The 60,948-nt window shown below is 46.1% G+C and overlaps 2 protein-coding genes and 1 non-coding gene across 5 annotated transcripts; 2 read left to right on the forward strand and 1 right to left on the reverse strand.

Annotated features, from left to right (window-relative positions):
- Positions 1 to 16,752: 16,752 nt before the first annotated feature.
- LOC137537353 (U1 spliceosomal RNA) lies at positions 16,753 to 16,913 on the forward strand. The gene has a single exon (XR_011024608.1). It is a non-coding gene; the product is annotated as a U1 spliceosomal RNA (small nuclear RNA).
- Positions 16,914 to 26,540: 9,627 nt separating this feature from the next.
- Positions 26,541 to 37,264, forward strand: LOC137534730 (zinc finger protein OZF-like). 3 transcript variants are annotated; one of them, XM_068256353.1, is made up of 3 exons: positions 26,541 to 26,901; positions 29,521 to 30,058; positions 35,731 to 37,264. In XM_068256353.1, exons 2-3 carry the CDS (start codon positions 29,608 to 29,610, stop codon positions 36,774 to 36,776), a joined length of 1,497 nt encoding a protein of 498 aa, XP_068112454.1. In that variant the 5' UTR covers positions 26,541 to 26,901; positions 29,521 to 29,607; the 3' UTR covers positions 36,777 to 37,264. The 3 variants fall into 3 exon arrangements, with proteins under 3 accessions (XP_068112454.1, XP_068112453.1, XP_068112455.1); XM_068256352.1 differs by having other exon boundaries at positions 26,541 to 26,897; XM_068256354.1 differs by having other exon boundaries at positions 26,541 to 26,571.
- A 10,282-nt stretch (positions 37,265 to 47,546) lies between these two features.
- Positions 47,547 to 59,068, reverse strand: LOC137534721 (zinc finger protein 271-like). Its single transcript, XM_068256339.1, has 3 exons — positions 58,986 to 59,068; positions 56,277 to 56,964; positions 47,547 to 52,755 (listed from the first exon to the last, which is right to left on the reverse strand). The coding sequence occupies exons 2-3, from the start codon at positions 56,851 to 56,853 to the stop codon at positions 50,813 to 50,815; spliced, it is 2,520 nt and encodes an 839-aa protein (XP_068112440.1). The 5' UTR covers positions 56,854 to 56,964; positions 58,986 to 59,068; the 3' UTR covers positions 47,547 to 50,812.
- Positions 59,069 to 60,948: the final 1,880 nt, after the last annotated feature.

Below are 60,948 nucleotides of genomic sequence, written 5' to 3' on the forward strand. Positions count from 1 at the left end.
GCAACAGATCAGTATCTGCAAAAGATCAGCTCCTGCAAAAGATCCATTCCTGCAAAATGCATTCATAGTCTATGACATCTGCAGTGCAGATCCTATACACACCTTGTTTAATGGACATTCATCTGCAGATCAGACAATTATCTGCCGATCTGAAGATCCAACCTGGTGGATCTGATCTACAGATAATTGTCCGTTAAACAAGGTGTGTATGAGATCTGCAGATATCATAGACTATGAATGCGTTTTGCAGGAATGGATCTTTTTCAGGAACAGATCTTTTGCAGATACTGATCTGTTGCATGTGTACAGCATCTTTGTGTGCAGCATCTTGCAAAGATTTTTATCTGATGGGGAGTTCAGCTCCATAGAATAGACTGTGTAGAGTATGGCTCTCATACTACATGAAAGGGGGTAATATTGGTCTGTGATCTTTCATTTTCGAAAGACTTTTATCTGACGTGTGTACCCACCTTTAGGAAGGGACAAATTTTAAAGAGAACCTGTAACAAAAAAAAAGTTCCCCAGGAGGCACTCACTTTGCGAGGGGACAGCCTCAGGGTTCCAATGATGCTTCCTCTCCCCTGTAGCTGCAGGCAGTCTAGCTCTGGCTCCCCCGAAGTGTCCCGGAATCCTCCCTCCACAAGGCTGACAAGCACTGATTTATTTGCCTTTCCTGGCTCCAGCAGGGGCGCTGCTGCGGTTCTCCGCATGGAGATAGGGGAAAATAGCCATTCTCCGTTGGGTCCGCTCTACTGCGCAGGCGCTAGGAGACTTGCGCCTGCACAGAAGTGCGGCCCGACAGCGATCGGCTATTTCCGTCTATCCCTGAGGCGGAGAGCCGATACTGCGCCTGCGATGGAGCCGGGAAGGTAAATATTTACTGTCACAAGAGCCCTCAGTGGCTGACCGCACTTAGCCTTCTAAACGGTGCCAGCGCACAGATCGTGCAAACTCTGGTCGCAGTCAATGCGCAGGAACCGTTAAGAATTAGCCGCAGACAACTCAGAAGGGAGCCTGTGAGACACGGGTAATTACAACGTCACCTACTGGTTCAGAGTAAACTGCCACCACCGCGGTTACTATGGGACCGTAGGGCCCACTAACTGACTGACTAATCCTGCGAATAGAACGGTTAAACACACGATATTCTGTCTAGCCAACAACAAACAAACAGTAGCGTATCTTCAGAGACCCGGGATCATTTCTGTGTGTGCTGATAAGCAGGGTAGCGAAACAGTGAATGACTTGGGGAAAGTCGTTTATTCACGCAATATAAATAATTAATATATACAGACAATTATGAAAAATCAACAATTATTAAAACAGTAATAGCCAGTATGAAAAATAAAAGAAGGGAGAAAAATACTTAGTTCCTGGAAAGATGTCCTTATTGTGGGAAGAATCATAAAGTCCTTGGTTTCAAAGTCCAGAGTTCAGACCAGGTGGATACCAGCATATCCTCAAGCTGGCATCTGATGAGTGCAAGATGGTTCAGTGTGGAGGACCCTGAGTTTGGGTCCTCTGCCATTCTTATGCCCCTGAGTCAGTAGGAGGGAGTGAGGGCGGGGAGCCACACACCCCCTTGGAGGATGAGATGAGCCCTCCCCTTATCCTGAGGACCAGAAATCATATCTACCCATATATGGGCTCCATCTCACAGAACCGTACAGGTCAGGGCAGATTTATTAACATTTTCAGGTCTGTCTCGATTTACCCAGCGCCCTGATACCAGACATGAGGGGTGGGACCCCTGTGGTATCATCAGGGCACTTGAAACTGCCTAGCTGGCAGTCCTTACCTCCGAAGGTTCTGAAACTTCCTCAGAACCAGCACCGGGGCTCATGCTACACTTCCCCCACGTTTGATGAAGCTGCCATCTCAGGAACCCCAGAAATATTACAGATCTGGGAAGTTATGGATTATGCCATGAGCCTCAGGTTAATTCAGGAGGTGTTTTAGCTGCTAACAGCTGACTTTCCTTTGATCTTTAGCAGAGAACAGAGTGTCAAGACCTCCCGTGGATTCGTAGCCTGCTTGGCTGGACCTAGGCCTCCTTTGGTTAATTAACTACTTCCCGACCGCCGTATAGACAAATGGCGGCCGGGAAGCTGACGCCGCAAGGACCGCCGTATAGACAAAATGCGGCGGTCCTTGTATGGGCGTGGGCGGAGCGATCGCGTCATCCGTGACGCGATCCTCCGCCGGGAGTCGGAAGCCTGGCATTTTGCCTCTGCTCGCCGGCCACTTAGCAGAGCCGGCGAGCGGAGGAATCCGTAACAATGGCCAATCAGAATGTATAAGGCACTTTGTTAAGTAAACAAAGTGCCTTATACGTGCTTCCTCCTCGCCTCGTGGTCTCATTGTTGCAGAGACCACTAGCGAGGAGGAAGCACTTTGTGAGTATACAGCACACACGTTTTTTTTTGCCTACAGCCCCCCTGATCTCCCACCCCAGGCCTCATACCCCCCCTGATCACCCCAGCAGACCCCTGCCAGCACCCTTGCACCCCTTTAAAAACCCCAACCCCCCCACCTATCACTAACTTTAAACGCTATCCCCTGCGTTAGGTCCCTAACTGCCTCCTAGTCACCCCTGATCCCCCCCCCCTACCTTTAGATCACCCCCAGACTCCATCCCAGACTACCCCCCTGTATACTGTATACATCTGTATACAGCTACCTTACCCTCTGATCCCCCTCTGATCCCCCTCTGATCACCTGTCTATCACCTGTCCATCACCCCTTGGCACCCCCACCCATCAGAGCAGACCCTAACTGCCCCGCGGGGGTAACCGATCACCTGCCCAGGCCCTCGATTGCCCTCATACCCCCCTTCTGATTACATCCCCTGCTCTTTGTTTACATCTGTCCTCCCCAGCAATCACTAACTGATCTGCGATCAGTAACCCCCTGTGTCTGCCTCTCATCAGATCAGGACTCAGTTTGCCCCGTGCAGGCTCCTGATCAACCCCCCACTCCCTCAAATCGCCCTCAGACCCCCCCCTAATCACCGTCCAAGTGCATTGTTTTTGACTGTGCTGCGCTTGTATTCGATTGTGCTGCGCTTGTATTTGATTGGGCTGCGATTGTATTTGATTGTCCCGTGATCTGCTTCGATTGTCCCGTGATTGTTTGATTGCCTGAGACCCCACTTCCCACCACACCCAACCCCACCCTCCCCCCCCCCCCACCACACCCAACCCCACCCTCCCCCCACCACCTCCAACCACCACCTTCCGAGTGCATCAGATTTGCTTGTGCTGTGATTGGAGTCGATTGTGCTGTAATTGTATTTGATTGTCCCGTGATCGGCTTCGATTGCCCCGTGATTGTTTGATTGCCTGAGACCCCACTTCCCGCCACACCCAATCCCACCCTCCCCCCATCACCTTCCGAGTGCATCAGATTTGATTGGGCTGTGATTGGAGTCGATTGTGCTGTAATTGTATTTGATTGTCCCGTGATCGGCTTCGATTGCCCCGTGATTGTTTGATTGCCTGAGACCCCACTTCCCGCCACACCCAATCCCACCCTCCCCCCATCACCTTCCGAGTGCATCAGATCTGCTTGTGCTGTGATTGGAGTCGATTGTGCTGTAATTGGATTTGATTGTCCCGTGATTGTTTGATTGCCTCTGAGACCCCACTTCCCACCAACCCCAATACCTCTCAAATACTCCCTTTTTGCTAGGTAGGTGCTCTTTTTTTCTGGGTAGTCTCGGAGGAAAACCCCATAAATTTAGCAATCCAAAATGGCAAGAAGGGGGCTTTCCGATGACGAGGTATACAGGTATATGGACCAGTCGGATGAGTTCTTTTGGGAAGAATCATCCGTCGAATCTTCCGGGTCCAATTTTGAACCTGTAGAAAGCAGTGGTTCCCTGACCGATACTGATGACGAGGCTATGGTCCCGGCTACAGCCAGGCGTACCAGACCCCAAGTCGTTAGACCGCAGGTGGCGCAGGATCCGCCTCAAGGGCAGCAGGGTGGTGCTAGCGCTGTTGATAGTTTTCTTGGTGAGGCAGGCACCAGCAGCGCAGCATCTCCTGGACTTAGTGCCAGTGCTTCCGTAGACCCTGACGAAGTGGTGAGCGTCAGCATGGAAGTGGAAACTGGTACGGTGGCAAGTGCAGTAGTACCCCCGTCGCAGCCACCAAGAAGAAGACGGGCCCGTAGTACCCATAGACTCCCAGAGGTGCTGGCACAACCAGATTGGCAATCCCCTGATTCCGCCGCACCCGTAGTGCCCCCTTTCACCGCCCAGTCTGGAGTCCAGGTGGCGACAGCTCATCTAGGAACGGCCCTAGACTTTTTGCAGCTGTTCATCACCCAGGTTCTCCTGGACTTAATTGTGGTTGAGACCAATCGTAAAGCCACACAATTCATCACCGAGCACCCGGAGAGCATGTATGCCCAGCCTTTCGGGTGGAAACCAGTCCAAGTTTCCGACATTAAAATCTTTTTGGCCCTTATCCTTCACTTGGGACTAATGAAACAAAATGTATTGCGGTCGTATTGGTCTACGAACCCAGTACATCATGTTCCCTTGTACCCTGCTGCCATGTCCAGGACACGATTTGAGTCCATCCTGCGCTTCCTGCACTTCAACGACGACGAAACCTGTCTTATGACCGGCTCCACAAAATTCGGCCCCTCATAGACCACCTGTCCTCAACATTTGCAGATGCTTATATCCCTGAACAGAACATCTGCGTAGACGAGTCCCTCTTACGCTTTACCGGGCGCCTTGGCATCAAACAGTACATCCCAAGCAAGCGCGCCCGGTATGGGGTGAAACTGTATAAGCTCTGTGAAAGGGCCACAGGCTATACATGTCGTTTTAGGGTCTATGAGGGAAAAGACTCAAAATTGGAGCCGGTCGGATGCCCTGACTACCTGGGGAGCAGTGGAAAGGTTGTGTGGGACTTGGTGTCACCCTTGTTCCGGAAGGGGTACCATCTTTTTGTGGACAATTATTACACAAGTGTGGCCCTCTTTCAGCACTTAAAGTTAGAAGGAATCCGATGCTGTGGCACTGCGCGGCCTAGTCGCCAGGGCTTCCCCCAACGGCTCGTTACCACCAGACTTCAACGGGGGCAGAGGGCCGCCTTGCGTACTGAAGACCTGCTCGCGGTGAAATGGAAGGACAAGAGGGACGTTTACTTTCTGTCCACCATTCACACAGACACGACTGTCCAAATTCAACGGGCAACTAAGGTCATTGAAAAGCCCCTTGTCGTCCACGAATATAATGTCAACATGGGAGGGGTGGACTTCAATGACCAGAGGTTAGCGCCCTATTTAGTTACCCGGAAAACAAGACGCTGGTATAAGAAAGTGTCTTTTTATCTGATTCAATTGGCAGTTTACAACAGCTTTGTTCTCTACAGTAAGGCTGGGAGAACTGGATCTTTCCTCCAATTTCAGGAACAGATCATTCTGGACATCCTGTATCCAGGAGGTGCCAGGCCCCCCCCCCCCAGATGCAACTAGCCGACTGCATGGTAGGCATTACGCCTATCAGATTCCGTGTGCCCCAGGTCAACGCATCCGAAGAAAACGTTGTCGTGTCTGCAGCAGGACTGGAAGAAGGAATGACACCAGTTTTTATTGTCCCCGCTGTCCTGACCAGCCTGGCCTATGCGTAGGGCCGTGTTTTGAGAGGTACCACGAGCAGGTACACTATTAGAACCTAGGGAACTCCAGACACAGGAGTAGGCACACACTCAGTGGTCTTTTGCACATTGTCGCAGGGAGAGGAGAGGTAAGCTTGAAGACCAAACGGGTAAGCATAAAAGTGGGAAGAAGGATCGGTTTCCATGCTTGATATTGCTGATCTGTCCTGGATTGGCGATATAAGACGGCATGTTTGAATTTCCCTTGAGTGTGGACACCCCCGGTTTATATGTGATTTGGGCCGATGATGATGCTTTAATGCCACACAGAGTCATCTCTATTGGCAGGCATATTGCTGTATCCTACAGGCATAATGCTGTATACTAAAGTTCTGAGGCCCAGTCACATAAGTTGGTGGCTCACCCTGAGTGCAGGGTGGCACGGGGTGTCTCTCTCCTGAGGTTATCACTGCCATTGATGTGGAGGAAGATCTGCCATTGATGGGGAGCAAGGTATGTTTGCCGTTCATTTTTCCTTTCAGCCCAGAGTGCATTACTTGTATACCCAATATAAGGAGTATAGCAGAAACTCCTAATACTGGCCATACATGTAATGATTGCAGAGACCCTAAAATGCCAGGACAGACTCCACAAATGACCCCATTTTGGAAAGAGGACACCCTAAAGTATTATGTGAGGTGCACAGTGAGTTCATAAAAGATTTTAATTTTTGTCACAAGTTAGCAGAATTTTTTTTTTTATTTTTTTTTAACAAAGTGTCATTTTCCGTTAACTTGTGACAAAAAATAAAATTTTCAATGACCTCACCATTACCCTCATGGAATACCTTGTTGTGTATTCTTTCCAAAATGGGGTCATTTGTGGGGTTTGTTAACTGTCCTGGCAAGTGGGCGGGGTGCTAAATTGTGAGCACCCCTGTAAAGCCTAAAGGTACTCATTGGACTCTGGGCCCCTTAGAGCAGTTAGGGTGCAAAAAAGTGCCACACGTGGTATTGCCGTACTCGGGAGAAGTAGTACAATGTGTTTTGGGGTGTATTTTTACACATACCCATGCTGGGTGGGAGAAATACCTCTGTAAATGACAATCTTTTGATTTTTTTACGCACAATTGTCCATTTACAGAGTTATTTCTCCCACCCAGCATGGGTATGTGTAAAAATACACCCCAAAACACATTGTACTACTTCTCCCGAGTACGGCGATACCACATGTGTGGCACTTTTTTGCACCCTAACTGCGCTAAAGGGCCCAAAGTCCAATGAGCACCTTTAGGATTTCACAGGTCATTTTGCGGAATTTGATTTCCAGACTCCTCCTCACGGCTTAGGGCCCCTAAAATGCCAGGGCAGTATAGGAACCCCACAAATGACCCCATTTTAGAAAGAAGACACCCCAAGGTATTCCGTTAGGAGTATGGTGAGTTCATAGAAGATTTTATTTTTTGTCGAAAGTTAGCGGAAAATAGATTTTTAATGTTTTTTTCACAAAGTGTCATTTTCCACTAACTTGTGACAAAAAATAAAATCTTCTATGAACTCACCATACTCCTAACGGAATACCTTGGGGTGTCTTCTTTCTAAAATGGGGTCATTTGTGGGGTTCCTATACTGCCCTGGCATTTTAGGGGCCCTAAACCGTGAGGAGTAGTCTGGAAATCAAATTCCGCAAAATGACCTGTGAAAGCCTAAAGGTGCTCATTGGACTTTGGGCCCTTTAGCGCAGTTAGGGTGCAAAAAAGTGCCACACATGTGGTATCGCCGTACTCGGGAGAAGTAGTACAATGTGTTTTGGGGTGAATTTTTACACATACCCATGCTGGGTGGGAGAAATATCTCTGTAAATGGACAATTGTGTGTAAAAAAATCAAAAGATTGTCATTTACAGAGGTATTTCTCCCACCCAGCATGGGTATGTGTAAAAATACACCCCAAAACACATTGTACTACTTCTCCCGAGTACGGCGATACCACATGTGTGGCACTTTTTTGCACCCTAACTGCGCTAAAGGGCCCAAAGTCCAATGAGCACCTTTAGGATTTCACAGGTCATTTTGCGGAATTTGATTTCCAGACTCCTCCTCACTGCTTAGGGCCCCTAAAATGCCAGGGCAGTATAGGAACCCCACAAATGACCCCATTTTAGAAAGAAGACACCCCAAGGTATTCCGTTAGGAGTATGGTGAGTTCATAGAAGATTTTATTTTTTGTCGAAAGTTAGCGGAAAATAGATTTTTAATGTTTTTTTCACAAAGTGTCATTTTCCACTAACTTGTGACAAAAAATAAAATCTTCTATGAACTCACCATACTCCTAACGGAATACCTTGGGGTGTCTTCTTTCTAAAATGGGGTCATTTGTGGGGTTCCTATACTGCCCTGGCATTTTAGGGGCCCTAAACCGTGAGGAGTAGTCTGGAAATCAAATTCCGCAAAATGACCTGTGAAAGCCTAAAGGTGCTCATTGGACTTTGGGCCCTTTAGCGCAGTTAGGGTGCAAAAAAGTGCCACACATGTGGTATCGCCGTACTCGGGAGAAGTAGTACAATGTGTTTTGGGGTGAATTTTTACACATACCCATGCTGGGTGGGAGAAATATCTCTGTAAATGGACAATTGTGTGTAAAAAAATCAAAAGATTGTCATTTACAGAGGTATTTCTCCCACCCAGCATGGGTATGTGTAAAAATACACCCCAAAACACATTGTACTACTTCTCCCGAGTACGGCGATACCACATGTGTGGCACTTTTTTGCACCCTAACTGCGCTAAAGGGCCCAAAGTCCAATGAGCACCTTTAGGATTTCACAGGTCATTTTGCGGAATTTGATTTCCAGACTCCTCCTCACGGCTTAGGGCCCCTAAAATGCCAGGGCAGTATAGGAACCCCACAAATGACCCCATTTTAGAAAGAAGACACCCCAAGGTATTCCGTTAGGAGTATGGTGAGTTCATAGAAGATTTTATTTTTTGTCGAAAGTTAGCGGAAAATAGATTTTTAATGTTTTTTTCACAAAGTGTCATTTTCCACTAACTTGTGACAAAAAATAAAATCTTCTATGAACTCACCATACTCCTAACGGAATACCTTGGGGTGTCTTCTTTCTAAAATGGGGTCATTTGTGGGGTTCCTATACTGCCCTGGCATTTTAGGGGCCCTAAACCGTGAGGAGTAGTCTGGAAATCAAATTCCGCAAAATGACCTGTGAAATCCTAAAGGTACTCATTGGACTTTGGGCCCTTTAGCGCAGTTAGGGTGCAAAAAAGTGCCACACATGTGGTATCGCCGTACTCGGGAGAAGTAGTACAATGTGTTTTGGGGTGTATTTTTACACATACCCATGCTGGGTGGGAGAAATAACTCTGTAAATGGACAATTGTGTGTAAAAAAAATCAAAACATTGTCATTTACAGAGATATTTCTCCCACCCAGCATGGGTATGTGTAAAAATACACCCCAAAACACATTATACTACTTCTCCTGAGTACGGCAATACCACATGTGTGGCACTTTTTTGCAGCCTAACTGCGCTAAGGGGCCCAAAGTCCAATGAGCACCTTTAGGCTTTACAGGGGTGCTTACAATTTAGCACCCCCCAAAATGTCAGGACAGTAAACACACCCCACAAATGACCCCATTTTGGAAAGTAGACCCTTCAAGGTATTCAGAGAGGGGCATGGTGAGTCCGTGGCAGATTTCATTTTTTTTTGTCGCAAGTTAGAAGAAATGGAAACTTTTTTTTTTTTTTTTTTTTTGTCACAAAGTGTCATTTTCCGCTTACTTGTGACAAAAAATAATATCTTCTATGAACTCACTATGCCTCTCAGTGAATACTTTGGGATGTCTTCTTTCCAAAATGGGGTCATTTGGGGGGTATTTATACTATCCTGGAATTCTAGCCCCTCATGAAACATGACAGGGGGTCAGAAAAGTCATAGATGCTTGAAAATGGGAAAATTCACTTTTGGCACCATAGTTTGTAAACGCTATAACTTTTACCCAAACCAATAAATATACGCTGAATGGGTTTTTTTTTATCAAAAACATGTTTGTCCACATTTTTCGCGCTGCATGTATACAGAAATTTTACTTTATTTGAAAACTGTCAGCACAGAAAGTTAAAAAAATCATTTTTTTGCCAAAATTCATGTCTTTTTTGCTGAATATAATAAAAAGTAAAAATCGCAGGAGCAATCAAATCGCACCAAAAGAAAGCTTTATTAGTGACAAGAAAAGGAGCCAAAATTCATTTAGGTGGTAGGTTGTATGAGCGAGCAATAAACCGTGAAAGCTGCAGTGGTCTGAATGGAAAAAAAGTGGCCGGTCCTTAAGGGGTAGAAAGCCCTAGGTCCTCAAGTGGTTAACATCTCCATGAGATCAGCTAAGTGTCACCTGGTTCGCAGAACCAAAAGGGAAATTGTGCCTTCCACAGGGAATATGTCCAAGCTAATTAACACCTTCCCCCCAGGCTGTCATTTCAGCTAAGACAGATTTCCCAGCTGTTCCTAAGCAGAGGGATACTGCACATCAGATCTTGGTTTTATTGATCTGAGGCGCAATCGAGTGCGATCGTTCTTTTCTTCACGGGCGGTTCCAGGACGCGCCTGCGTCCCCGCAATCGTCCGTGACAGCCCTCCCCCTTGTCCGTGGCTTAGCCATTCATCCGCAAGATGTGTGGCGGCGCCGCTAACCTGGCTGACGGGCCTCGAGTTGCCGGTACGGCGGGAAAACCTATTGGAGCCTGTGGCTCGGTTCCCCTGGACCGGTCGCGGTCTGCTACCCGCAGGGTTGACCCAACATGGACCGTTCTGGACAGGGCGTTTGCGCCACTGCAGTCGGACGTGGTGTCTGCCGAGACTGCTGACAACGGGTAGTGGGTTGGTTAGGTCAACAGCCAGCCCACGCAGGGTTCCCCTGCTGAGTGGCTGTGGACCTAAGGGAACCCCGCGGGAATCCCTGGACCTTCCCAGCTCCTGACAGACGGCACATGCCCTGCAGTAGTTGGCTACATCCCTGTTCATCCGGGGCCAATAAAACTGTTTCCGAATACCGGCGAGTGTCTTGCGGACACCCGAGTGCCCTGTCAGAGGATTACCATGTGCGGATTTCAGCACATGTCCCCTGAACGCACTCGGGACCACAAGCCACTTGGTATCCGCGTGGGATCTACCTGTAGGGGGCTGTACAGACTCACTGTACAGTCTCCCACCTTCCCAGTACACCTTGAAAGCGGCCCCGTCTGCGAGGGGCTCAGCGGCTTGCTGCCTGAGCACCTCCAGGCTTGGGTCACTTTGTAGTGCGGCTGAGAATATGGCGCTGTCAGTTTCAGCCAACTGGCTCATGTTACACGAGGCCAGCGGCTGAAAGGTCTCATCCCTGCGGTCAGAGGAGGGGGAGGAGGCCGGAACCCCCTCCACCTGTTCTGAGCTCGGGTTCTGAGCAGTGCAGCTGCGCGGTACTGCTAGCACAGGTACACTGTCAGAATGGCACAGACGGGCATTACTCAAATCATCATTGCATGCAGTAATGACATTGACAGGTATAGACATTTTTTCATTACAGACAGGTTGTACAAGAAACTCAGGTACAGTTACAGCATCATCACAACAGACAGCCTGTACATCAAACTCAGGTGCCTTTGAAGCAGGCACTATTGAACCTGGTACCCTTGAACTGGGCACATTCAACCCACCTCCCCCTGGTGCTCCCCCAAGGGTATAAAGTACCTGGTGGTGGGTGGAGAGTCCATCTCCTTCCGTGAGCGACAAGGCGGTCGTGGCAGGTTCATAGTAGGACACAAGCTTGCCCAAATCAGTCCCCAGCAACACAGGGACTGGGAGATCCTTCATAACCCCAACAACCCTTTCGTGGACCCCTCCCACTCCCCAATCCAGCTTCACTCTTGCGTGGGCTATGTGGAAAAGGGTGCCCTCTACTCCAGTAAGGGCAAGGGATCGGCTGGAGCTGATGCTCTCCTTTGGCACAAGATGTGAGTGAACTAACGTGATGTCAGCTCCGGTGTCTCGAAATCCGGTGACAACTTTGCCGTTCACGCTAACAAGTTGCTGCTGGTCGGTTCGGTCGCGGATTTCCTGTCCGCGTGCAAACAGGACAAAATCTGATGATCCAGGCTGTGGTTCGCTGGCGGGTTGCCTCTGCTGTGGGTGAGGTGCAGGTGATGCAGATGATCCAGGTGCTGGTGGTGTCTGTCTCCGCTCCGGACAGTCGAATTTCATGTGTCCGGGCTGGCGGCAATAGTGACAGGTGACCTCTCCAGGCGCTGCAGGCCTGGGTGCAGCAGCTGCGCTGGGTGGCCTCTGTGGCGGACGGCTCACAGGGGCAGGAGGGTCTGCCGAGGTATTGGGCTGACCTCCTCTCCAGCTGGATGGGACAGTTCTGCGGGTATCAGCCACCCGGGTAGTTGCAAAAGTCTCAGCAAGGTCTGCAGCGACAGTGGCTGAAGCCGGCCTGCGTTCTAACACAAACTGTCGTACATCAGCAGGGCAAATGTTCAGAAATTGTTCGAGGACTATCAAGTCCTCCAGGACGCCATAAGACCCTTTGGTGAGGCCTAGCGTCCACTGGCGGAGTGTGGTGAGCAAGCTGCTGGCCACATCTCGGTACGAATCAGAAGACCTTTTCTGCCAGGCCCTAAACTTTTTCCGATAGGCTTCTGGCGTCAGCTGGTACTTAGTAATGATAGCGTCTTTTATAGCAGCATAATCATTATCCTTCTCCGCAGGCAATTCTGCGAAGGCATCAAGCGCTTTGTAGCGCAGCAAAGGTGTCAGATGTCTGGCCCACTGGTCTTGGGACAGACGATACTGACGGCATGCTTTTTCAAAAGACCGCAAAAACAAGTCAATGTCTGTGTCTTTTTCAATATTAGCAAACTTAAATTTTGCACTTACGGGTGCTGCAGCTCCTTCGGCAGGGAGGCTGGGCGGTGAACTCCGGCTGGCCTGTTGAACCTTTGCCATGTTGAGCTCATGCTGTCGTCTCTCCCGCGCCTCTGCGGCATCCCTCTCCGCGTGGCGTTCAGCAGCAGCAGCAGCAGCAGCTTGCCGCTCCCGTTCCTCCCGCATTTGGCGCTCTGTCCGCGCTTCTGCAGATTGGCGCTCCTCACGCATGTACTGCAGGTACTTGTCCAGGTCAGTGTCCATCAGCTTTTGTAATGCCTGCTGCATTAGCGGATCAGTACAAACGGACAGTCCAGTACTGGCCGGTTCCAGGCGAGTACTTTCAGAAACTCTGGGATTGGGGTCCATACTGACAGTCTCTGGCGTAACTGTTGCAACAGGGCCCGCAGGATGCTCAACCTCTGTACGCCTAGAATCTTCAGCCTCTGGTTCCCCTTGCCTTGAGTCAGATGGGGCAGCGTCTACCTCAGCAGACACATCCAGCTCCCGCGGTTGCTGGGTATCCCATTGAAACAAGTCATTTACCATGTCCTGTTTGTTCCTGCGGAGGGTGTCAATGCCCCGCAGCTGACAAAGATTTTCCAGGTCGGATACGGCCATGAGCTTGTAGTTCCCGGACATTTCCATGCCAAATAAAATAAAACTTTTGGGGAGGGGTACTGGCTACACAGTCTCTCTGTATATATAAAAAATATATTGCCTTCCAGCTACACCAACGAATTAGTTCGTTTCTCGATAGCGCTAGCGCTATCGCAGATACTTTCAGCACAACACAGGTCCCAACCGCTGCCTACCACTGTCACCACTGTCACAAGGAGCCCTCAGTGGCTGACCGCACTTAGCCTTCTAAACGGTGCCAGCGCACAGATCGTGCAAACTCTGGTCGCAGTCAATGCGCAGGAACCGTTAAGAATTAGCCGCAGACAACTCAGAAGGGAGCCTGTGAGACACGGGTAATTACAACGTCACCTACTGGTTCAGAGTAAACTGCCACCACCGCGGTTACTATGGGACCGTAGGGCCCACTAACTGACTGACTAATCCTGCGAATAGAACGGTTAAACACACGATATTCTGTCTAGCCAACAACAAACAAACAGTAGCGTATCTTCAGAGACCCGGGATCATTTCTGTGTGTGCTGATAAGCAGGGTAGCGAAACAGTGAATGACTTGGGGAAAGTCGTTTATTCACGCAATATAAATAATTAATATATACAGACAATTATGAAAAATCAACAATTATTAAAACAGTAATAGCCAGTATGAAAAATAAAAGAAGGGAGAAAAATACTTAGTTCCTGGAAAGATGTCCTTATTGTGGGAAGAATCATAAAGTCCTTGGTTTCAAAGTCCAGAGTTCAGACCAGGTGGATACCAGCATATCCTCAAGCTGGCATCTGATGAGTGCAAGATGGTTCAGTGTGGAGGACCCTGAGTTTGGGTCCTCTGCCATTCTTATGCCCCTGAGTCAGTAGGAGGGAGTGAGGGCGGGGAGCCACACACCCCCTTGGAGGATGAGATGAGCCCTCCCCTTATCCTGAGGACCAGAAATCATATCTACCCATATATGGGCTCCATCTCACAGAACCGTACAGGTCAGGGCAGATTTATTAACATTTTCAGGTCTGTCTCGATTTACCCAGCGCCCTGATACCAGACATGAGGGGTGGGACCCCTGTGGTATCATCAGGGCACTTGAAACTGCCTAGCTGGCAGTCCTTACCTCCGAAGGTTCTGAAACTTCCTCAGAACCAGCACCGGGGCTCATGCTACACTTCCCCCACGTTTGATGAAGCTGCCATCTCAGGAACCCCAGAAATATTACAGATCTGGGAAGTTATGGATTATGCCATGAGCCTCAGGTTAATTCAGGAGGTGTTTTAGCTGCTAACAGCTGACTTTCCTTTGATCTTTAGCAGAGAACAGAGTGTCAAGACCTCCCGTGGATTCGTAGCCTGCTTGGCTGGACCTAGGCCTCCTTTGGTTAATTAACATCTCCATGAGATCAGCTAAGTGTCACCTGGTTCGCAGAACCAAAAGGGAAATTGTGCCTTCCACAGGGAATATGTCCAAGCTAATTAACACCTTCCCCCCAGGCTGTCATTTCAGCTAAGACAGATTTCCCAGCTGTTCCTAAGCAGAGGGATACTGCACATCAGATCTTGGTTTTATTGATCTGAGGCGCAATCGAGTGCGATCGTTCTTTTCTTCACGGGCGGTTCCAGGACGCGCCTGCGTCCCCGCAATCGTCCGTGACATTTACATATAATCTGATTTGTTTAATGAATAATCTCATTATTCCAGTATATTAGTTGTGGACTTGCCGATGCCCAATGGGCACTAATTTGCTAGTAAATACAAATTAATACAGTAGGACATTAAGCTAGGACTACGGTTGGGAATACATTGTGAGCTCCTCTGAGGACAGTCAGTGACATGACTATGTACTCTGTAAAGTGCTGCAGAAGATGTCAGTGCTATATAAATACATCATAATAATATGGTAGGACATTAGGCTATGACTATGGTAGGATTAGATTTTGAGCGCCTCTGAGGACAGTCAGTGACATGACTATGTACTCTGTAAAGTGCTACAGAAGAGGTCAGTGCTATATAAATACATAATAATAATATGGTAGCACATTAGGCTGCGACTATGGTAGGATTAGACTGTGAGCTCCTCTGAGGAGAAAATAAGTTACAGTAGAGACATAAACGTAAACAGTGCTGTAACTTATTGTTTGAGCACTGTTTACGTTTATGTCTCTGCTGTAATTTATTTTTGTGAGCTGCCCTGTGATGCTAAAACCAATTCCGGGCATGACCCAGTCATGCTTGGCGAAATAAATGATTCTGATTCTGACAGTCGGTGACATGACTATGTACTCTGTAAAGTGCTTCAGAAGATGTCAGTGCTATATAAATACATAATAATAATATGGTAGGACATTAGGCTATGACTATGGTAGGATTAGATTGTGAGCGCCTCTGAGGGACAGTCACTGACATGACTATGTACTTTATAAATTGTTGCATAAGTTGTTGGAGCTATCTAAATACATAATAATACTGATAACAACAATAATAACAATAACAATATGGCAGAGCTATATAAATACATTTAGTAATAATAATAATAATATGAAAGGATGTTAGTCTATGATTTTTTTGTATTTTTTTTTAGAGATATTACATTATGAGCTCCTCTGAGGGACCTGACCATACACTATAAAACATGCTGCAGAAGATGTCAGCACTATATAAACCCATAATAATAAGAAACTGGTTTAGGGCCCTTTTCCACCTGCAGTCGCTAGCGTTCACGCTGAACGCTAGCGATTGCTGAATCGCAAAACCGGCGATTCCCCTACGTTTTGCGGCCGCGATTTTGCTATGCTATGCACTGCATAGCAAAATCGCGGCAAATATCGCTCCGCCGCGCGTTCGCGTAAAAAACGAATCGCGGTAGTGGAAATGACCTACCGCGATTCCTATGTTAAAAAGCAAACCGTAGCGATTGTAAAATCGCTAGCGGTTTGCGACTTTGCGATTGTGGAAAAGGGCCCTAAAGGCCATTTTTTTAAAATATTTTTCACCTTCTGTTAGTGCATCTAGATATCGTTCCCCTTTTTTTTTCCAAAATGTATTCAAATTGCAATTCACTTTTTAAAAAGTAACATGTTTATGTGTTATTATTTAGAGTAACACACACCATTGGTGGAAGGCAGACATGTCACTGCATTATTGAGGGCTCGCTCTCTTGCTAATGTAATGTTATCCTGCGTGAGTGATCACACTTGAGCGATGTGATTTTGTATCCCCCATAGCATTGTATTAGTTAACCAGCCCTGAGAGTGACAATGAAGTGTCAAACCCTATTGTTTGCCGTGAATACTAGCGTGTAGTCGTTTCTTTGTGGAAGGAACGGAAGCCAGGTTGAGGGCGGTTGCGGTGATGTCACTTTATGCAAATATGTTCATTGCTGCAGTGCACCCTGGGAGCATTCTTGTTTGTGCAGATTTGATGTTTGAGACTATTTTTTTATTTTTAACAGAGAAGCAAAGCCCTCCAATGTATGGAGGTTTAGACTGTGAGGAAATACAGGCATGATGAAATTGATTTGTTTCAGGTATTACAATTGCCCAATGCTGTGTAGGGAGTGCTCGAGGTAGCAATTTCATAGTGACGTATTGAAACTCATATTTACCCGGCAGGGGAGACTCCATGATCAAGAAGGTGGACCTCCCAGGGTGCAGCTGATCCAATGCCTTCGGGCGGATAGACCCCTGCGATATTCTCAAATGGGAAACTCGACTGCCTAATTTATGGTAGTGGGGGAATGCATTGATGCAATCCCCTGAAATGATTAGTTAAAGCAGAATGATTGTTATGTAGTAGAGATGGGAAGTTCGGATCTATTCAATGATCTGGATGATTCGAATCGGATCATTGAAGAGATCCGGATCTTTGATTCGAATCTCGGATCATTTTACTACCGGAAGCATTCAGGGTGAAATGAACAGCAGGACAGGTCTGTGGACAGGAGAAGGGGAGGGAGTGGACACACAGAGAAGGGGAGAAGATGGACAGAGGGCAGGGAGTGGACAGAGGAGGGACGAGCAGAGAGCAGAAATGTTTGCACGTAATACCCTCATGCTGCAATCATATGCTTTACATGTATTTCACCTATATGTTCATCTGTACACTTTGAAAGAAAAGGTCGCACAGTGAAAGAAACCATTCCCAGAAGATAAGTGCAGCTGTTTAGTGCCGAGTGCAGGAGGATTATATTGCCTTGCTTTCAATCACACTGTCTGCAAAGTTACTGAGCTATGCTGAGCCAAAAGCTTCCAATGTGATCACTGTGCAGCACTACGGAACAGCCAGCCTATAATGAGCAGCACATTATAGCCAGTATGTGTGCTCTACACATATCTGGCAGTGGCACCCATGTCCCCTCTCTCTCATCTACCTGTCCCTGCAAGGCTGCCTCCATCCAACAGAGCGATCCATCTCTGCTCTGCTTCCAGGACCCTGCAGCCCGCTGAGAGGGGGCGTGTCGCTCCTGGCCCCGCCCCTTTTGCGATCCGAATCACTCATTTTGATGATTCGGATGATCGACTCATAAAATAGATTCGGATCAAAGATCCGAATCGTTCATGATCCGGACAACACTATTATGTAGTGAAGTAGAGTCGCCAAGTGCCCAGAATCCCCTCAGTTGGGCAGATTTAAAACAAGTGTCTCAGGAGCTGCACAAGTGCGCACAGTACTTGTCCTCACTCGAGTGTGTCAGCAGATCAGCTCCCTGCTTGATCTCAATGAGCAGCTTCTTGTGTGCAGGCTGCTCCGCCCCTCAGCTGCTCCACCCCCTTCCCCAGTGCTCGGCTTACTTGTAGTGGATGCAGCAGGATGTGCTCCTGTATGTACCACATAAAGGAGGACGCACACACCGAAAATGCAGCAGGCTGGTGATTGCAATTACAAAAAAAAATCAAATTGCACTACTGTGGAAACAGCACCACGCGATACATGTTAATCGATGTGCTGTAGTGATCTGCAAGTGACCGATTTACAGCTCGAAGCGCATCTAAGGGAAAAGCAGGGATGCTCATCTGGATTCCGGATATCCGGGTAACCCGGATATCCGATCTTTGTTCAGCTATCCGACCCCTATCCGGATTCCGGATACCTGAGCAAATCTGGATAGCTATCTGCGGATAGTTGGCTGGGCTATGCGGATATCCGTCTATTGGAATACTGTAAGAGGTCCAGGACGCCCGGGGCGCTGTTGGGAGGGAGGCGCTGTAATGGAGGGGGGAGCCGGAGCCGCGGAGAGGGCAGCCCGACCTCTCCCGGGCCGCCCTCCATGCTCCCCCCTCAGATGCATAGTGAGCAGGCAGGAAGCGCTGTTTACAACTCACCTCCCTGGCTCCAAGCGCCGCTCTCTCGCCGCCGGTCTCCTCTCTGTATACAAGCTCATACCTACGCTGCTTCCTGTTCAGCCGGAAGCAGCATGTGTATCAGTGTGTAGGCAGATAGGAGAAGACCGGCGGCGAGAGAGCAGCGCTTGGAGCCAGGGAGGTATGTTGTATACAGCGCTTCCTGCCTGCTCACTATGCATCTGAGGGGGGAGCACGGAGGGCGATCGGGAGAGGAGAGGAAGGGAGGGAGAGGTCGGGCTGCCCTCCCCGTGGCTCCGGCTCCCCCCTCCATTATAGGGGACAGCTACCTATCTAACCTATACTGGGGGGCAGCTACCTAATCTAACCTATACTGGGGGGCACCTACCTAATCTAACCTACACTGGGGGGCAGCTACCTAATCTAACCTACACTGGGGGGCAGCTACCTATCTAACCTATACTGGGGGGCACCTACCTAATCTAACATACACTGGGGGGCAGCTACCTATCTAACCTACACTGGGGGGCAGCTACCTATCTAACCTACACTGGGGTCAGCTACCTATCTAACCTATACTGGGGGGCAGCTACCTAATCTAACCTACGCTGGGGGGCAGCTACCTATCTAACCTACACTGGGGGGCAGCTACCTAATCTAACCTACGCTGGGGGGCAGCTACCTATCTAACCTATACTGGGGGGCACCTACCTAAACTAACCTACACTGGGGGGCAGCTACCTATCTAACCTATACTGGGGGGCAGCTACCTAATCTAACCTACACTGGGGGGCAGCTACCTATCTAGCCTATACTGGGGGCACCTACCTAATCTAACCTACACTGGGGGGGCAGCTACCTATCTAACCTACACTGGGGGGCAGCTACCTAATCTAACCTACGCTGGGGGGCAGCTACCTATCTAACCTATACTGGGGGCACTTATCTAACCTGTATTGGGGGCACCTACCTACCTAGCTAGCTTATACAGGTGGCAACTATACGGGCTACCTATATTGCAGGCACCTACCTAAATAACCTATACTGGGGGCACCTACCTATCTAACCTATGCTGGGGGCAACTATTCTAGCTACCTATATTAGAGGCACCCACCTAGCTAACCTGTACTGGGGCACCGCACCTACCTATCTAACCTATACTGAGGGCAACTATACTGGCTACCTATACTGGAGGCACCTACCTGGCTAACCTATAGCGGGGGCAACTATACTGGCTCACCTATGCCTGGCTACCTATACTGGGGTACCTATTCTTGGCTACCTATACTGGGGGGACCTATACTAAGTGCAACTAGACCTGGCTAACCTATACTGCGGGCACCCATACCTTGCTCGGGGGGGGGGGGGGGGACACACAATTTTTACACCCTCGTCCTGGGTGCATTTTAGCCTAGAAACTGCACTGGCCATAGCAACCAATCACAGAGGGGAACCCTGGCCAGCCCCACCTGAGCTCATTGAGCCAATCAGATGCCTCCCAGCCTAAGCCCTGGCACCCAATCACAGAAAGAAACACTGGCTAGCCCCCCTGTATAATAAGGAGGACTGCCATGATGAGACAGATTGTCCTAGCTTGCTGAATGCTCACTGAGAGACATGTTCCAGTGCTGCTGGCCTACAAAGGGCTGTACACAGTGATAAACCTAAGCTGTTCAGTGATTAACCCCTTCACTGCTATCACTACAGTATTGTTAAATCGTTAATTAGCATGATTTCATTGTGTGCTAGTCAGTCAGAGTGTGAGCTGCAGCTGCAGGGCTGCTGACTAACAGTGATAAAGCTGTTCAGTGATTAACCCCTTCACTATCACTACAGTATTGTTAAATCGTTAATTAGCTTGATTTCATTATGTGACAGACAGTCAGAGTGTGTGCTCAGGGCTGCAGCTGCTATGTGTCTGTTTGTGTTCTGTGCACAGACCAGGCCAGCTGCTGCCTGCTGGCCAGCTATTAGCCAAAGCTAGCTACAGTTTAGGTTAGGTTAGGGATTAGGGAATAGGAACACGTGCAAAGTGCCACGTGCCAAGTGCTAAGTGCCACATGCAAAGTGCCACGTGCAAACACGTGCAAAGTACAAAGTGCCACGTGCAAAGTGCCATTTGCAAACACGTGCAAAGTGCCACGTGCAAATACGTGCAAAGTGCAAAGTGACACATGCAAAGTGCCAAGTGCAAAGTGCCACGTGCAAAGTGTCACGTGCAAACAAGTGCAAAGTGCCACGTGCAAAGTGCGAAGTGACACGTGCAAAGTGACACGTGCAATGTGTGAAGTGCTACGTGCAAACACATGCACATGCAAAGTGCCACGTGCAAAGTGTGAAGTGTCACATGCAAATACGTGTGAAGTGCAAAGTGGCTGTTTGCACGTGGCACTTTGCACGTGTTTGCACATGGCACTTTGCATGTGCCACTTGGCACTTTGCACTTGGCACTTTGCACGTGTTTGCATGTGGCACTTCACACTTTGCACTTGGCATTTTGCACGTGGCACTATGCACTTTGCACGTGTTTGCACGTGGCACTTGACACTTTGCACTTTGCACGTGTTTGCACGTGGCACTTTGCACGTGGCACTTTGCACTTTGGTTGCACGACCGCTGTCTGGAATCTAGGCCTGATGTTAATTGAAGGCCATTTTTTTTGGGGGGGGGGGGGCGATTTTAAGTCCCTCACATCATCAATTATTGTTTCCCTTTAAAAAATAATGACGCTACATGCCTCATTTACCCTCAAAAAACGTTTTTAAAGCAATTTAAAGGGCCACTTCCGGGTTTTCTACCCGGATATCCGAATTTGCCTGGATACCCCAGATAGTAGCAGGGTCGGATATCCGATTCTATTTGGATACCCAACAGTTTGGATCCAGATATCCGGTCTGGACCCGGATATCTGGGTATCCGGATCCGGGAAAACCCGGATTTTGAAAAGGGGTATCTGAGCACCCGTGGGGAAAAGGGCCCAGGGCCCGTTTCCATTACAGCAGTGCAGGAGCCGTGTGTCAGCATTGCACGTGACCCCTCCGGAGGCAGGATCACAGGCACAATTGCCCCAAAATGCAGGCAACCATGCACTGCAACCATTCTATGCACTCTCTGGTGTCCTTGCAATCGCATTTCCATATGCGTGGCTGAAAGTGGCATATGGAAACGAGCCCTGACTCACTGAGCAGAGTCACGGTGTGTTTCTGTCTGCATACTTTAGTGACTCACTAAGCATTGAGTGTATATCAGTAGTTCTGCATTTTACTGTAGACTCGCTCACTAGTAGAGGTCATATTCTATAGATTATCTAGTTGTGTATACTTGTATACACCGGAAACTACACCCCAGAAGGACTAAGGTATCCTTTAAAAGGAAACAAATATGGCAGCCTCCATAGCCCTCTTGCTACAGTTGTGCTTTAAAGATCCGGGGACCGGGGTGCCAGTTCCTTAAAAAACCTAGGGGTGTAAACACTAGATTTTCAGCAGACAGCCCCAAACAGCCATTTTAGCGGAATTTAATTTAGTATATGTATGAAGCTTTATTTTGTGTAATAGTTTTGACGGACTGTCCTACTCAGTCAACTCCTTCAACCATTTATAATAGGCACATTTCTTCCTGGTGCCAAAGGTAAGAGGGATATGGACGCTGACATATTTATATTCTTTTAAATAATGCCTACCCCACATCTACCACACTCTAACTCTCTGTCAATCACCCTTTCCACAGTCCTACCTTACAGAGCCGGGACAAGGTCCTCCAGCACCCAAGGCTGAGACACCAAAGTGCGCCCCTCCATCCCTCCACCCCAGCCATCACACACTGATTGCTCTTAGACTAAGAGGGCCACAGGGCCCCCAACACCTTAATCTCTAGTTATCTGGCTTGTAGTCATTTCCATGTATCACCTTTTCTGATTTCTTTCTGCTTCAAACACAATTAGGAATGACAGCTGAATGAAGTGTGTGCCCCCTCCTACACTGCGCCCTGAGGCTGGAGCCTCTCCAGCCTATGCCTCGGCCCGGCCCTGCTACCTTATGTGTCCCCCCACCCTTTAGATTGTAAGCCTTGGCAGGGCCTCCCCTGACCCCCCCCCCCCCCCCCCTTAGTGTGTCCTTCTTAATTTTACTACCCCAGCAATTACAGCCTTCTCATGGACTAACTCGTACTTGTTTTGCCGGGTCTCTGTAAACAGCATTTTATACCCTGATTGTATGTATAACCTTGTGCTATGTTGTATAACCGTTTGCTACCTCTCTGTCTGTCACCCCTTGTTGCAATGTATGTATCCCTATTTATTGTCCAGCGCTGCGTAATATGTTGGCGCTTTATAAATACAATAAATAATAATAATAATAATAATAATAATGCTCATTTCCTGGCTGTCCTGCTGATCCTCTGCCTCTGATACCTAACCAATAGACCCTGAACAAGCATGCGGGTCCGATGTCTATGATAAACCTGACAAGATTTGCTGCATGCTTGTTTCAGGTGTGATTCAGACACTACTGACCAGAAAGATCAGCAGGACTGCCAGGAAACTGGTATTGTTTAAACAGAAATAAATGTTGCAGCTTCCATAGGTCTCACACCTCAGATTCCTTTTAACCATAACCACCCTTCCTAGCAGGGCCAGCGCTTCCACAGAGGTAAAGGGGCATCTGCTCCAAGGCACTAGAGCCCTTGGAGACTGTAGGGGTCGTTGCTGGGGGGGGAGGGGGGATTACTTTTTCCCAGGGGCCCCATTGTAGCTAAAACTGGCCCTGCTTCCTAGTGCCTAACTTCAACCCCTCCCTTCCTAGTGCTTAACCATAACTCAAACCTGGACTGAAAATGTACTTTAAAAATTACTAATGGTGCTCCCCCCAGTTTTCATAAGCACTTTCCGCTTTCTGCATCCTGTATCACTCCTGTTTCCAGGTTCCACCTTTTATAAATGCCCTACACTAGAAGACCTGCAGCCATAAACAATCCGCTTTTCAATGCACATACATGAGTTCACAAACCACACGTGCCCAGTAAATGGACTTCCTCACACCTTGCACACCTGCTTTCCTTTGGTACAAGCAATTCCTTGTACTGGGCATGTGCAGTTTGTGAAGTTGCAAATGTGCAGTGGGAATACACCACCCCACCTCTCATCTATACTTCTATGGGCCAGTGCACACCAAAAACTGCTAGCGGATCCGCAAACGCTGGCGGTTTTTTAATCGGTTTTCCTGATTCTAGGCATGTGCAGAGCGATTTTCTAAACATGCCTAGCATTTTTTGGGTGCGTTTTTGTGTAGCAGATTTTATATTTTGTTACAGTAAAGCTGTAACTGAACAGCTTCTGTAACAAAAACGCTTGGAAAATCGCTCTGATCTAGCGTTTTTGCGTAGCAGATTTTATATTTTGTTACAGTAAAGCTGTAACTGAACAGCTTCTGTAACAAAAACGCTTGGAAAATCGCTCTGATCTAGCGTTTTTCAGAGTGGTTTTCCACTTTCCTATGCTTAACATTGAGGCAGAAACTCCTCAGAAATTGCAAAAATGCTGCCGGACCTGAGTTTGCGTGTTGGGATTAAATGAACTGTTCTGGTGTGCACCAGCCCATTGAAATACATTAGCCAAGCATTTTTCTACTCCCAAGCGTTTTAAAAAACGCTCAGAACCATTCTTGGTGTGCACCAGCCTTTAGTCTATGCCTCACTCCAAGCTCCCACCAACCCACTGCAGTGCATACATATCGTTTTACCTCTCTTGAACATACCTTTACCATATTATAAATATTATTATTCGTTTATATAACATGTTGTTCCGTAGGGTTTTAGAGTACAGAGTCCTGTCACTGATTGTCCTTAGAGGAGTTCACAATCTAATCCTACTAAAGTCCTAGACTAACAGTCCTACCATATTATTATTATTATGTATTGATATAGCACTGACATATTCTGCAGCACTTTACAGAGTACATAGCCATGTCACTGACTGTCCTCACAGGACCTCAGTCTAATCCTTATCATAGTCATAGTTTAATGTCCTGCAATATTATTATTATGTATTGATATAGCACTGACATCTTCTGCAGCACTTTACATAGTACATTAGTCATATCACTAACTGTCCTCACAGGACCTCACAGTCTAATCCTTATCATAGTCATAGTTTCATGTCCTGCCATATTATTATTATTATGTATTTATATAGCACTGACATCTTTTGCTGCAGTTTACAGAGCACATAGTCATGTCACTGACTGTCCTCAGAGGACCTCAAAGTCTAATCCTCCAATCCCTGCTAATCACTTAGTTTAATATCTATAGACATTTTTGGGTGGGAAACCAGTTAATTTATTGCCAAGTTTTTGAGATGGGGAGGAAACCAGCTTGCTTGGATGAAACCCACACACACATATAGAGAACATACTGTATATCTGTCCTATTAACCATGTTTCCTGACCCTCATCTAACCTTCCACACTACATGCTACCTCTCCTCTCCTACTCTGCCTCACTTACTCATCCAAAACACTGTGCTTCTAATGTTACACTTTAATATTGTAGGAGGTAGCATGGGTGTAAGTAGGTTGTATGTAGGCGGGGGAGGAGCACATGGTTTCTTGCCAATGCATTGGAACTTCTTGTCATGCTTGGCCGAGAGAGACCTTTTAGGAAGGGCTGAGGAGGGGGTGCAAGAAGCCCCAGGTAAGTTAAACTGTTTTTTTTTTTTACTTTAGGAATAGTAATAATAGTAATAGTAGTAATAATAATATTATACTATAATATTATATTATTATAATATTACACCGGGCAGCATGGTGGTGTAGTGGTTAGCTCTCTCGCCTTGCAGTGCTGGGTCCCTGGTTCGAATCCCAGCCAGGGCACTATCTGCAAAGAGTTTGTATGTTCTCTCCGTGTCTGCGTGGGTTTCCTCCGGGCACTCCTGTTTCCTCCCACATTCCAAAAACATACGGATAAGTTAATTGGCTCCCCCTAAAAATTGTCCCTAGTACAGTACTTACACTACATAATATAGACATATGGCAATGGTAGGGATTAGATTGTGAGCTCCTTTGAGGGACAGTTAGTGACAAGATATATATATACATTGCACAGTGCTGCATAATATGTCGGCGCTATATAAATACTAAATAATAATAATAATAATAATATTAATAATAATGTGTTGCTGGGTTTGAAGAAAAATGTGTACTGACAGGTGCAGTTCCTACGATCTCCATAAGATGGCAATCTCTCTTTCAGAACATATCAACAGGAAGTTAGAGTTAGTGGGAGGCGATTGAGAGGAAACATAGCTGGGACAGGGAGTAGAGATGGGAAGTTCGGATCTTTTCAATGATCCGGATGATTCGAATCGGATCATTGAAGAGATCCGGATCTTTGATTCGAATCTCGGATCATTTTACTACCGGAAGCATTCGGGGTGAAATGAACAGCAGGACAGGTCTGTGGACAGGAGAAGGGGAGGGGGGTGGACACACAGAGAAGGGGAGAAGATGGACAGAGGGCAGGGAGTGGACAGAGAAGGGAGGAGGGACGAGCAGAGAGCAGAAATGCTTGCACGTAATACCCACATGCTGAAGTCATATGCTTTACATATATTTCACCTATATGTTCATCTGTACACTTTGAAAGAAAAGGTCGCACAGTGAAAGAAAGCATTCCCAGAAGATAAGTGTAGCTGTTTAGTGCCGAGTGCAGGAGGATTATATTGCCTTTCAATCACACTGCCTGCAAAGTTACTGAGCTATGCTGAGCCAAAAGCTTCCAATGTGTTCACTGTGCACAACTACGGAACAGACAGCCTATAACAAGCAGCACATTATAGCCAGTATGTGTGCTCTACACATATCTGGCAGTGGCACCCATGTCCCCTCTCTCTCATCTACCTGTCTCCCTGCAAGGCTGCCTCCCTTCCAACAGAGCGATCCATCTCAGCTCTGCTTCCAAGACCCCGCTGCCCGCTGAGAGGGGGCGTGTCGCTCCTGGCCCCGCCCCTTTTACGATCCGAATCACTCATTTTGATGATTCGGATGATCGACTCATAAAATAGATTCGGATCAAAGATCCGAATCGTTCATGATCCGGACAACACTAACAGGGAGTAGAGAAGGTAACATGCTTTTATTGATTTCACTAGCAATTTATTTACCCCTTGGGCATTGCACAGGTTGTTGGATAGGTTACACCAGCTATTGTCAACCGGGGTTCCGTGTCAATTTGACACTTCGTGGGACACATTGGTGCACTTTCCCCATTTTTGCGGAACAATATAGTCCCGTTTCTGCAGCAGCAGCGGTGGAGGGGTTCCTTCATTTTGCTTCGAGTGATTCAGTTGGACCTGTAAAGCAGCAGCAGCACCGAAGCCTGGTCTATAGTTCCAGCACGTGCGGGAGTTCAAACAGGATCCCAGCTTCAAGGAGGAAAGGACTTCTGATGGCAAGTATGGGTTTTTTGTTTTGTTTTTTCCTCTCGGACACTAATGATTTTATTGGATATATGGCCAAACAAACAAGGGGAGAGGGGACAGCAGCCACACAGACTGGGGACAAAGCAGCTGCACAAACATAGAACATAGCAGTCACACAAACGGAGACATAGCAGCCACACAGACTGGGGACATAGGAGCCACACAGACTGGTGGCATAGGAGCCACACAGACTGGGGACATGGCAGCCACGCAGACTGGGGACATGGCAGCCACGCAGACTGGGGACATGGCAGCCACGCAGACTGGGGACATGGCAGCCACGCAGACTGGGGACATGGCAGCCACGCAGACTGGGGACATGGCAGCCACGCAGACTGGGGACACGGCATCCACGCAGACTGGGGACATGGCAGCCACACAGACTGGGGACACAGCAGCCACGCAGACTGGGGACATGGCAGCCACACACAAACTGGGGACATGGCAGCCACACACAAACTGGGGACATGGCAGCCACACAGACTGGGGACATGGCAGCCACGCAGACTGGGGACATGGCAGCCACGCAGACTGGGGACACGGCAGCCACGCAGACTGGGGACACAGCAGCCACGCAGACTGGGGACATGGCAGCCACACACAAACTGGGGACATGGCAGCCACACACAAACTGGGGACATGGCAGCCACACACAAACTGGGGACATGGCAGCCACACACAAACTGGGGACATGGCAGCCACACAGACTGGGGACATGGCAGCCACGCAGACTGGGGACATGGCAGCCACGCAGACTGGGGACACAGCAGCCACGCAGACTGGGGACACGGCAGCCACACACAAACTGGGGACATGGCAGCCACACGCAGACTGGGGACATGGCAGCCACACGCAGACTGGGGACATGGCAGCCACACAGACTGGGGACATGGCAGCCACGCAGACTGGGGACATGGCAGCCACGCAGACTGGGGACATGGCAGCCACGCAGACTGGGGACATGGCAGCCACGCAGACTGGGGACATGGCAGCCACGCAGACTGGGGACATGGCAGCCACACAGACTGGTGACATGGCAGCCACACAGACTGGGGACATGGCAGCCACACAGACTGGGGACATGGCAGCCACACAGACTGGGGACATGGCAGCCACACAGACTGGGGACCTAGGTGCGAGATTAGCACAGACATGGGTATGGGAAATCAGTGGGGAGTATGAAAATAGTAATAGCAGGTATGATATATAGATATTGTATACAGCAATGATTGTATACGTCAGCAGAGATAGTGATAGTTCAGGAATAAAGCATTAGTGATGAAGTAATTTGTAGTTAAAAATACTTACGGCTTATTGTGAAGACTGCAAGTAATATTAGTTGTTTATAAAGGAAAATGTGTCTCCTTTAGGCTTGGTTCACATTGCACCGGAATCCTGCTGTGCACAGTGAGAGCAGATGTGCTTTTGCCATCCATGACATGGAACATTTGCTCTGAGACTTGCCGTTGTGTCCCTTGCATTGGACATGCTATGAATGACATGTCTCAGGCTTGATTCACAAACCCGTGCTAACTGTTAGCACGGGTTTTTGAACCAAGCCCTTTAGGCTCATACACACGGGGCACAACTGTCGCCACAAACACGTGGCACGCGCATGTTGTGACGACAGGTCCTCCGTGTGTATGAGGCGCGTGCCACAAACTGCCGCTACTCAGAGCTGTCGCCAGGCGATTGACTTTGCCAATCGCCGGCAACAGCTTTCGCAGCAACCGTCGCTAGTCCGCCACGCGTACTGCAACAGCTACCCACAGCTAGAAGGGAGCTTCCTGCGGGGGGCCGAACCTTCGGAGACAGCTTCCGCCGCATCTCTGTCTGTCGTGTAGACAGCTGTCGCTCAGGCGGAGGTGTCACCAAGCCGTTGCGCACACGTCTCCTGTGTGCTAGCAACAGCTACAACGGTGCCTCGTGTGTATGAGGCTCCAATGTCCCATAGCTGCAACCAGTGCGAGCAACTAAGTCTCTTGCACGACATGCCCTTAAAGGATACCAGTGCTCAAATTATTTTGAGAAGCAGGCATACACTGTTACCTGTGCTGATGCCTACCGCTCCCCCCGCCTGTTCTCCTCTGACCCACCCGTAACTTACTTAGCAGTCCCCGGGATTCTCTTCATTGATAACCATTGCATATGTGTTTAAATGACCACTGTCACAGAAATATTGTACCTTTTTAAATACATATAAATAGTAACCATAAATTACTTTTCCTAAGCCACTGTCTGACAAATCTGAGTGGTTCTGGAATAGTCCATTTCCTCTTGGCGGGGTTCTCTGTAGTTCCTTTATTCTTTAGAAACTCACTCCCTGGAATGATGCTTACTGTATCTACTTATTTGCACACTATTTTGGTAGTTGGACTGTACAACTGCCATTCAGTAAGTGCTCTTGTTAATAAAGAATATCCCCCATGAGGAAATTACCTATTAAAAAAAAATTGTGCTACATACTGTAAGTAACAGCAACATATGAAAAAGTAAGACAATGTATATGTTATAAATATGTAGTTTAAGGTTTACAACTTTTTGCAATAGCAGTCCTTTAATTACTTTATTTTTGTCATACTATGGATGTAGGGTGAGGATTTGATTGTCCTGAAGGTTGATGCTGCAGAGGTAACTTGTGTGAGGGATGATTTACAGACTACAAAAGAGGGTGAAATCATGAGCACTATTAAACAAGAAGAAGAGATGTATGTGAGGAGTGATCATCGGTCTATGAACAATGGTGACGTGATGGGGACAATTAAAGAGGAAGAAGAGACATATATGAGGTGCAATCAGCAGTCTACAGAGCAGGGTGTAATAATGAGGTCAATCAAAGAGGAAGAAGAGAGATATGTGAGGCGTGCTCACCAGTGTATGGAGGAAGGTGACATGATGAAGACAATTAAAGAGGAGGAAGAAGAGATGTATGTGAGAAGGGATCAGCAGTCCACAGAGGGTGACATGACGAGGACAATTAAAGAGGAGGAAGAAGAGAAGTATGTGAGGAGTGATCAGCCGTCCACAGAGGGTGACATGACGAGGACAATTAAAGAGGAGGGAGAAGAGAAGTATGTGAGGAGTGATCAGCATACTATGGAGGGGAACAAAACGATGAAAATCAGCACAGGTAAGTAAGAAACTCAAATTCCAGAAACTTTACACATCTTTATTGTTCCTCTGCCTCTGGAACATATCGTGCCTATGAGACGTGGGGGCTGATTCATGGAGCTGCGGTAATATTGCCATGCATAGGGAGCGCAAGGCAGTACTACCGGTAGTAACACCAGTAGTGTACCACATGCTGCGCAAGTACCGCAACCCACATTATATGGGTAGCAAGAGCGTTATACCGGAACACGCATTTTGCAAGGAATGTAACACGTGTTACCGTAGTAAAGGCTGTGTAAACCATGCGGGTTGCAATACACATGTGCACCGGCAACCATGACTGGCATGTGTATGGACGGAGAACTGCGCCAGAAGCCAGTGGCGGACATGTACAGGTACTTTATAGTGCACTGGGTGGGCACATAGCACATTAGGGGGACAGCGTTGGGCTGACAAGGCGGAGGATACAGAATCACAATGCCGATTCCTGATTGATTTCACCATGAAATTGATCGGGAATCGTCCTGCGGTGTATGGACAGCCAACAGATCTCTTTCTAATCAGATTCTTTCAGAGAGCGATGTGTCTCTTTGTTGAATCTGCCCATCATTGCTAGATGTATGGCTACCTTTAGCCTAGAATACACACCAGATGAAACTTGGGCAAGGCAGCTGGTAGAGACCGGGAATCTAGTGTGTGTACAGCCGCCCCCGATGTCATCAGTCTGGCGGATGGATCTGCAGGATAGCGACGTGTCTGTACAGCCTAGGCCCTGCAATGTCACCTGAGGGGTCAGGTCCCGATCCCCGGAGGGTGGCATGCCTTGCCTAAGAGTGTGTGAGGCTTTAGGGTTAGAACCTTGAAAAAGGAAACGGAATGTCCTTAATTTGGCCCCTGGTAAAATGGTGGATGGACATGGGCTATACCAGTTCTTCAGATCAAAGCATTCACCTATAGGGGGTTCCATTACCAGTGGGTCTCTGAACCCCTTTAGTGATTAAGATCAATATTGTTCTAAAAGTATTACATTTAAATTGGTTCATGCATACCAAGTCAATGGGAGCATTTTTTTAAAAAAGCTCTCAGAAAACGCTGATGGCTAAAAAGCAATCAGAAAAGCGCTTATAGTGTATCTGATCTCAAAAGCCTGGTACACACATCTTATTTTGATTGGCCAATGACTGGCCAATGTTACCACTGCCTTGTGGTATGAGGGCCAACAGATTTTCAGGAGAAAGGTGCCAGCAGGCAAATATAACCTTTAAATGACAAGACGCTAACATTGTTTAACCTCCTTGGCGGTTCGGGGTAAGCCGCGCAGGAGGTTTTCTCAGGCCCTCCTGGGCCGATTTGCGTAATTTTTTTTTTGATGGACGCAGCTAGCACTTTGCTAGCTGCGCCATCACACCGATCGCCGCCGCCCCGCGCTCGATCGCCGCTATCCACGCCGCCGTAGAGCCACCCCCCCCCCAGACCCCTGCGCTGCCTGCCTTATCAGCGCCAGGCAGCGCTAAGGGGTGGATCGGGATTCCCTTAGACGTCACGACGTCATCCCGCCCCGTCGCCATGGCGACGGGGGAAGCCCTCCAGGAAATCCCGTTCTTTGAACGGGATTTCCTGATCGCCTATCGCCGGAGGCGATCGGAGGGACTGGGGGGATGCCGCTGAGCAGCGGCTATCATGTAGCGAGCCCTAGGCTCGCTACATTATTTTTAAAAAAAAATAGCAAAAAAACGGCAGCGCTGCCCCCTGGCGGTTTTTAATATACCGCCAGGGAGGTTATACAGCCTAAAATGACATTTTCATTAAAGGACAACTGTAGTGAGAATAATATGGAGGCTGCCATATTTATTTCCTTTTAAACCATACTAGTTGCCTGGCTGCCCTGCTGGTCTATTTGGCTGCAGGAGTGTCTGAATCACACCAGGAACAAGCTTAAAGCCTCATCTACACGGTACAATTTTCCATCAGTGTGTAGATGTCCAAATTGCTTTAGATGAATTTTGCAATAGATTTTGCTTTGATAAGTACCCAAAATCTATTGCAAAATATAACGCAATCCGATTGGACCGCTTGGAAATTATCCGATCTGACGGAAAATTGTACTTTGTAGATGAGGCTTTATGCTGGGTACACACAGTACAATTTTCCGTGCAATAGATGGATCAGATAGATAAAATCCGTCATGTTCGATATTGCTCCCGATTGTTTCCGCGCTTGATTTCTCATAGCGGTGAATGGAAAAAGATTAAAAAAACGAATTAAGATAAGAGAAACGAGTGCAGAATAGTGCCGCAAAAACGATCGTGTGTACCCAGCATAAGAGGCAGAGCATCAGCAGGATAGCCAGGCAATTAGTATTGCTTAAAATGGAATACATATGGCAGCCATCATATCCCTCTCGCTTCAGTTGTCCTTTAAGGTGATAGGATATGTAGACTGGCCTCAGCATGTTTTAGCTGGCTCCGTTTTATTTTGCAGTTCAATATACCGTAGTTTGTATTTTCTATATATCGATGGTTAAGAGTAGGGATGATCAATGACATGCAAATATTTCCGAGTCCATGCAGATTTATGTAGATTTTTAGATGCAAACATATACAGCTTGAAAATGGACCAATCAAGTCCCCCCCAGGTTTAAATTGATTGGTCCATTTTCAAGCTGTATGTTTGCATAAAGATGTACATAATCCTGCATGAACTCAGAGATATTTACATCTCATTAATCATCCCTAGTAAAGAACTTCCAGTGACATCATAGAGAGCCAGAAGCACTAAGATTTTGGAAAGAACTAAAGAATCTAAGGCTAAAAAAGCCAACTAAAATAAATTGCAAATTTTCAGCATCACGTGAGCAAGAAGTTACTCCCAGAATGCATCACATCAGGTCAGTGAGTGGATTATATGGCTCTGTAAAATGAATAGGAATGCCAGAAACCAACAGTTCTGGAGAAATGCCTGGCTTTTCAGGGGTTACAGGAATGGTGTGCTGATTTGCTTACTGTCCTGAAGATATGTATCATGGGAGTCATTTCTTGCTCATGTGAAGCTGGATATTTTCAAATCCCTTCTGCTCTCATTATTATTTATTGGATTTATATAACGCCAACATATTACACAACGCTGTACATAACAGGGATGACCGACAACACAATACAGGTAATAAGCAATAAGATACACAACACAATACAGGCAGGCAGTAATACAATCAATGGTCACATCCTGATGAAGCCTGAGGTTGGGCGAAATGCATGGATGGGAGGAGCTCCGATGGACGGCAGAGAGACGTTTACACTTACATGCCTGCATTCCCGCTCCCCGCAAAGCTACAGGACACTAGCAGGTAGAGCAAAGGGGATACGCTGAAGCCCACACCAGTGTGCACACTGCGGACAGTCCAGCAGGAGCGGTGAGATCATTCTTAGTGCAGTCATGCCCTATGGATTTGTTACATTCTGATGCTGCGCATAATAATCTTTTATGCATACCGCTCACCACTAACAAGCATTGTGCTTACTCTAACTAACCCCGCACTACTGGCCAGTCAGGCATTTGTTCTATACCACTAGTTGGCTGATGGACTATGCTTTAGGACTGGCGGCAGCTATCAATGACAATCTATGTATATGGTCTGCTTTCTCCATGCCGCACATCAGACAATATATGATGGCAACCGGTGTGAATGGTCCACAGGTGCGTGGATAACCTACATGAAGCCATCACGCTGTGTGATTTCACTTATTAGACTAAGCGCATACGATTATATTGCAGTGACATCATCTGCAGTATTCAGTGTTGAAGATTCTTTCTTAAAGGATACCCGAACTGAAATGTGACATAATGAGATAGACATGTGTATGTACAGTGCCTAGCACACAAATAACTATGCTGTGTTCCTTTTTTTCTTTCTTTGCCTGAAAGAGGTGAAACGTCAGGTATGTAAATGGCTGACTCAGTCCTGACTCAGACAGGAAGTGACTACAGTATGACCCTCACGGATAAGAAATCCCCCTTTTTTACCTCTTTCTTGCTCTAAGAAGCCATTTTCTGCTAGGAAAGTGTTTTATAGTTGGAATTTCTTATCAGTGAGGGTCACACTGTAGTCACTTCCTGTCTGAGTCAGGACTGAGTCAGCCGCTTGTATACCTTATATGTAACTCTTTCAGGCAGAGAAAGAAAAAAAAGGAACACAGCATAGTTATTTGTGTGCTAGGCACTGTACATACACATGTCTATCTCATTATGTCACATTTCAGTTCGGGTATCCTTTAAGTGATCCATGTTCTCACTCAGGGCATGAGTGTAAACAGTGTGCATGACTGGTGTGGACCGGGTCGACCCCTAGCTGTACCATATATTATTGTTTTTAATATTTTAATGTGTATGTTCACCCCAATGGTCTGACCTAACAGTCAAACACACAAAAAGGTTTCATATAATACAGAATTTTTCATTTTTCTAAATTCCATGAGGCTCATATTTAGACCTATCTTTGACCCCATTTTTTTGCAGGCAATAATACAATGACAGATCATACACTGGAGTGGTAGTCCCAGTAATATAAGTTCACATATTCTAGATAGAGTGCACTAGGCCTGAAAGATAAATCGAATTTAAACCGAAATCGCGATCACAAAGATCACAATTTCAAAATGTCAAAGCAGCGATTATCGTGATTGCATCATTTCCACATGGGAAATTTGAAGAAGCGGCTTCAAACTTACCCAAAGTCCGGGCGCATGTGGCCCGCAGCATCGGCAGTGTTGGACATACCTTCCGCACAAGTCCAATGCTGTCTGTCCTCTCTTGCCATCTGCCGACTCTTGTGCACGTCATACTTCCTGGTTCCTGTATGTCACATGACATACAGGAAGTATGTCGTGCATTAGAGCCTGCAGGAGGTGAAGTGGATAGATGGGCATCGCTGGACTCTTGCTGGAAGGTATGACCAGCACTGCTGCAACTTGGGGGCACAGGGTGGGTACAGAGAGAGACACGGTGGGCACAGAGAGAGACACAGAATGGGCGCAGAGAGACAAAAGGGGCACAAAGAAACAAATGGGAAAAGAGAGAGACCCAGAGGCCCCCTCTGGGTCTCTCTCTTTTTCCATTGTTCCCCTTTTCTGTGTGCCTCTGTCCCCGTCTCTCTTTTTGCACCCTGTGTCTCTCTTTGTGCCATCTTTGTGTGCCCTCTGTGTCTCTCTCTGTGCCCCACAGAGAGAGACACAGAGGGCACACAGACAAAGATGGCACAAAGAGAGACACAGGGTGCAAAAAGAGACGGGGACAGAGGCGCATAGAGAAGGGGAACAATGCTTTATTTAAAGGAAATCGTGAATCGAAATCGTGATTTCGGACAGTAATCGCTCAATTAAATTTTTTACTAAAATCGTTCAGGCCTAGAGTGCACAATCAAGTATGATACACAAGGAGAGGGCCCTGCCAAAGGCTTACAGTCTAGAGAAAGGGGGTGATGATATGAAAGGAGGGGGGCTGCATTGAGAGGTTCTTGGCAGAGAGGGTTAGGGCAGCGCTGAGGTGGGGTAGGCCTTCTTAGAAGATAACATTGCATTTTAAATTGGTGCTAGGATGGGATTTGTTCCCATGTTGGAACTCTGTGATGATTTTGCCAGTTTGACTGCAGAACAGGACTGATGTACTGTATGTAATTTCCATGTTCTTATTTCATAGCCGGGGGACATCGTGTCTGGAATATCCCGGAGGGGAATCTGACTTTAACTGAAGATAACACCCAGCATCCTCCAGGAGGGAACCTAGTTCCTGGAAATACACACCACAGACTTTACCATGAGGAGAGGAGATCACCGGATCCCCCTAATCCTGAGGAATCTTCTGGCACATCACATCCTGTTACCCCAAATATCCATGCAGATAGATCACTCCATCAACCCATTTCTCCGGAATCTCCTCCCACTAAATCTGAGCCTGCCACTCAGGGAAGTAAGAATAAATATCCATGTTTAGAATGTGGGAAATTATTTCATTTTAAAGGAAAACTTTATCACCACAAGAAGACTCATACAGACGAGCGGCCATTTTCCTGTTCAGTGTGTGGGAAATGTTTCAAGGACAAAGGATCACTTATTAGACACAAGAAGATTCACACTGGGGAGAAATCTTTTTGCTGTTCAGAATGTGGGAGATGGTTTGGCGAAAAGAGATCACTTGTCAGGCACCATAAAACACACACCGGAGAGCTTCCCTTTTCGTGCTCAGAGTGTGGGAAATGTTTGAGAGACAGAACAGCCCTCCTTCGTCACATGAGGACTCACACAGGTGAGCAGCAGTTTTCTTGTTCAGAGTGTGGGAAACTCTTTAGTGAGAGACAATCCCTTCTTAGCCACCAGAGGAGTCACACCGGAGAGAAACCCTTTGCCTGTTCAGAGTGTGGTAAGTATTTGGTAAATAAAGTATCCCTTTTTCTTCACCAGAGGATTCACACAGGTGAGCGGCCGTTCTCCTGTTCAGAATGTGGGAAATGTTTTATACAGAAATCGGCTCTTCTTCGACACCAGAGAAAACACACTGGTGAACAGCCGTATTCCTGTCATCAGTGTGGGAAATGTTTCCGTGAGAAAAGTGCACTTCATAGCCACCAGAAGTCTCACAGTGGAGAGCGCCCTTTTTCCTGTTCAGAATGTGGGAAATCCTTTAGTGAGAAAAGATCACTTGTTCGCCATAAGAAGACTCATGGTGGTGAGCAACCTTATTCCTAAGAGTGGGAGGTGCTTTAGTGAAAAAGAAAAAGCTTCTTTGGCATCATAGAACTCACACCGGAGAGCAGCCATTTTGGTGTCCGGAATGCGGGAAACATTTCATTGACAAACGAACCCTTCTTCGCCACCTGAGAACTCCTACAGGTGAGCAACCTTTTTCTTGTGCCGAGTGTGGGAAACGCTTTAGTGAGAAAAGATCATTTCTTCACCACCAGCGAACTCACACTGGAGAGAAACCTTTTCCTTGTTGAGAATGTGGGAAATGTTTCATTGACAAAAGAGCACGACTTAGCCACCTTAGGATATACAGAAGCAAGTGACCTTTTTTTTTTCTTGTTTAGAGTTTTAGGCTTCTTGCACACCAAGACGTTGTGTTAGGTGTCACGTTAAGGTCGCATAACGTGCACCTAACACAACGTATGGTGCTGCAAAAGCCGACGGTAGAGTGAGCCGCGTTCGGCGGCTCGATTCCTATAATGTCTCCCAGAGTGGCGCTGATTGGCCAGCGGGACCACGTGATGCGGAGCGAGACACTCCGCATCACGTGGTCCCGCCGGCCAATCAGCTGCCGCCAGTGCAGTGAATATTAAGTAGCCATGTGCGCGGCTACTGTAGCTGGCTCTCCCCGCCTCCTCTCCGCCCCCCACTGCGCATGTGCAAACAGTCTAACGCGGCTATAGCCGCTCCAACGCCGTAGCATGCTGCACTTTGCACCGAACGTGCAGCATTACATGTAACGCAACGTGGGCTGTGTGAACAGCCCACTTGTGTTACATTGCTGTGCGTTGGGGGAGCGTTACAGGCGCACTAACGTGCGCCTGTAACGTCTTGGTGTGTAAGCAGCCTAAAAAATATTTTAGTGGCAAAATATCCCTTCTTAGAGAACTCACAAAGGTGAGCAGCTTTTTTCCTGTCTGTAATGAGGAGAATATCTCATTTTGAAAAGACGACTTCAACACCAGAAGGTTGTAAAAGGTGTGCAGAGAAATAGATATGCTGAAGACCCTATTTCATGTTCATAGGGTGGGAAAGGTTTCATTTGTGAGGAAGTCTCACAAGCCTGTGGATTATTCAACTGAAAGAGTGGTTTATCTCTAAATCAGTGAGCAGTTAGTAAATGCATAGAGGTCATAAAAAGATGCTGCATTAAATTCCATGCTGCATACACTTGCATCAACGCGGAACGATTAGCATTTTTTTCACGTTGTGTAGTCTCCAATACTGCTACTAAATGATCAGGCAATAACAGCAGGATTGATACCTGTCCACAAATGCAAGAAAAAAAAATCGAAATCGATAGGTGAAATGAAGCAGTCTGTCCCCCATATCCTCCAGTTGGTTGGGGCAAACTCCAGTACCCAGAGCAGTAAGGATAAACCCATACACAGTGCCGTTTTATGTCCAGCTCCATGTTAACAAGTCAGACTTGCTGGCAAATGTTCACGTGTGATGACGTTTATCAGGCCAGCAATATATAAATATAAAGCTGGTATACACCAGGAAATTTTCACCTCAGATCCTACTTTTCATTGAGTAAATGATCAGATCACGCGAAACAAATATACAGCCTTTTGATTGCCAGTGCTCCCGAGCTCAAGATTGATCGCTTCCTCGATCAGAAGCAGATTGGACAGGCTGGAAAACATTGGGGTAAAGCTTTTCTATGTATTTACTATGGCTTTTCTTGGTGAAGTGAACATTGTTGTTTCACAAAATAATCAAGTTTACGCTGTGGGCTGCTGACTAGGAATGATCAATGAGATGCAAATTCTTCTGAAATTATGCAATTTCTTTTGCAAATGTATGCAGTTTGAAAATGGACCAATCAGTTTAAATCCAGGTTTAAATTGATTGGTCCAGTTTCAAGCTGCATATATTTGCATAAAAGTTTGCATCAACTCAGAAGAATTTGCATATCTTTGATCATCCCTACTGCTGACAACGCCCCCCTTTTATACAATTTATGTCTACATATAAGTTTTACATCATTGATTGTGAACCTTTCCCCATCCTACTAATGACTAACTCAACCATGTCTGATTGGGGATTGGTAATAATTAATCCCAAGTGTAGGATTATCGTAGAATCTCATCTTGTATACTATATTCAGGATTACTACTTTTTATGCTAAAAGACACATTTGCTTGGTTTCTTTAAATGATGTATGCTGTCTGAATTATTCATGAATAAAATGGTTGTTTTGCTTTTAATTACGTGGTTCATACGAGCCAGTGGGTGTGATTTTTACACCACTCCCCTTACTTTCCCAGGATCCCTAAAGTGGTCTGAAAGCCAGCATTTCTACTTTGCTCTAAAAGATTATTCTCAGCTAGAAAGCTACTATCCCAGCATTTTTTTTTAGCAAAACACTGAAGTGGTTAAACAAAGCACTTTGTCCTGCTATTCAGCTTCAAATCCGCATAGAATCTGGAGATAACAGTATCTTTGTTTACATTCCAATGTTGTTAGAATGTGTGTAAACACAGTGTAACAAGTGAAAAGGAGCTCTCTGTGCTACACACACACACACACACACACTTTTCAGAAAAGTGCATAAGAAGCTGTTAAAGAGACTCTGTAACAAAATTTTCATCCTTATTTCTTCTATCCTACAAGTTCCTATACCTGTTCTAATGTGCTCTGTCTAACTGCAGCCTTTTCTAGTTGCACAGTGGCTGTATTATCTTTGTTATATGATCTAATCTTCTCTCCTCTGTCGGGTCTTTCGGGCTGAGGCAGTCAGGCTGGAATGTGATGTGCTGCTTGTGATTGGATAGAAGCTATACACCCTCTCCAGGCCCCTTGCAAGCTCTGTATGAGTCACACACTGACCTACTCTCAGCCTATCACAAGCTGTTAGCAGCTATGTCTTTTGTTTGTAAACACTGCATACAAATGGCAATTACAAGCCAGGATTGCAGCAGGGAGTGGCATACCATTCTGAGTACAGATTCTCTTTAATATATAATAAAAAGCAGTTAGAATAAAATGCAATGCCAGCTTTCAGAGCACAATAAAGTACACTTTGGAAACTTGTAATTTTTATTGAATGTTATGTCAGCGTTTCAGACCACTTAATTTTTGTTATCTCAATTATTTAGGGCCATGTAGATTTTTTTTTTATTTTTTTTGTACCTTATTCAATTCAATACACAATCAATATGCCTAACTAATTTGTAGACTCCTCGTGCACTGCGCGCTAAAGATGTGCGCGTGCGATACTTGTCACCCACAGGGACTGGGACCTAGAGTAGACCTGAACTCAGAACATCCTCTCTGCTCTATAAGATACGCAACAGCATAATAACCTTTAAAGAAAAACATTTCTTTGTTACAGCTGACACTAATCCTGCAATAAACCTGCGCTGTTTCTACTTCCTGCTTTCATGGAAGCAGACATATTTTTAACGTCCTGTGCTTTTAAATGAGCTTATCTGTTGTGGCAGTCAGGTGACACAGATGAGAGCTCAAATTACAACTTGTGCTTTGACACAGATGAGGGGGGGGGGGGGGGGGATTAGACAGGCTAAACTCTCTAAATACATACAAGGTGCATTTCTCTGTTTTCCTTCTGTCCTGTGCAAGAGTTCAAGTCCACTTTAACCTTCAGGTGACAGCCATGGTGCCAAATGTTGCACAGAAATCTTGTCTGTTGCTGTGTTATGGGGAGAAGGTATAACATGTGGCATACAATGGAGTGGCTGCATGCGGGAGAGGTAAGGAGGGGGATAATGGACTTCCAGATCATTAACCCTTTTCAGGACTGACACAAGTGAAATCTACCTCCTGTTTGTGGCTGTCAATCTCTGACATGACGTAGATTTCACCCGTTCCCGTCTCGCACTTCTGCCATGATCTCCGCTCTGTCTCCACTGCCTGCAATTTGCTCAGCTGGCTAAATGACAGCTGGGCTCCATGTGCTGGTCAGTAGCCGATTTCATTGGCTCCTGACCCTGTGGTCACTGTCAACCAATCACAGTGATCACAGCTCTAAAATAGAAAAAAAAGCTCTGGTTCTTAAATTGAACCTGAGGTGAGAGTGATGGAGGCTGCCATATCTCCTTTTAAACAATACTAGTTGCCTGGCAGCCCTGCTGATCTATTTGGCAGCAGTAGTGTCTGTATCAAACCAGAAACAAGCATGCAGTTAATCCAGTCAGATCTAACAATATTGTGTCCTTTCCAGAATAGAGCCAACACTTCCTTCAATAGAGAGTTAGAATGTGAGACTAAAATTTAAACTTCCCCAATCAGCCACATCATAATGAATTTTAGGGGCAAACAGTTATTTGATACATGTAAAAAATATTGCTGACGCAGTCAGACTGTTTCACTTTGGAAGGCTTTACACATTGCTCTACTATGGAAGATTGTTCTCTGATCACTAAATGCAGTAAATAATACTGAGTAAATGAAGCAGAGAGTTTTCCTCTGCAGAGTTCTGTAAATGTTGGCAGCTCTATAGGCAGAGGAAAGAAACTCTTCACTAAATGAACATCCACAGATCTGAATCAATATTATCTGATGAAGAGGTGTGAGTCTACAAAATGCATCATGGATTTCAGGGCCGAGCAGAATATACAGTACGGCATATTATGCAAGGAGGTAAGGCATCTTACATTGTTTTCAACTGTTTTTTTTTGTTTGTTTTCTTTTCCATCCTAACCTCCAAACACTCACGCCTTCCAAATTTGTACTGTATTAGCCATCAGTGAAAGCAAGACGACGTGAATCAGGATGAAACAATTTATTGACTAACTTAAAAGAACTAGAGTAAGCTTTCCGCTAATCAGCCTTCTTCAGGCATGAATGGAGCCTGAAGAAGACTGAGTAGCCGAAAGATTACACCTTTTCTTTTAAGTTAGCCAATAAGTGGTATCATCCTGATGCAAAACTTTGTGATGTTCCCCTCCCCCCACTCACAATTCTCCCTGGCAATCGCCTCATCATTCCAAACACATCTACCCCCCCCCCTCAAAAAACAAAACAAAAAACTCACATCCCCCCCCCCCCCAAAAAAAAAAAAAGAAAACCACTTAAAATCCCCTCCTCCTTTTGATGTTTCTTGTGAAGGATGTGTGGTTCATGGCCCAGATCCAACCAAGATACAGGCGGCAGCACACAAGGCGTGAGGCTGCTGGGATTTCATGAACCCCATGTCGGGCATCTCAATTCACTAGCATGCCAGCATGGTCTGGAACACAAGCAGGATCAATCAGGGCAGGGGAACGCAGGCAATAGCCATAAGTCACAGGTCAGGCTTCATACATACTTCAGGTGAAAGAATAAATACACAATCCAGCCTGACAAAAAGAAACTGCAAAAATTATAATTCGAGAAGGCCAGTACATTTCTCCTATGAGATTTGTACAATTAACTTGGTGCCTCAGCTTATGCCATGAAATGTGCCAGGGACCTATGCAAGGCTTTGAGTCAGATTTACACAATTTGTACCATTGTATGATGTTGACATATTAAGAGTTAAACTACATGAATTTCCCTGCTTTTGACTCCATCCTCTCCTACTGCAAACCCTCCAGTCTATAACTACTGGTGACACTGCCCTCTCTGGGTTATCTTTTTATTTATCTAACTACTTCTAAACCTCTTTTAGAGAGAACTCTTCCTCCTCCTCTACATGTTCCCCAAGGTTCAGTCCTTAGACCTGTACTCTGCTCTCTTGAAGTCTTAAAGGGATACTTAAGCCAGGAATAAAAATAAATAAATAAATCAGTTTTTCTTGCCTGGGGCTTCTACCAGCCCCCTGCAGCAGTCCCGTGCCCTCGCAGTCACTCACGGAACCTCCGGTCCCCCACCACTAGCTAGTTTAGTTTTCGCTGACGGAGTCGACGGGCTTTATGCTGTTGTGCAGGCCTGGCCGCACATATCTTTCTCCATGTTCCCGTCCACAATAGCGTCCTGCACAGACCGGAACGCAAAGAAATATGAGTGGTCTGGCCTGTCAGTGAAAATGAAACTAGCTGGCGGTGGGGGACCGGAGGCTCCATGAGTGACTGCAAGGGCACGGGATGACTGCAAGGGGCTGGTAGAAGCCCCAGGAAAGTAAAACTGATTTTTTTTTATTCCTGACTTAAAGGAATACTGTAGGGGGGGTCAGGGGAAAATGAGGTGTAATTACCCGGGGCTTCTAATGGTCCCCCGCAGATGTCCTGTGCCCGCGCAGCCACTCACCGATGCTCCAGGCCCCGCCTGCGGTTCACTTCTGGAATTTCAGTCTTTAAAGTCTGTAAACCACTGCGCCTGCGTTGCCGTGTCCTCGCTCCCGCTGATGTCACCAGGAGCGTACTGCACAGGCACAGACCATACTGGGCTTGCGCAGTACACTCCTGGTGACATCAGCGAAAGCGAGGACTTGGTAATGCAGGCGCTGTGGTTTTCAGACTTTGTAATGCAGGCGCTGTGGTTTTCAGACTTCTGAAATTCCAGAAGTGGGCCTGGAGCATCGGCGAGTGGCTGCACGGGCACAGGATGTCTGCGGGGGACCATTAAAAGCCCCGGTTAAGTTCAACTAATTTTCCCCCAACCTCCCTACAGTTTTCCTTTAAGTGTCCCTTTACAGGACATCCAAGGTGAAAATAAACTGATGAGATAAACAATAGTATCCACCCTCCTCCTAAAAATGACTATTTTTTAGATATCCCACAGTTTTATTTTTTAATCTAGTTTTTACTGTTTCATTGTCTCTGCTCAATGACACCTTCATTGAAATATGCCAGAGCTTAAATCTATGAACTGTTGACACTTTTTATCTTTTTCCTGCTCCCAGAAACAATTTACTGATAGGAAAGTGTTTTATGGATGCAATTACTTAGAGGGTTATGCTATAGCACAACCCAATCCCGACCCAGACAGAAACTGTTGCTTGCATACCTGATTTTTAACTTTTTCCGACATGGAAAGGAAAAAAGAAACAGCATAGTTATTTGTGTGCTTGGCACTGTACATACACATGTCTATCTCATCATGTCATGTCACCTCAGTTGTCCTTTAACATTTGGCAATCTTATACTCTCCTTCCCCTTCTCATTGAACATCTCTACAGTTCCCCTGATTTTTCTCCATATATCCTAAGAAAAAAACCTCATTCTGCCCTTCAGCTGAATCATGGATGGCTGACAAATACCTGGGATTCAGTTTGGATAAACCACCACCCTCCTTCTCTAAATGTATATTACACTGTAATTTCCTCAACCCCACAGGCACGCCATCCTGATGTCACCTTTGACTCTATACTCTCATCCTCTCCCTTCACTCATAACTTCTCTAGAGAGGTGGTACACACTTGGCTTGATTCACTAACCGGCGGCGGCGCTAAGCCGGTTAGTGAGCCTTAACACTTTGCGGGCGCAAACCAGGGCGCTAGGGGCTTGATTCACTTAGACAAATTCACTACGACAAATTATCAGAGATAAGGGGTCTTATCGGTGCCTTATCAGAGTTAAGGGGCCTTATCAGACTTAGCGTGCCTTATCAGAATAGCACAGCAAGCGCTACAAGCTTATGCCTGATAATTGAGGATGAGTAGAGCTCTCGGCATAGTCAATTATCAGGCATAAGTTCACTATGCTATTCTGATAGGGCACGATAAATCTGATAAGGCACGCTATTTGTCTTAGTGAATCAAGCCCAGAGTGTTAAGGCTCACTAACCGGCTTGGCGCCGGTTAGTGAATCAAGCCCACTGAGGAAGATAAAGAGGTGTCATCATATAGAAAAAAACTGTGGGAGAGGAGGTGGAAAGAGTGGTCTTATTCACAGAGACATAGGTGGTGGAAAGCTTGCCGAACATCTACGTGAGATTGCCCCCTAACATCCGTCATGTGGCCGCGTTCTCAATAAACGATAGTAGGCACTGCCTAGGGGGCTTGAATCCCTACTGATTCTCAGGATGTTGCTGCAACTCTAACTGGGGCAAAATAATATAGAAAAAAACATACTTACCTAAGAGGGAAGCCGTTGGATCATGCATTGACTTCCCACCTCCTCCTGGCCCCCACCATTGCCAGAAGTGGACCCCTGGAACATTTTCGACAAGAGTTTGTTGGAAATGTGATCTTCATGCACAAGCGTGGCTGTACTGCACGAGTCTGTCCACACCAGTGTAGTAAGCTGGAGCCACTCATGCACGAGCGGCTCCATGACTCCATGTGGCCTTACATGCACAGGTACAGTATGACCATGCCTGTGCATGAACAGGAGCAAAGCTGCGAATTTCCAGAGGGTCGTGAGGAGGACACGTCAGACCTCTGGCGGATCTTGAGGCTTCCCTCTACCTAGGTGAGTATCTTTTTTCTTTTTGGGGTGTGGGGGGGGGGGTTGTCTTAGGTTCACTTTTACTTAAGTTTGGTTGATTAAAAATGCATTCATCATTAGAAGGGTCCTCTACCCCCTCAACATGTTTTACTTGACATAATGTGGTGGGTCTATCCCATGGAGCAGACTTCATTATCACTGAAGTCTAACCTTACAAGATTTAACCATATCTGGGTTGCCTGGATAATGCGATTTCTACTGGGCCTTCCCCATCCACTTGACAGAATGTATAAAGTATTAAGATCCACTTTGTTATTTTCCTTTAAGAATTTATACTCAATTGGTTTGTATTGTTTCAAGCTGCCTTTAAAGTGGAGCTGTCAGGCATACTATCTTAGAAAAAAAAAAAACATATATATAAGTAGATAAAAAACCTACATAACATATGTATTGCACTGTCCACAATTTGAATTTAGTGATTTTTCTGCAGTAAAAAATGAGAAAATCCTTAGGGTTTTCCATTTTGTCTGTCTTAAAGCCAATCCTGACATCATTTCCTCCCTTACTCTGTCTATCATTGGCCGCCCTCCTCCAAGTCTTCAGACGCTCCCACCCAGCCAGGGCTGTGGAGTCGGTACAAATATCAACCACAACCACAGACTCCTACTCCAGGTACCCAAAATTGCTCCGACTCCTCGACTCTGCACCTAGCTCTGCAATAGAAAGTGAATTGTCATTGTGTGACTCTGCAACTTCTCAGCAAGATAAATATTGGACAATCTGAGAGGAACAGAGGTGTGGGTGGGGAAAACAGGAGGTAAAGAGGCTTCAGCCAATCAAGCTGCATTCGTTAATTCTTAGGGGAAAGTGGATTGCCTAGTTAGCATCCTTATTACTTGTTTACCAGATAAAAATAAAGAATAGATTTTGGATTTTATGCCCGACAGTTACACTTTAATGGGGCTTGTTTGCCCCTTTTACCTATTATGATTTGATGTATGCTGTTCACAGTGCATTATATGTTGTGCAATTGGTTTCTTGTATTGCCATTCCGGAAAACTTAATAAAAATAAAAGTAAACAAATGCATTTATGTTGATACACTTTTCTTTCTTGCAGTGCTGCTTACCCCTCATGTATCTCTCTTCCTTCTAATTGTCCTCAATTGTAGACTGACAATCACCCCTCACATATGCCTCTTATCTTTCTTCTTAAATGTCCAGTATCATTTAATAATGCATCAGGCTAGGTTCACAGTGGGACGTTGTGTTTAGGGGACGTTATAGGGCACATAACGTGCCCCTAACGCAACGCCTGGTGTTCTCTGATGTGGACGTCAGACTGAGCTGCGTTGTGCAGCTCACTCTGGCGTCCGTGATGCGTACTCTTGGACGCATGCGGCATCACGTGGTCCCGCCCGGCAAATCGCCGCACAGAGCGGCGATCCAGGAAGTAAACACTGCACGTCACACCGTGCAGTGAATATTAATTAGCCATGTGCCCGGCCGCTCTCCCCTCCTCCCCAACATGACTGAGCATGTGCAAGCAGTCTAACGCAGCTTAGCCGCCTATAATGCACAGCATGCAGTACTTTCTCTTGACGTGGAGCGTTACAATGTAACGCAACGTGGGCACTGTGAACAGCCCATTGATTTTTCATTACTGTGCAGTGGGGCTGCGTTACAGGCTGCACTAACGTGCGCCTGTAACGTCCCACTGTGAACCTAGCCTCAATACAAAGATCTCCAGTGGGTAGAACATAAATCTTTTTGAAAAACTGTGCTATGTGGCCCCCATGATCTCTAGCTATGCTCCTGGTTACTAAACTAGCAGTCGTGAGCCTGCAATCTCCCACAATGTAAGAAAAAAAAAAACCCTCTGAGACTGGGAACACACCAGGCAGAAATGCTAGCGCTGCGGAAAACGCACATAATGCAAGTCAATGGGCCGCATGAAAAAAACGCATATATTTGCGTTCTGCAATGTGCGTTTTTAAAGTCGCTGGTCTTGATGCATATTTTTCCAAAGCGTATCTAAAACGCACATAATGAAAGTCAGTGGTGACGCAGAGGTATTGCTTTTTAGTGCGTTCTTTAGGTTTTTTTATGCTTTTTTTTTAAAAAAAAACAAGTTTGATTATGTATTTCCGCTTCCTGTTGACTGCCTAGTAATTTGCATAACGCATTAAAAAAAAGCATGCAAAAAGCATACAAACTTCATATGCGTTTTGTATATGTGAGCCCCAAACGCACGCAAAACTCAAGAAAAACGCTTGCGCGGGAAAAAAACGCGAATGCATAGAAAACGCACTAAACGCACACACACATATGCAGCAAAATGCGACTTTTACCGCACTGCCTAGTGTGTTCCCAGCCTCAACCAACTCTGGGCATCCTGGAGTGCCTGCCTGTGTTTGGTCAACTCTGAGTAGATATAATTAACAGATTCAGACATTAAATCAAAGATCTGCAGACTAATGAATAAGAATCCAAGTAAAATATTCTTTATTGTCTAAAACACCATTAACAATGCAATACAAGAAAGGAACAACATTTTGTTGAGCAACTAGTAAAATAAGTGTATATGTTTACATCACCACGGCTAACACAACAGTAGACTAGAGTTAAAGGGAACCTTGAGAGTAGAGGGATATGGGGGCTGCTATATTTATTTCCTTTTGAACAATACCAGTTGCCTGGCTGCCCTGCTGATCATCCTGGCATCAGTAGTGTCTGAATCACACACCTGAAACAAGCATGCAACTAAAAATGTCAGAAACACCTGATCTGCTGCATGCTTGTTCAGGGTCTATGGCTAAATGTATTAGATGCAAAGGATCGGCAGGAATCCAGGAAACTGATATAGTTTAGAATGTAATAAATATCACTCTCACTTCAGGTTCCCTTTAAGCACACATCCAATTTTGATTGGCCATTGATAAGCCAGTTACCACTTCTATGTAGTATGATACCTTATATACACAATCTGATCACAGTACACTGTTTAAAATCTGTTCTCCCTTACACTACGTGAAGGTGGTAAAATGTGCCAATTGGACACCATTATGCTGTAGAGGGTGTAGTTATTACTGGAATCCTCTCAAACTTTCCAGGAACCTGGACTCAAGGCTGGGAGAACTCCTAAATAGAGATAATCATTTGTATTAAGAGAATGCCTTCTGCAGGAGAATCCATGGAGCGGCAGATAGCTGCATGTAATTAGATAATTGATTAGCAAGTTTTTGGTTGGCTGGTGACTGGCTTCTTGAGTAGGCTAAAATAGAAATAAGTTCGACATGGTCATCTACTACTTCTGCTTCCTCTCTTAGCCCACACAGGAAGCCGAAGAGGCCAGCCAACCAGATATCTACTAATCGTTGACCTGATGAAGACTGATCACATGGTTCTTCATCATTCCTCCTACAGGAGAAAGTCTAGCTAGAATGGACCATCTCCACCCCCTGACAATCAGGGTCAAACTCAAGAAGGGATTAAATTGAAATGTACAAGAACCAGGCAATAGCTAGAGAGCCTACTACTGACATTGTCTGTGGCTAAGATATATCACATTGAACCTGAAGAAGGATAATATGGGTTTGTATTCTTAAGGTCAATTTAGACAGTAACAAATAACCTCATCTAAATGCATTTTAGTTGCTATATAAATACGCCTTTCTCCCACAGGTACAAAGACTTCTGCTGTAGTTGTCAAAAGAAGGCTTGAACACAAAGGGGTGTGGGTGTGGGTGTGTGTGTGTGTGTGTGTGTGTGTTGAGGAACAGGTGACAACAGAACTAATCTGCTCCCCCCACCAGGGGTGTAACCTTTGGGCCCCTCAGCAATCACCATAAGCATCAGGCCCCCTGCTGCACCCCCACCTCCCTCTGCATAGTAGCACAGAGCTGTTCCTGCTGCATCGTGTCTTCCCTTCCTCCCGGGCAGCCACTTGCTCGGTGCTGCATGCCCGACTCCCAATGCATGTCATGTGAGCAGGAGCCAGAGGAGGGCAGCACAGAGCAGGTGGCAGTCGGGACAAAGAGGAGACCTGATGCAATGGGAGAAGTCAAATATTTTAACACAGCTTGGTTGCCCCTCACTCCCCAATACTCAAAGCCCAGGCTTATCTCACAGTACAGGCACATGGCACAATGATATTGTTGCATGGTTGCACTCATGTTGAGGAAGACTCGGGACCAATGGCCAGCTCCAACCCACTCCCTCTGCACCAATGCAGTGGAGCAAAGGAGCCAGACATGTACCTATGATACTCCCAGCATGCTACATGCCGATCTTTGCAGCGGGAGCCAGGCTGACTCATATTCTATACAGTTTACGATAAAAACAGACCACAACTCACTGGGCCCATCAGATAATTAGCCTCCTAGATTGAAAATGAGATGCTAGTCATTCTGGCTTCCATGAAAATGTAATGCAAATGGTAGGTAGTGTGAAACAAGACCAAAACCAACAGCAACTGGATTTGGCCTAAATCATATCTGCATCCAGTTTGCATGCAAGTCAAACTTATTAGCACTTCATTGGCTATCTGGAGTCAGTCATTTTAATTTCTCGGTTTGTTTACTGCAGTGCTTAATCATCAGGCATTTTTTTTCACTTTTAAAAATATTTCACATGCAGTTTCCAGCACTAAGCCAAAGGCCGTCATTTTGCTGTGTCCATCTGCAGTCAACATGATTTTAGCAGGTTAAAAGAAAATCTGTAGTTAAAAAACCCCCACCTGAAGGATACTTACCTTGGGAGGGGGAAGCCTCTGGATCCTAATGAGGCTTCCCAAGTCCTCCTCCTCCATCCCTCCTTTGCAGTGATTAAAGCCCCGGTCAACTGGGGAGGTAAATATTTGCCTTCCCCGGCTCCAGCGCAGTAGCAGCTTTCTGTTCGTGCTCAGGCAGAAATAGCAGAGCCTGATTGGGTCTGCTCTACTGCTCAGGTGACTTGCGCCTCACACCGTAGAGAGGATCCGATCGGGCTTGGCTATTTTCACCTGAGCCCGAACAGAAAGCAGCTACTGCGCTGGAGCCGGGGGAAGGTAAATATTGTGGATGTTACTGCGCCAACAGGCTTGCTGGCTGTGGTTTTAGAGGAGCTAGCGATGGAATGGAGGGAGAGGGGAGAACAGGGAAAGCCTTATTAGGATCCAGAGGCTTTCCCCTCCTGAGGTTAGTATCCCCCAGGTGGTTTTTTTTTTTGTTATAGTGTCTTTTTAAAGGGAACCTGAAGTGAGAGGAAAATAGAGACTGCCATCTTCATTCCTATATCAACAATGCCAGTTGCCTGACTTCTGTGCTGATGTTCTGCCTCTAATACTATAAGTCACTGGCCCAGAATGAGCATGCAGGTCAGATGCTGAGACTCCACTGGCTGCCTGCTTGTTGCAGGTTGTGTGACTCAAACACAACTAGAGCCAAAAGCTCGGCATGACAGCCAGTCAACCAGCATTGTTTATAAGAGAATGGAGATGGCATCCTCTGTATCCCACTCATTTCAGATTCCTTTTAAGTTCAAAACATTTGGGAATCCTTCTCTCTATCTGAAGAAATACATTTGGATTAAAATTATTGCAGTGATTTCCTAAGAAATGGGCACCAAATGAATACAAATTACCCTAGAACTACTATATTCCTGCAAACAAAGTTTTGTTTTTTTCCTTTTCTGTCTATTGACCTGAAATGTCACTTTTGTATGTCTGACCAATCAAGAGAGTCATGCGTCCCGACGCACAACTAGCCACAGAAATCTCACTGTGATCACTTTATGTGCATTTTCTTATAGTGAGCAAGCAGATGATTTTTCCTTGAAAACCGTTTCCCACACTCTGAGCATAAAAAGGGATGCTCGCCTGTGTGACTTCTCTGGTGTCTGACAAGGTCTTTGTTAAGCATAAAACCCTTCCCACACGCTGAACATATAAAACGACTTTCGTTTGTGTGACTTCCCTGGTGTCTGATGAGGTCTGCTTTATAAGCAAAGCTTTTCCCACACTCTGAACACGAGAAAGGCCGCTCGCCCGTGTGACTTCTCTGATGAACTTGAAGGTAAGACTTAGAAGTGAAACACTTCCCACACTCAGGACACGAATAAAGACGCTGAATTGTGTGGGTTTGTTCGTGTTTCAGATAGGCCTCTTCTGTCTTGAAAACTTTCCCACACTCTGAGCATATAAGATGCTGCTGAGCTTTGTGACTTTTACGGTGTCTAATAAGGTCTTTGTTGTGCACAAATCCCTTCCCACACTCTGAACAGGAAAACCGGTGTTCATTTGTGTGAATTCCCTGATGTCTAATAAGGTCCGTTTTATGCACAAAGGTTTTCCCACAGTCGGAACATGAAAAAGGACGCTCTCCCGTGTGACTTCTTCGATGCGCAAGAAGATGCTGTTTACGGAAAAAACGCTTCCCACAATCTGAACATGAATGAGGACGCACGCCTGTGTGACTCTGCTGGTGCTTCAGCAGAGCACCTTTCACCCGGAAAGATTTCCCACACACTGTGCATGAAAATGGGCGCTCATCTGTGTGAGTTCTCTGGTGCATACGGAGCGACTGTTTGCGAACAAAACCCTTTCCGCACTCTGAACATGAAAAAGGACATTCCCCTGTGTGGCGTTTCATGTGTCTAAGCATGTCTGTTTTATGAATGAACCTCTTGTCGCACAATGTACAGGCGTATGGACGCTCCCCCGTGTGGCCTCTCTGGTGGGTATGAAGGTGTCCCTTTGTAATGAAACCTTTCCCACACTCTGAACATGTAAAAGGCCTCTCGCCTGTGTGGATTTTTAGATGAACAGTAAGGCACCAATTCTTAATGAAGCCTTTTCCACACTCTGGACATGTATAAGGTCGCTCACCCGTGTGAATTCTCTGGTGTCTGCTAAGGTCAATTTTATAACTGAAGCCCCTCCCACATACGTCACATGAAAAAGGACGTTCACCAGTGTGACTTCTCTGGTGTACAAGAAGATGATCCTTTTGCACAAAACCTTTCCCACACTCTCCACATGAAAAAGGACGCTGTCCTGTGTGAAGTCTACGGTGCTCGAGGAGGTCTTCATCCGTGGCAAAACGTTTGTTACAATCCGAACATGGCAAAGATGGCTTGTCCCTGTGACTTTTCTGATGTCTGTGAAGGTGACTTATGTATAAGTAAGTTTTTCCACACTCTAAACATGAAAAGGGACGCTTCCTTGCATGGCTTTTGTTATGTTCAAGGAGCTCTTCTTCCTGTGCATAATTCTTCCCACACTCAGAACATGAAAAAAGTAACTCGCTAGGGTGGGTTTTCAGATGACTAACAAGAGTCCCTTTCTGCGTGTAACATTTCCCACAAACTGAACATGAAAACGGACGCTCCCCTGAGTGCACCCTCTGATGTGCAACCAAGCCTGAATACTTTATAAAACATTTACCACAATCAGCACATGAAAATTTCTTAGCACCTCCTTGTGCATCTACTGGTGACTTTAAGGAGCCCTCAAAACTAGACTTTGATACATCAGAAGCTTCCTCAGGATTAGAGGGATCCGGTGATCTCTCCTCATGGTGAAGTCTATGAGGTGTAGTTTCAGTAATGGGGTTTTCTCCTGGAGAATATTGTGTGACGCCATTATCTGCTTCTGCTTCTTCTCCTTCTGAATTATAATCTGGTAGTGAGTTAAGAAGTCCCTCCAAGGTGTCTCCCACATCTTGTACATCTATTGGGGGGAATAATATTGATAGTTATAGAACATGCATTCTCCTGTGTGCATATAGCAATTAGGGCATTCAGAACAGCAATATAGAAAGTCAGACGCACTACAGAGTCACAGGTTAAGGTGGCCACACACTGGCAGATAAAAGATAGATCTTTCTCTGACCAAAATTTGATCAGAGAGGACCTACTCCTGCAATACACTGCAAATAGATTTTTTATAGATTTTATCTTGAAATGCATTAAAAAAAAAAACCTATAGAACGTCCGCAGATAGCATTGCCCCAGAGACTGCTGATGGGACCTCTAAAATTCCCCCCTGCTCATAGTGCTGCCTCGGTTCCCTGTAGAGTGCTTGTGGCACTGGAGCACCCTCACCACTCACCGGTCTGGCTGATGTGCTCCCTCCTGTGTCCTCTGTCTTTATCCCCGAAGACCGCCGCCTGTTCCCTGTGACCTGGTGGCATGTACGAAGTCCCATAACATGCTACCGGGTCATGGAGACCAGGTGCCATGAAGGTTGAAATGACACAGACTGCAGGGAGCACACCAGCTGGCCAGGTGAGTGGTAAGTACTCTCATATGCCATAAGTACTCTGCAGGGCCCAGGAGAGCACTATTAGCTGGCGGGAGGGGATACCTGGAAGCCATCACTGGCTATGGGGCAGTATGTTTGCCAATTGCCGTGCCCCATGTCCTGCCCCCTTTCAAGTGAAATGTTCTGTCCAGCGCAATCAATAAGTTCAATTAATTTTGATTGATAATTTTCATAAATGACTGCCAGAAAGTGATTGTGAATTATGATCGGACGGCCTTGTTAAGGCATTGATCTCTGGCAGATTCGATCACAGTGACTGAGTCTGCCAAGGAAAATCTGTTAGTGTATGGGCACCTTTAGGTGTACTGATGACAATGGGCACAAACCTCCGAGGTTATAAGATCTGACTAAAGGCATTTTACCAACACATTTTGCACCAGTTTATACCGTTTTTTTTTTGTTTTCAAAACTCATTTTGAATGTCTACTGCTGTAATTTTAAACCACACTCAGCCCAAAATTGAACCTGGTGTAAACAATAAATATTACCTCTGAAACTGAGCTTTTCACACTGAAAAATCCCCTTGTGAAGCTCTGTTCACTTGCAGCTGTGCACCTATCCATACAACACAATACATATTATTAAGCAGTCGGGTCTAATGTTTTTCCTGTTTATTCCCTTACCATGTTTTGCCTGTATATTCCCATAAATGTAACGTGGCTAGTTTAACGTACCTGGGGCTTCTTCCAGACCTCTGTAATCATCCTGGTCCCTCGTCGTTCCACCCGGTTTCCTTTCTGCCAGGGCTGTGGAGTCAGAATCAAAGCAATTATGGGTAACTGGAGCTGGAGGTTTGATAAACTGAGGAGTCAGAGTCATATGATTATTGTACCAACTCCACAGCCCTGGTAAGTATTACAGTAAGAAGTCGGAGTCAAGGAGCCGGAGCAACTTTGGGGTTTTGCGTTTAAAAGTTTAGCAGAGGCCTTTATTATCCTATTTCCTCCTACTTCCCAGGCCTGCTGAACAGCAGAAATTTCAGGCAGCCAAGGACTGCTGTAATTATTTTATTGCGCACAGAACAAAGAAAAGTTTTAATCAGCAGGGAGGTGGAAAGATTGGAAACTATGCTTCAAAAAGTTTACAGAAGTCACAGATTATTTACACCTTTTCCTAGATAAATTATGGGCCACTAGAATGAGGAAGGGGGAACAGTTCCTACAGCTAATAAAAAACAGGTAAAAAAGTGGTACTTGGTTCCCTTTAAAATGTAACTGTCGCGCATAAAATAAAAAATCTATTCTATATTTTTATCTGGTAAACAAGTAATAAGAATGCTAACCAGACAATCCAAAAGTTAAAATCACTGTTACTTTTCTTGTTGATAAATGATCACTCCCCAGTTTACCTAACTCTTATTTGGTACACACAAAATTTGGTACGCAAAAAGGAAGTTGCAGGGCATGCTGGGTTGTCCTTTTTTGCTTCTATACTTCCCCCTCAGACTTAACTAATGCAGCCTGATCAGCTGAAGCCTCTTTCCCTCCTGTTTCCCTTTTCCACACCTCTGTTCCTCTCTGATTGACCAGTATTTCTCATACTGAGAGACAATGCACTTTCTATAGTGGAGGCATACACAATCATGCAGAGACGAGTAAGGGAGGAAATGACATCAGGATTGGCTTGAAAATAGCCACACTTAAAATGGGAAATGCTAAGAAGGATTTTCTCTTTTTTTACTGTAGATAAATCACTAAAATCAAACCATGGTCAGTGCAATACATATGTTATGTAAGTAGAGCAAGTATTTATCTACTTAAATATGTGGCTTTATTTTCTGAAATAGCATGGCTGACAGCTCCTCTTTAAAGCCTCTATCCAGTTGCATATTTTATAAGACTTTACTCTGCCTTTCTCTCCTATTAGTGGGATGATGTATGATTGGGTGGACAAATAATAATGTAATTGAGAAATGGCAAGTGAGGGGACATGGCCTAGCCCCACTATGAAGGGGGTAATGGGGTGAAGTGCAAGAGGACTGTGCGGCAATGCTCTACACAATCATTACATGGCAGCCAAAGCCTAATTTGCTTGGCAACAAGAACAGCTGGGTGAGAACTGGAAGATGTGTGTACTCAGCATTGTTTTTAATCCTTGAACCTTTTAATCCTGAGGGCGTTCCACACATTGGTGACAAGAACATATTTAACCCCTTGGCAGTATTTACATTCAAACCCAATAACTTTGTAACTGCTTTGTGTATTGATAACCGACATGTGAAGTGCACTGTACACAATCTTCCTGTCAATATCTAGGATACAAGAAGCTAAAATATCTTAGTAATCAGAGCATTTAGATGTTACTGTGATGGCATCACCCCCACTGTGCTAACAAAAAATGGGCAGGCATAGTCTGAATCTGACTGAGAAGAATATAGCCATATTCACAAACTCACACTAAACTGCTAAAATTCCATATTACCTACCATTGATTAGTCTTCATACAAGTATATCAGTGGGAAATATTTCTGGACTAAGGCTGTGTTCACTGACGCCAGCGATTTGCGATTTTTTTAGCGTTTGTTTTTAGCAACTCCCGGCGCTCACCTGCGCACTGCGATTTTTATAAAGCGATTTTTTACGTGCTTTTGCAAAGCGATTTGTTTTTTCACTTCATGAAGTCAAGAAATGAACTCTTTGACCCAGAAATATAATGTATTTATTCATGAAAGCGTTGGGGAAATCCCTATACAAAGCGCTTTTTCAAGCGTTGTATGATTTCCCCATAGCATTCATTGTGGCAAATCGCCCCCAAAATGGCACAGGCAGCGCTTTGGTGAGCGGATCAGAATCAAACCGCTCAGATGTGAATACTCTCATAGGGAATCATTGCACAAGCGCTTTTAGGGCGATTTTGAAAATCACCGGCACTTAAAAAAAGGCGAAAATGCCCTTAATGTGAACAAGACCTTAGTGTTCACTACTTACCTTTGCAGATATCCTGAGAAGATTCTTCCTCTTCATTTGATCCCATCATGTCACGCTCCTCCTCCTGATCACTCATCATATAGGTCTCCTCTTCTTCTTCCTCCTCTTCATTTGTTCCCATCAAATCACACTTTTCAGTAGACTTCTGCTCACTCCTCCTATACGATTTTTCTTCTTTATCTTTAACTTTCGTAATTACTTCACCTTTTTCCGTAGACTGCTTGTCACCACTCACAAACGTCTCTTCTTCTTCCTCTTTAATTAAAACCATGATGTCACCCTCAATAGACTGCTTATCTTCCCTCACATGTGTCTCTTCTTCTTCTTCCTCCTCCTCTTCTTCTTCCTCCTCCTCTTCTTCTTCTTCCTCCACTTCTTTGTCGTCTTCTTCATCTTCTTCTTTAATTACCACCATTATTTCTTCTTCCATAGACTGCTGATCACTCCTTACACATATCTCTTCTTCTTCTTCCTCCTCTTTAATGGTCCTCATCATGTCATCTACCTGTGTGGACTGATCACCACTCCTCATGTACATCTCTTCTTCTCTGTCTTTTGCTTTTATTATCCTCATCATTTCACCTTCCCCTGTATCAAAATTCCTTAAGGAAAACTACTTGTCATATGTGAGCATGCTATGCAGCAGGACACTGATTCAGAGCGAAAAGGCAAGTCTGTATCTGAACAACTGCAAAGAAAGAAGAAATAAATGGTTTAGGGTGGCCTAATCAAAAAGCCAAATACATCTCGTAAATAACTCCACTCATACACAAAATGGGTCCTGGGTTTCAGCACTTCTGCTTAAGGCTGCATTCACAATGCACATAAAATCGTGGCTACAGCTGATATTCCATTAAGGCTTCTACCTGCTCCTTACCAATCATAAATTGGAGCTAGTCTACTTTAGTGGACCCCGCAGGAAACCCCTTAGGTAAATTCAGCGGAGGTGATTGGGTGGACAGCATCCTCTCGAACTGCTAGGTTTACAATAGGTTGTAGTAAACTATGCCCACAATGTTTTGCCAATGAAAATGGTTCATGCTGTAGAGCAGTGTTACCCAACCCTGTCCTCAATGCCCACCAACAGTACATGTTTTGTAAAAAACCAAAGAGGTAGTTAATCAGCTCTGCTGAGACAAGAAACCTTTGCATGTTAGTGGTTTTTCTGCAAAACGTGTACTGTTGGTGGGCCTTGAAGACAGGGTTGGGGAACTCTGCTGTAGAGGGTGCTGTGATCGGAGACCTGTTTCCTTTAACCCCCTTGCCATTCCAATTATTTCGGCAAGGGGGCGGCGCAACACTTTTTAATTTTTTTTTTTTAAATTCATGTAGCTAGCCTAGTGCTAGCTACATGATAGCCGCTGACAAGCGGCATCCCCCTACCTATCACGATCGCCGCCGGCGCTCTCTGCACGCGGGAAAACCTCGTTCAGAACGGGATTTCCTGCTCGACTTCCCCCGTCGCCATGGCGGGATGACGTCACCAACGTCATGACGTCAGAGGGAATCCCGATCTACCCCTCAGCGCTGCCTGGCACTGATTGGCCAGGCTGCGCAAGGGGTCTGGAAGGGGGGGGGGGGGCGGCGCATCGGCGGTGATCGAGATATGCACGCAGCTAGCAAAGTGCTAGCTGCATGCAATAAATTTTTTTTGTGAAAATCGGCCAAGCAGGGCCTGAGAAATGCTACTGCGCAGGTTACCCCGAGCTGAGCTCGGGATAACTGGCAAGGAGGTTAAGGTTCCCTGCTGGGTCCCCTGATGTAGACTAGTGCCCATAAATCTAGCCCTACTGTAAACCCTATGCATAACACTATCCGTCCCTCCTTGTCCTACACTCGGGGATTGGCTATGTCCGTCGCCCAGATTACCTGCTTTGGTTTCTGGGTGGTGTCCCCTGTTTGCTACAGATCTTTGAAACAGCCCTCCAACCAGGTAACCAGCATCTGACCATACAGGACCAGCGCTAATCTACTTTCGGGCACCCAGCAGGAAACCTCATAGGTAAATTTTGCTAATGTAATTGGGTGGACAGCACCCTCTCAAACTGCTAAGGTTCAGATAGGTTATACTAAACTATGCCTACACTAGAAGGCCAATCACAAATCTCTGTGCTGTGATTGGAGAACTGTTCCCTATGACTTTTAATGCTGGGTCCCCCAAACTAGACTAGTGCCACAGGACCTGATGTGTGCATTGGAAATTAAAGTGTAAGTTCCTTTGGCATAGAGCTCTGTGTAAACTTATTATTATTATTTATTGTATTTATAAAAGCACAAACATATTACGCAGCGCTGAACATTAATTTAGGTTACAGACAATATTTAGGGGTGACATACAGCAATATGACAATACAGGAATACAAGAAAATCAGATCACACAGCACAGTATGAGCATAAAAGGTAATGCTTAGTCAGTCACTGGATGGAGCAATAATAACAATGCAGCATAATATGTTTTCATTACTAGAATAAATAAAATATGTATTATACATAAATAATACAAAAATAAATCTTGAAACCTGCAGAGAATAGAGCATCCATTCCTACAGATCAGAGAACAATAGAGCCGCATGTTGAGAGTGCTAACCACTGATCCACCATGCTGCCCATCAGCTGCTGGAGACAGGAGGCAGCTATATGCTGTACGCGGAAGAGGATGACCAGATGGAGAACTTTACAAGATGTACATATACAATAATATCTAATTACCCTCTTGGCTGCCAATGTCAGCAACGTCTCCTCTCTACTTCCTCCGGCTTCACCTGTAACCCGGAAATCCCTGTAACTATGCCACACCCCTTGCTGTATTTGCGTCTCATCTCTTCTCTTTTGTGCGTTCCACTCTTTCTAACCATCTTGTGGAGAATTTGGGAACTGCAGCCTTTGCAGCCTGTTACTGGGTAATAACACCCGGTTTCCCTAAAAAGACCCATCCTGCAAATAAGAGCTAGCATGATTTTTCATGACGCTTGAACTATAAGCACTGCTCCACAAATAAGTGCAGTAGTCTAGTTGAAGGGAGCCCCGGCCACTTCTAGCTTGCAACAATAATGTGGTTACCACTACTTTTTTTGTTTGTTTTTAAACTTTGATTGTTTTATTGCAAGTTATAACAATACAAAATAGCAGTTTACACAGTGGTATTGACAGATTACATGGTAATAGATCTAATATACCTAAACAGTTGTGAAAACACAGAAGGAAAAAAAAATGAAAGAACTTTCAAACAGTAGCATCATGGCATCAACACCCTCCATTATTTAGGTTAGCGACTAGGCCATTTATTGTTTATTGCTTGGTCATACAACTTAGCACCCAAATGCATTTTACCTCCTTTTCTTCTCACAAATACGGCTTTCTTTTGGTGGGATTTGATTGCTGCTGCTATTTTTAGTTTTTAGTTTATTAATAAAGAAAAAAATCTGAAATTTTGTAAAAAAAAATAAAACATAAGGGGCCCATACACTTACCGATTTTCCCGCCGATATACAGCCGATTCGATCACTGTGATCGAATTGGCTGTGAAATCGTCACGCAAACGCTGACCGAATGATCGATTTCTGTCCGAAATCGATCGTTCCCGCCAATTCCCTCCATCGCCGGCGGGTCTGGAGTGCGTCGATAGCAGCGTTCGAATTCCCGACGACCGACGCTAGCGGCAATACATTACCTGATTCGGCCGGCGCAAGTCCCCTGGTCTCCGCTGTCTCTTCTCCGTTGGGTTCCGGCTGGCTACTTCCTGTCCCGGCAGGAAGTTTAAACAGTAGAGCGCCCTCTACTGTTTAAACTTCCCCAGACAGGAAGTGAAGCCAGCCGGTCCGAAACCCGGAGCCCAGAGCGGAGAAGAAGACAGTGGAGACAGGGGACTCACGTCGGCCGGATCAGGTAATGTATAGCTGGCGGGGGGGGGGGGGTTCGGCGGCAGCTCCACAGATTGTGATCGGTTTCATGCTGAAATCGATTCACAATCTGTTTGCAGTAAAGATAGCCATACGATCCCTCTCTGATCAGATTCGATCAGAGAGGGATCTATCTGTTGGTCGATCTGATGGCAAATTGACCAGTGTATGGCCACCTATACAGAGAAGTTAATTGCATAGCTCCCAAATGAGGAAGAAAGAGGGACAGAGGGATTGGGTTCCCAAAGAGGGACTGTCCCTCCCCTGAAAATTAGCCCTAGCACATCTTTGGGAGCAACTGTCTTATTTAATGGGAAACACGGGTAATAATGTAGCCCTGCCTTCCCTGTGAGTATATTATTATTGCAAAGCAGGTATACTTCTACTCACTCAGTTCTTCACAGTCCACACTCCTCACTCAGCCCCGGGCTGCCCATGGGGGTGAGACGGGTTCCTCAGGCGGCAGAAGTGGGGAGGCGGCACCCGCCTGGCCGTGGGTGAGGGAGGGCCGGCCGAGCTGGAGGGGGCAGCAGCCAAGAAGGGGGAGCAGCGTGGGGAGGGGGGGTCAGACTCTCCTTACCTGGGGCTCCCCCGTCCGCGATCCCCCTCCAGCTATTTTTGCTAAAATTAGAGCCAGCGCAGCAAGCAGGGAAGCAATTACTCACGTACTTCCTTGCGTTTCACTGCTCGCCGCGTCACTTCCTGCAATGCCGCCCACTGAAGTAAACTGAAGGGGGGGACGAACGGCATTTTCACAAGTTTGCCTTAGGCGG

The sequence above is a fragment of the Hyperolius riggenbachi genome, chromosome 10 (assembly GCF_040937935.1).
Source record: "Hyperolius riggenbachi isolate aHypRig1 chromosome 10, aHypRig1.pri, whole genome shotgun sequence".
Taxonomy (NCBI): domain Eukaryota; kingdom Metazoa; phylum Chordata; class Amphibia; order Anura; family Hyperoliidae; genus Hyperolius; species Hyperolius riggenbachi.

Coding starts and splice junctions, on each gene's coding strand:
- LOC137534730 (XM_068256352.1), top strand. CDS start 26,577: ATGCTTTTATTGATTTCACTAGCAATTTATTTACCCCTTGGGCATTGC. Junction 26,898..29,520: donor GGAGGAAAGGACTTCTGATG/GCAAGTATGGGT, acceptor CTATGGATGTAG/GGTGAGGATTTGATTGTCCT. Junction 30,059..35,730: donor AACGATGAAAATCAGCACAG/GTAAGTAAGAAA, acceptor CTTATTTCATAG/CCGGGGGACATCGTGTCTGG.
- LOC137534721 (XM_068256339.1), bottom strand. CDS start 56,853: ATGATGAGGATAATAAAAGCAAAAGACAGAGAAGAAGAGATGTACATG. Junction 52,756..56,276: donor TTCTCAGGATATCTGCAAAG/GTAAGTAGTGAA, acceptor TCCCCCCAATAG/ATGTACAAGATGTGGGAGAC.